This window comes from Impatiens glandulifera, chromosome 1, assembly GCF_907164915.1.
Source record: "Impatiens glandulifera chromosome 1, dImpGla2.1, whole genome shotgun sequence".
In the NCBI taxonomy this organism is placed as follows: Eukaryota; Viridiplantae; Streptophyta; class Magnoliopsida; order Ericales; family Balsaminaceae; genus Impatiens; species Impatiens glandulifera.
Window position 1 is genome coordinate 60,298,752 of NC_061862.1, and position 66,118 is coordinate 60,364,869.

The following is a 66,118-nucleotide window of genomic DNA, read 5'->3' on the forward strand; positions in this document are numbered from 1 at the left end:
TCCATTCACGTTCAAAACACATCCAAAGAAGGTACCATTGGATCCGTGAAGTGCTCGAGAAGAAGGAGTTATACTTGAAGAAAGTGCATACAGATGAGAACGGGTCAGATATGATGACAAAGGGCTTGCCAAGAGGAAAGCATGAGATATGTTGTGCCAAAGCCGGAATGGTTCTAGCAGAAGCGTCACGATGATGAATGTTTATAGCAACATTCTCCCATGGCTCAGAAGGGGGAGAATTGTTGGTGTTCCTTGCCATTGCGGGCGGGTTTTAAATTCCGGGTAAACGGGTCAGGGTTTTCTTTTATGAAAACGGGTTAGAGTATATAAATACTTTTTTTTTGGGTATTTTTCTCATAACAGAGCAAGGTTGAGAGAGAATGAATTACAGATCTAGGGTTTTCTTCTTCTTCTTGTTCTTTGGCTGATCTAGAGAGAGAGATTGGGGGAACTTTTAATTGTGGAGTAGTCCAATCATTCCTAGTGTAATCACTTCTTTCATTTGAGAGCAGGGCATGTAAGTTTCTACTATTGACATTTTTTTGTTTAGTGAAACTTATCCCTCTCGTGGACGTAGGTCGATTTTGACCGAACCACGTATATTGTGTTGTCGTTTATTGCTTTGTGCTATTTCAGTTCTTGGTAAATCTGTTGTTCGTCATAAACGATTTGGAAACTGATTTATTACAGGTTTGATTTCTAAGAAGATCCATAGTTTTGCTGTTGCAAAACCCCATCATGGGTAGCATGTGGTCGATAATATGACGAGTTTCATATGGAGCAAAATATTCAAAGTGAGGATATAAGATGATATATATGACTTAGTTGTGCCTGTCCAAAATAATAGTAGGTGATGATCAATAATATTCTCTTTTAAGTTAAGGTCGGTAATATCGAGTCACTTGAGGCAACATTTTTTTAAGTGTAGCCAAAAAGTAATACGAGATGTTACTGGTTAAAGATATGGAAGAATTTTAAAATAAGATAATTGTAATAATTTTTTTGTTAAATCATAATATTATAATTCTTAAAATATTTTAAATTAATTAATATGGAGTAATATTTGTAAAAATATTAATAGATGAAAATATTTATTATATTATTATATAAAAATAATAATTTAAATATATAAAATATAGATAATTAAATTTAAAATGTATTTCATAAAATTAATATATTTTTTATATGTTCTCAACATATCTATTATTAATATAATTAATTTTTGTATTCATTCTATATTTTGTTTCTTATTCATTAACCATGATTAAATATATTTACATACATAAAATTATAAATTAAAATCAACAATTACAAGGGATCAAATGTTTAACATTTTAAATTTGAAATGTTTGAGTATCATTTGGTGCGAATTTTAGAAAGTGTAGTATGTAAATTTAAATTAAAGGGATGAATGAATGATGGTTCGAATGCCGTTAATAATGATATATATATATATGAGAATTCGAATTTGAGGGATGAAGGAATGACATATTCCTAATGTTAATCTTGAAGGAATATATGTATTTGGTGTGAATTCGAATTAGAGGGACGAATGAACGACAGTTCAAATGTCGTTAATAATGGAATCAATGAAATATGTTGGTATATGTGAGAGTTCAAATTTGAGGGATGAAAAAATGATATTTCTAATGTTAATTTTGAAGGAATCTATTATTTTGTGTGAATTCGAATTAGAGGGACGAATTAATGGTGATTTGATTGTATAATGAAATCCTTAAGATATGATGGTGTATGTGACCGTTCAAATTTGAGGGATAAAGAATGATAATTCCTAATATCATTCTCGAAAGAATCTATGTATTTGACTGGACAAAGTTTTCATAAGTATAATTCTTCTTAAATTAAATAAAGTTATCATTTTTAATATACCATCTTATGTTTATTTTAGTGTTAGTTTGACAAATATGTTTTATAATTTGAAAAATGTCAATTAAAAGATTTGATTTGAAAAATGATAAACATATTTAAAATTAGGTAAAATACCATTTTATTTTTATTTTTATTTTATTATTATTTTTACATGTTAATTTTAAATGATCAATTAGAAGATTAGAGAATTAATATTATAAATGTTTTAAAATGAAATAAAATATTTATTTATGTATTATAAACTTTGACATATTTATATTTTTTAATAAAATAATATAGTTTTAATTTATTTGTATATTTTTTTTTATCTGTTTTACTATAATTATTCAATTATGTGATTTGTTTTTTTATTTTATTTATTTGACCGTATACTATTTAATAAATTAATTAAATATTTATTAAATAAATTTGTAAAGATATCATTAATTTTAAATTGAATATATTTTCAAACTATAATATAAAGCCATGTTCGCATCAAAATTAAAATTATTTTTTATTATAAACGTAACATATAAGTGGAGATAAAACATAGTTTGTTTATAATTATTATATGAAAATTTATTTATATATTTTCTCAAAATATTAGTGTTTTAAATATTTTTTTTTTTTTTACAAAAAGAAAATTAAGTATATGAGTTAGAGTCTGGAATTAGCAAAAACATATCTGGCAGCAGGCTAATCTCCTTCTCCATGGTTAATTGGTTATTCAGTCTAGCTTTTTTCTTTTGATTTCTCTCAGTTGTAATAAAACTTCTTCTAGCGTGGTGTGGTGAGAGAAAATTGGTTCTTGAATGAGAGGAGAAGTGAGAACTACCATTGTTTGAATAAGCACCGCATAGATGGACCGTATCAATACTGTTAAAGAGTTACCTTTCCGAGTAGGGTTTACCGGGCACAGTGGTCATCTTAGAATCGAGCCACTTCCGCCGGTTGAGGGCTCTAACCCTCTCAACTTCCTTCCTGACTTCATTCTGGTAAGTGATTATACTTTATACTTTAAAGCATGATATACTTCTGAACGTATAATCACTTGCATACCTAATGCTTTGGGATCAAATATATCATTTCCTGTTCACAAATGTTAAATAACTTTTAACTTTCTGTTCAACTGTTATGGGAGTTTGAAAATACCCATTCTATAATTGAAGGGATTTCAAACTGATGACTGTGTGGTATACTTTCTTGCCTCCTTAGAAATCAGCTCTAAAGAACACACCTCTACGGTGAAACTGTTTAGGTTTTTTTGGGATCAGCCTCATTTCATTGGAAATTACCTGTATCTCGTCATTTGTAATTGAAGAGTGCTCTGCAAATTGTTCTAATTGGATTGAACTTCTCTAGATTTTTGTTTGTTGCTCTAAACATGGCTTATGACTCATCTTTAAATTTGGATGAACCCTTTCCTATTTTATCCATTTGAATCCCCCATATTCAAAGTTGCACACATGATTGAGAACGTCTCCAAGTTGGATTCAAATTATCATGAGCAAAATGTATAGATGTACTCTAACTTTTGGAAAAAGATAAATACGTCAAGGACTTATACTAGGTTTCATCAAGAACTGTATTAGTCAATACCTGACTACCCTTATATATGTCTTGAATCACAAAAGCATACACTTGAGTTCTTTGAGCACTGTGTTTCATTGGCCTACTTTTCTTGGTTAACTTGCTGTAGTGAAATGACTTCATTTCCCTTCCACTACTTGCAATGACAAAAGGACAATGTAAGTTGGACAAACAAAACCTGCAGAGAATTTATGACATGCTGATTAGTTACATTATTGAGAATATAAAAAATTATGAAAATTCTGCCTTCAATTATTGTTGAATATTGCTTCATATGCGTGGTTTGCTCATTTAAGAATACATTCCACATGATGCTAGATGATGCCAACTTTACAAGGAATAGGAAAGAAGTTCCTTTTGTTTACCTGTAGTAATTTGGAGAAAACTTCTAATTAAGCTATGTCTGCAGATACAAATGGCTAAAAGCCCTAGACGAATATCCTCTCTTATGAGCCCATTCTATTCTTTCGGTTTTTCTTATTTTATTAATACGTAAATTAGGCTAATGCTATTCTTCTGTGTTTCAATTAGCTATCCAAAAAACGTTCTTTTTGATTTGTCATGCATAACTTCATTAGTGTTCTCAGTTAAGGATTTAAATTCCCGGAATCAAGGTCAATCCTTGGGGTAGTTAAAGTTGCTTGTTATTATCTTCAACAACAACTGAAAACATGTTTTTCCCATTCAAGACTAAGTCATTGCTTTGTTTGCATTAGGGAAATTATCATGTTATTTATGTTGGTCACTCTATCTCTCTGATACTGAATTTCCCCAGCCACCTGCTTTCCCAAGGGAAACGCCTGAATCCGTGAAAGAGCATATAGATGAAAAATATTTATTTCCAAGGTTGGATCCCGATGAGTTTTCTCCAGAAAAGGCTGGAAAACAATGGGATTTTGACTGGTTTAGCAGAGCAAAGGTTAACCCAGATCCTTCATTGCCTCGTACAGTTGTAGTACCCGTATGGGAATTACCCTTCAGACGAAAGAAACCAGAGGTCGGAATATGGGAGCCCAAGTCAGTGGAGGTATAGGATGTATTTACATATTCTACTTATTGAATATGCAGTCAGTTAGGAGTATTGTCAAATGTGCCTCTTTATGTGTCAGGTTGATGTATTATTGGAACTCAGAGTTGGAGCCGAGGATGCTGGTGCCTTGCCACGTATGACTAGACCTCCAAAAGATTTTGTGAAGGGTAGTCTGAATAACCGTCCTTTTCCTCCAGGAGGTCTGAATGACACTCAGTCTTTAGGAAGAACTCTCCCTACCGGTGCTTCCAATGGTGAATGGGTTTGGGAGTTAATTAATGGTGGTCCTGCACAGAAAGTTCCTCCAAGTTTTAAGAAAGGGTTGGATGTTGGTGACCTTCAGGTAATGATAATTAACTCATCTTGTGTTTTAATCTGGTATTGACATTTTATGCATAACTTGATTAACATATTCTGTTGAAGGCACATCCATATTCCTGGAATGTCTATAGCCATCAAAAGGTTGCCAAAATCTCATCAGATGACAAGCTGGTTAGTTATTTCCATGAAGTTTGGATTTGACACATTAATTGTATATATTCCTTGTTCTAATGTCAAATCTCCCTTTATGCTTTCTCAAGTTTGATATTGTGATGATGTAGTTGTTTTCCAAACCTAGCCTAAGAGCATGTGGTTTACCTTCAACTTTTGGTCTTCTGCAGACTCAGTTCTCTGTACAATTTGACGACCTATTCAGGAAAGCATGGGAAGAGGATTCTACAGATGTAGTGGAAGATGATGGTATGTGTGTTTTATAGTGTGGCATTATTATGTTTTCCTGCTTGCAGACCCTATCTTATGGCTAAATGCTATGTAGGAACTGATCTGAGCTTGTTCGTCACTATGTTCACTCAAATTAATTAGTACTCTATTTTCTAGTGCTCACATAATAGAGAACAAACATGATATAAATGTACGTATTAGAATTAGGTATAAATTTTAAATTACATGAATAAGAGAACTAGAATTTGAGAACGAAGAGAAGATAAGAGCTCTTAACAGAGTTAATTGAGGAAGATAGAACACCAACTGTTAGGAGAATATAATGAGGAGAACACAGTAAGAGAGAAAAAACTCTACAAAAGTTTTCAACTAATTAATTTCTTAACTAGCACATAATAACTAATATTCTATTTATATACTCTATTAATAAACTTATCCTAACCGGTAGGCTTACCACCTTATACTTCAACCATACAGTTAGGTTTCCCAATCGCCCACTTACACCATAGAGCATTAGCCAACCCTTTTCCCTTGTATCTCCCTCTCCTTCAATTCGTTCGTGAACGACGATAGAAGAAGGTTCAGCTGAAGCTCCAAAGCATCCAATGGCTCCTCGAATCATATAAATCACCGAGATCGCTTCCTTGGACTATCAGGTGGTTCCTCGAACCATAGGAAGTATTTGCAACTCATCAGCGACTTATACAAAACTTCTTCGAAAACAACTTTCATCATCTTGTGGTTCTTCAAATCATGAAAAGTACCACACTTCTGACCTTGAATCAAGATATGATTGAAACATAGGCCGTCGGTCAAGATTCAGTCTACGAGACTCTCAAATGTATCAATTGTCAAAGCGAAGTGAGCTGAAGTGAGCTATGCCTTGGTCAATTTGATCACAAGAGTATGTATCAATATATGTTGATTGCATTTCCTTTCATTTATTCACCGTTAATGGCATCTCACTTTCCCATATCAATTTTGGGATTTGTAAGGAAATAATCAACAGAGTTGCATTACCGCATATTTCTTCTTCGAACCTGAAATCGTTACACTTTGTCTCGTATTCTTGTTGAGCTTGTTTGTTTGGACACTTGACGAATCATACTTGAGTTCTTCAGTCTGTCAAATTAGTTCCGATGTTTTTATTTAAAACATCCAACGATTGTTTAAGAGCTCCGCCCTTAACATTTTACCTAATTGCATAATCACTTTCTGCATCGTGTTCATCATTTCTTCCATTCGATCAAGTCGTTTATGATCCAATTTTTTATCACTTTCCTGGAGCTTAAAACACATATCTTTTAGCTCGTTTTCGTTTTGAGTTCCATCATTTTTTACGAGTTCATCTCTTGGGCAGCTTGTACTTCAAACGAGACCTTCTATCAACAAGTGCATTCTATATATTTCTGTTTCAAAGGACTTCAGCTAAATAACCACGCAGTAAGTTGATTAAGAACTCAACTATGTTGTATGGATATGGTACGGGTATCATATCAAATACGATACAGATACGGCGATACGACAAATTTGAAAATATAAGACACGATACGTTTAAGATAAGCCAATTATTAAAAAGTATATAAATATTATATATATAATATTGATATAAGTTTAGTATTAATATAAAATAGAGATAGGAACTCATATTCATCATTCATAATATCCATTTCACGTTCATCAAGAGACAAATTTATAATTTCATAGAAGCACCCTCCATGTACATAGACATTTATGCTCTACATTCTGATAATTTACTGGCTTTGGGAATGTAAAGCAACTCAATGATTATATCTTATTTGGTTGTAGGGGGGCATACAGGTTTACTTTGGGAAACAAATGAAGGTAATATGCAGGAAAAAATGGCTGAGGACCATGAGGAATCTGTTAAGCAGGAGCAGGTTGAGCTGGAACCAGAAGCTGAAAAGATAAATGTGCTTGATGTTGGTATTGCACACAATGATTCGTCTGTCTTGGACAATATTTTGTCAATTGAGACTGAAGAATCACATGCTAGACTAAATAAAAATAAAGATGCTGATTCCCAGCGACATAAAGAGGTTAAACCAATTCCTTATTCCTTAAAGGTTTTATTTGTTCGAGTTCCTAATTATTTACTACTCTTATCATTAGGTCTGGGCTGTTCGTGGAAATAGTGAAAGTATTGCTGATCATTTTCAGGAACTTGTTCCTGACATGGCACTTGAGTTTCCTTTTGAACTGGATACATTTCAGAAAGAGGTAATGATCTAAAACTCTGTTGGCAAATGCTTTCCCCCCCTTTTAGTTCAGTGGAATAGATTGAGAAATTGCACAATTCTCCACATAATGGCATAAATCTTCGTTACAACGGTAAGCCAAGGGATTGAACTGCATTAAACTTGTTTCAGGTATCAGATTCTTAAGAATATTGAATAGGGGGCATGTCATAATCCTGCAGGTTTTATAAATTGTTCTCAAATAATTGAAAGATGCTCTATTGAGTTGAGCTGATGCAAATCTTCTTTTCATGGAGGAACTGAAGATGTTTTGTCAACAGATTAGTATCCATTGTAAATCTTGAATTTTCATCTTTTAGAAGTTGCTTTAATATAAGTATTTTATTTTTCTTCTCATGGGGTTAGTGGTTTTCTTTTTGACAAATAAATAATTGTTATTTGAAAAGGTAAACTTTTATTGAAAAAAAACGCAAGAAGTGTTTTGAACATTACATAGAAGAGGGGTGGAGGGAAGGAGTGGGAAAAATAAAAATAAGAGAACAAAAGGAAAGGTTAGATGCCAATAAGATCAAAGAATTCTCATCCTGTACAAAACCTTCTTTTCCAAATAGAAGCGAAAGAATGAATCCCTTGATTCTTTCAATGCCGTAGCTTTTCCCTTGGAAAGGTCTACGGTTCCTTCTTTCCAAATCGTCCACCACATGATAAGAGGGATAGGGTTCCAATCATCCCCGATACTATTATTCGCTCCCTAGATAATCCATTTGTCCCAAAACTCCGTCATTTTAAGTGGGATGTCTCACTGGAAATTAAGAATGTTCTGCGGAAGTCAATTCAATTTTTTGATTGCTCTATATGTGCTAATAAGTATTTCTGGTTATTGCAGGCAATTTATCATCTTGAAAAGGGGGAATCAGTTTTTGTTGCAGCGCACACATCAGCAGGGAAGACAGTTGTTGCCGAATATGCCTTTGCTTTGGCATCAAAGGTATTAGCATATTAGATATAGATATTTATCATCTTTATAAAATTGAACCAACCAGAACCATTTTATGTACCATATTCTACCGGGAAAAGAGAGGAAGCAATTGATTAATATTTTGATTGTGCAGCACTGCACGAGAGCTGTGTATACTGCTCCTATTAAAACCATTAGCAACCAAAAGTACAGAGACTTTTGTGGGAAGTTTGATGTTGGTCTTCTCACTGGAGATGTTAGCATAAGGCCCGAGGCTTCTTGTCTTATCATGACAACAGAGATACTAAGGTCAATGCTTTACAGAGGTGCTGATATCATACGTGATATTGAATGGGTAAGAAAAAAGGTTTTTCCCTATATGTTTTAGATATTGTGTTATTCATGCTTTTGTCATTTTTCTTCTTCTCATGGTCTTCTATGTTTTCATATCTTTATTTTCATGGTCTTTATAGTGATCAATTTGTGATTGTTTCTACTTATGGTTTACAGGTAATCTTTGATGAAGTGCACTATGTGAATGATGTTGAAAGAGGTGTGGTTTGGGAGGAAGTAATTATCATGCTTCCAAGACATATCAACATTATCCTCCTTTCAGCTACAGTAAGTTTTACTTCTGAAACATTGATAGTGAGCAAGTCAAAGAATGTTGTTAATGTGATTAGATAAATTTTCTATGTATTGTTAAGTGTTTTGTTTCAAGTTCGTTCAAACTTTTGTTTCAATCGTAGTTCAATTTTTCTTTAGTTTCTGTGTTGGAGGCAAAACCTGTTTTGTTCTTCATTTCAAGTTCAAGTTGTAAACTCTATTTTTGGATTATTAATAAAATGATTCGCCGTTTCCCAAAAAGAAAAAAAATAACTCCTGAAACTATACTATATAACTTGTACAATAGAAAGTGTTTTCTGGAAGTTTTTCATATACTATTCACTTATTTTTCTCTCTTAAAAATTCACAATTCATTGAGAAAGCCTATATAGAGAATCCACCTCTGTCCTCTAATGCAACCTTGACAAGTAAATCTTCTAGACAACCTAATTTCTCTTATAAACAAATAAGGCGTAGCTGCATGGCAAAGGGAAGCTTGTTGTTTGAATCTGTGATCTAACAACAGTAAACATAATTTGTGGACTAGAAGGAAGCAATAGTAGTTCAATACTTACTTTCTTCTCAGTCTACTGAAGCTCTACATACTTGGTTAAGTTTTTCTGAAAAAGAAAATTAGTTTCTAGTTCTAACATCCTACAGGCTACAAGCTTTAGTTTTTTTTTCCCTGCTGTGCATATTGCTGCTTGTAGATGATGATATCAGTAAAACAAGCCTAATAGGCTAACAAGTCTATTGGGCTTAGCTGAAATTAAAAATCTAAAAATTGAAAGCAGCCGTACACACTATGGGCTAACAAAGTCGTAAGGGTTGAACCTTTATTTTTCTTCCTTTAGTAAGATGTTATCACCTTGGCAGTGCTTCAGGCATGAAGCTACACGTGTCATATGTAAACAGTCGACAACTAATAGAACTGAAGTGCTTCATAACCTAATCATATAAACCTCCAGAAGTTTAAATCATGGTAAAATGATGTAAAATCCTACATTATGAGTCTTGAATAGGTTGTTCAACTGGGATTATCAGATGGTTGGTGGATGTTAGACTAAACTATGGTAAAGATAGATCAACAGAAAATTACAATGATAAATATAGTTGGACTCTTAAACAAAAATGATGGAAGATACCACTTTCTTTCCAACTCCTACCAGTGGGACTAATCCAACATGTGGATGTGATTCAATATTCTTTTGCAGGTCCCGAACACCATGGAATTTGCTGATTGGATTGGCCGTACCAAACAGAAAAAAATTAGTGTAACAGGGTCAGTAGTGTTTTAGATATTCTAATAGTCTGCCTCTTTATTTCCTAAGTCAATTGTTCTTTTAATATTATTTGTTTTCAGATGCTTCTTGTTTGTTGTGTTGTCAGGACAACCAAGAGACCTGTCCCATTAGAGCATTTGCTTTTTTATTCGGGGGAATTCTTCAAAGTTTGTGAAAATGAAAAGTTCATGCCTCAAGGCTGGAAAGATGCAAAAGATGCAGAAAAGAAAAAGAGTTCTAATTCTAGTGTCAGTAGTCCTGGCATGCATCCTGTATCTTCAGCCACTCATGACACAAAAAATCAAATGCATGATAAACATTCTGGTTCCAGAAATCATGGGAACCTTTCAGTATCAGGCAATGGCTTCCAAAATAATGCTAGTAATTGGGGTTTTAAGAGATCAGAAGCTTCTCCGTGGATGTTGCTTATTAATAAGCTTGCAAATAAATCTTTATTGCCGGTATGAAGAAATCTATACACCATCTGTAGTTCATGTCCACTTCCTATCTAAAATAAGAAGGAAATCATTAAATAGGCTACAGTCTACAATTAAGTTGACAGAAAGTTGTCCTTAGAAAGTTGCTCTTGAAAGCAGGCATTTAAAAGAAACATATTCGGCTTTCTTCTCACTTTTGTAGCTGCTTTACTTAAATTAAAGAAGCAGTTATGTTGTGTGCAGTTTAGTAACTTTCTTATCATCTCACTGTCTAGATAACATATGTTTAATGCCCCACTAGTTGTTTGATTGGTGGAGGATTTTACTTTTAACTATAATTGTAGGTGGTAATATTTTGCTTCTCAAAGAACCGTTGTGATAAGTCAGCTGATTATATTACTTCACTTGACCTCACAAGTAGATCTGAGAAAAGTGAAATTCGAACCTTTTGTGACAAGGCATTTTCACGGCTAAAGGGATCTGACAAGAATTTACCACAGGTTTCTTTTCAAATAATAGTTTTTCTTTACAGCTCCTTTCTTTTCATTCATTTGGTGTTTATTCACATGAATCAGATTAACAATAATGTTTCTGCAGGTTGTTAGAGTTCAACATCTTCTCCGTAGAGGCATTGGCATTCATCATGCAGGACTTCTTCCAATTGTTAAAGAAGTCGTTGAAATGCTTTTCTGTCGTGGCGTGATTAAGGTAAGGTCATTTGTTAATTTTTTTGGAATGGAGTGGCTGTAAATAGTCTAAATGGAACCTGTTTCTTCTGTTACTGCTAACAATTTTCTTTGAGGACTTTTTTTAGTTTTTTTGGGTTTCATGTTTGTACTACTTTTGTCCTAGAATGTATTCTGAAGAACTAATGTCCTCTCTATCCTCTCTTCGTGTCATTTTTTCTTCCTAGATGTCGTTTGGTAAAGCATCTTGGAACTTTTATTTACTTTATTCTTATGTTTATATGTAGCTCTCTTGTTCCAGATTTATTATAAGAAAGATAATTTACACAATAAATTGTATCTTTTCACTCTTCTATTGGCAAATCTACATATTCATATCTGGGAATTAGACTGATGATTCCCTTTTGTTCTGTAGGTTTTGTTTTCAACAGAGACATTTGCAATGGGTGTTAATGCTCCAGCTAGGACGGTTAGTATTCTTGGTGGCTTGTGTTTGCTAAGGTTGACCTAGCCAATAAAATTTGTGATATTTGTACATTATATATGGTATTGCTATAGTACAGATCTTTGGTTATGGTAGAGGTAGGAGAGAGATTGATACAACTCTGTATATGTAAGTCTTAATATCTATTTCTATATTTGCACAAGGATGGTACTGTTAAACCTAAATTTAACCATACCGTCAAACAAAACAGACTGTTGTTCTGTAATAATTGATCCCTTGGAACTCAAGTTGGGTATTAGTAATAGTATTGGGGTAGTATGATAATTAGTAGAGTATGTTATTAGGTTAGTGGGTTGGCAGTTTATAAAGAGCAGAATATGTAATATTTAGAATAATGAATGAAATAAGTTGCGGATATCCTCACTAAGACTCTTCTCGTATCTAATTTTGATGAATTGTAGTTATGCTTCTCACTCTTGTTCAATATGCAAAACTTACACCTGTTTATTGTAATAAATAAAGAAAATAGAATAAAAGTTAAAAGCATCTTATATAATATTCCATTGACACTTTGTGTTTTGATTGTTGACTTCAACTGTGCACATTATCATGCATAAGAGTTGATATATATTCATGTTTAAAATTCCCACTTGGCAGGTAGTTTTTGATACATTGAGGAAGTTTGATGGTAAGGAGTTCAGACAATTACTTGCTGGTGAGTATACTCAGATGGCAGGTCGTGCTGGAAGAAGAGGATTGGACAAAATCGGTACAGTGATTGTAATGTGCCGTGATGAGATTCCTGAAGAGAGTGATTTGAAACGTGTCATAGTTGGCAGTGCAACAAGACTTGAATCCCAATTCCGTCTTACCTATATCATGATCCTGCATCTCATTCGTGTTGAAGAATTGAAGGTTGGATAGGACTTCTTATCTGTTATAAGTGTTTCTTATAGGTGCAAGTCCAACATATTTTTTCTTTGTTTCACCATTCTAGGTGGAGGACATGTTGAAAAGAAGTTTTGCTGAATTTCATGCTCAGAAGAAACTTCCAGAACAGCAGCAACTTCTGATTAGGAAGCTTGCCCTGTCAGAGAAAGTCATTGAGTACGAATTCTGATTTAGTACCACAACTGCAAATTTGGTATCCATGGCTTTTGTTACCCATACATGAAACAATTGCACTTTCTCATGGCATCCATTTTCCCTTTTTTAGTTACCAAATAAGAACTTGTCAAGCTATAATTACTGCAAAAATATCTAGCTACTACCAATGATGAGTTCTCCCATGACATCATCATCTTTGGTTTGAGAAAAGTGTATAATTTACAATCATCCTCACCTCTACCTGATTCGAATAGAATTGCATATATCTGATGGGCTCTCTCATACTATTTTGATACTATTATTAATTATGATTATCATTATGCTTGCAGATGTATAAAAGGCGAACCATCAATTGAGGAATATTATGATATGTTCTTTGAAGCCGAAGGTTATAGTAGCCAGATATCTGAGGCACTCATGCAATCCCCACAAGCTATGCAGTTTCTTTCATCTGGAAGAGTTATAGTTGTGAGATCTCAATCAGTAAGTTCTTTTCTGAAATTTTGGTTAACTTATTCTGGTTGCTTCATTTATCTCACTTTTTTTTCCTTATGCTCTATTTTGTCCTTGGGTGTGTTGGACTGGACCCCTCTTATTTATGCTTTATGTATTTGTTGTGTGGATGGATGGGTGTGTGGCGAATGTAGATGTAGAAATTTTCTGCACTAATCAGAAGTTTCCATATCTTGCATCTCATTTAAAATGGAAAATACGCAGTTTTACGGTGTCTTTTTTTCTTTTAAGGCCTTGTTTCATGTCCAAATAACCCCTTATCCCATTGTCAATCAAATCATTAAAATCATCAACCAAATAACCCCTTATCCCATCGTCAATCAAATCATTAAAATCATCAACCAAATAACCCTTACTCTAATTTTTAAAATATTAAATACAAAGATATTTTAATTATTTAACACACAGTAGAATATTGAGTTTTTGAGAGTGATGATTGAATATGAAAGTGATAATATTATTCAAATATTGACTTGTGATTTATATAATAAATGTTTAATATATAAAGGATATTCAGTGCAATAAAAGTAAGTAAATGACAACAAGTATAGTATAAACGAAGTAACATATTGAGTGCAAATAAGTTGCACCACTACCAAGGATGAGAGAACGATAATTCTACACAAACAATTCCAATTAATCTACTTTTTTCATCAAACAATGTTTTTTCCAATTGGTTTATGTTCTTTTTATTATTATTATAAAACACTACATCAAACAAGCTTTTAATTTGTTTTCATTTAGGCGTCTGTCTCCCTTTTCCTATTTTATGGGAGGGATGAGAACGGCGATTTGTTTTTGTAAGTTCTGTGTTCCAAACATTTCTGAAAAGTAGAGAACTCAGACCATGTGCATAGTTTTACAAAGACTTTTGCTCTCTTCTTCTTTTGTGTGGTTTGGGGTGGTGAAGAAATAGTTTCTTTGTTAATGTTACTCTTTTCCCTTTGTTTTTATGCCTTAAACTCTATGCAGTTCTTAAGAGACCCTCTCAGTTATTCAATTGCGTATTTTAGTTTTATTACTATGTAATTGACAGGGCCAAGATCATTTGCTGGGAGTTGTTGTGAAAGCTTGTGGTGCTAATAGTAAACGATTCATTGTTCTTGTTCTAACACCTGAATCGCCTTCAATTCCAAGTTCTTCATCAATTGGTGGTGAATCCTCACTACAAAAGAAGGATCCTGATTTCCAGATATTGATGCCAAAGTCCAAACGTGGTTTGGATAATGATTATTGTTCTTCTTTCACATCCCGAAAGGGAACTGGTGTCATCAAGATAACACTTCCTCACCAAGGTAGTGCAGCTGGAGTGAATTATGAGGTGAAGGAAGTTGATGGTAAAGAAATTTTGTCAATTTGTAATAAAAAAATAAAGATAGAACAAGTTCGTCTTTTGGAAGACATTAGCGGTGCTGCTTACTCCAAGACCGTACAACAACTGCTGGATCTGAAAAGTGATGGAAATAAGTATCCTCCTCCTCTTGATCCAGTTACAGGTATGTCATTATCCCAAAGTATTTTGTCGTAACCAGCCTAGAGATCTAGGATTTGTAAAGAATTGATGATGGGACTAAGAATGGTAAACCTAAGAGATATAAGCCAGATTCAATAATTATTTCATTCATTATCCAAAAGAATAAACTATTACTATTTTTATAGCTACTAACCTACTACTACCATTAAATAATTCCAGACACAAAAGATGTTTGAAGATATGGTGAAAAGTTTAGTTTTGGAGCTGAGTTGTGAATGATATGAATGAATTTGTGACAGATCTGAAGTTGAAAGACTGGAATACGACAGATGCTTATGATAAACGGAAAGGTGTTCTGGAAGCTTATAACAAATGGAACAACCTGTTGCAAGGGATGGCAAGGAACAAGTGCCATGGTTGTGTTAAACTGGAGGAGCACATAAAGCTAGCTCAAGAGATAAAGAAGCACAAAGATGAAGTTAATGATCTGAAATTCCAGATGTCAGATGAAGCACTGAAGCAGATGCCCGATTTCCAGGGACGGGTAAGTAATTTATATATATATATATATACACACACAATTACGACATTTTATGGAATTATTTTATTTATTCTGCAGATAGATGTCCTGAAAGAAGTTGGGTGCATAGATGCTGATTTAGTTGTTCAAATAAAAGGACGTGTTGCTTGTGAAATGAATTCCGGGGAGGAGTTAATATGCACAGAGTTCTTGTTTGATAATCAGTTAGATGACCTGGAACCGGAAGAGGCGGTAGCAGTAATGTCTGCTTTTGTCTTTCAGCAGAAGAATACTTCTGAACCTTATCTTACTCCTAAGCTCTCTCGGGCCATAAAAAGGTGTTTTTTCTTTTCTCTACTTTTATGTTCCCTCTGAATACTTACCAAGGCCTTGTTTTAATTGGGGTTATTTGAATAACGAAGTGATTATTTTCAAATAACTTGTTTGATATAAATTATAGAAAATCAGCTTATTTATGTAAAAATACATTAGGGATATGAATATATGACGAATAAATAAATGTATATTTTTTATAAAAAGAAAATAGAGTGTTTTGATTGATGATTTGAATAATATGATTGATTAGTAAATTGTTGATTGGAAAGTAATTCCAAATAACCCACATCAGACAAGGCCCAAATCTGCTTGGTTTTGGGTTTTTAGATGTTGACTCTCATGTCTCAAATTATTATTCTCCAGATTGCATGATACTGCTATAAGTCTTGGAAAACTTCAGGCACAATGCAGAGTACAGATTAACCCAGAGGAGTATGTTATGGAGAATCTAAAGTTCGGTCTTGTTGAAGTGGTCTACGAGTGGGCAAAGGTTCCATTAATATAATTCTCTTCCTTCCCCTGCCAATAACTAGCACAGTTCAATTGCTATATAACAAAAATGATCCTTTGTTCCTGCAGGGTACACCATTTGCCGAAATTTGTGAGTTAACTGATGTCCCTGAAGGGTTGATAGTGAGGACTATTGTGAGACTGGATGAGACATGCCGTGAATTCAGGTCTGCTGCAGCTATCATGGGCAATTCTGCACTGTCCAAAAAGATGGAGGCCGCTTCAAATGCAATCAAGAGGGATATAGTTTTTGCAGCCAGCTTATACATCACTGGTGTCTAAATCTTGCCCACTAGAACAGCTCCCATGGTTTATGTTATACGAGAAATGGAAGTGGCTCTGCTGTGATTCTTGGTTGGAGCCCACACTAATTAGGATGAGTTAGTTCGATTCTCTGTTTCTCAGTCGTACATATACATTTGTATTCAAAATCATAAGAGTAGGTGTTCAGTGGAGGCCTAGCATTCTGTATTTTACTGTTTTTTTTTTTTTTTTGCTTTTGTGGTGAGAAAGAACGGTGGTTTTTTTTTTTTTTTTTATCCATGTGGGTGGTTTCTTCACATTGGACCATTTTGTCCCAATTTGTCCCTTTTACTATTGTCAAGACTTTTATTGTTCTTAATCTAACTCCTAACTAGTCTAGCCATATTAAAGGCATACAATAATACTATAAACCTTCAATTCCCTATGAACTTCGATTACACATTCAAAACAAACAAGAAAAGCAAATTAAGGAGATTAGTTTAGAAGATTTCAACTTTAAATTGAAGTTTTCAATTTTAGTTTTCATTATTAACATGTAACAAAGACTTGTTTTTTATCTAGAAAATAATATTCCCTCCCACAATCTGACTAGGATATTTTACTCTTAATTCTCTCTTTTTTATAATCTATAACTTGGTATTAGAGTGTTTTCTAGAATTACAATAGTAGTTAAATTAGATTAGAATAATTTCCATGTTTTATATGACAAACTCGAAAATTGTTGACACAAAACTCATGTCAACTCTAACACATTATCCTTAGGGCCGGTTCTAAAGTGAGGTGAGCTAGATAGTCTAGGATCACCCATCACCTGACTCTTAAAAAAGTGATTAATCAACTATCTTAAGAGCATCCCCATCCTTGTACCCATACATAGGTACAAATATGTGCCACATCAGCAGCCACATCACAAATAAATTATACCTCTCAATTTATACCTCTATTCCCCAACCATGTCAAGTACAATTGTGGTCCCACCATCCACATGATCTAATTCATACAATATTTTTTAATTCAATAATTCAAGTAATCTTGTTTTATTTTTTATTATACTAATTTGTTTAAATTAATAAAACTAATATTTATAAATTATATTAAAAAATTAAAAAATTAATAATTTTTAAAAATAATTTAGGAAATTATTATCACAATAATACTTGAAAAAAATAGACTACTAAATCATATTTTGTTAAATAAAAAATTAAATAAAACGGTTTATTTTTTAAAAATTTTAAATGTTTATTTTTTTTATAAAAAAGTGGGGGTGGGGACCACTTTTTTTGACTTTTTCTCATTTGTACCCAGTAGCAAAACTTTACTACTCAATTTTCTCTCTCCTAATTTCTACCCATCTCCCCATTAGTGTACCCAGGTACAAATTTTGTCCACATCAGATTTGTACCTACCGATGGGGATGCTCTAATAATGAACATCATACAACTCCAAATTGTCCAGAATTGGCCGCATAAATGTTAATCAAATTACTATGAATAACATCATCAATTAATTCATCATCTATATCTATTGATCCAACATGATAGGTTCACTCATGTGATATAGACTCTCTAATAAGCCACTCAAAATATTATTTGGAATGGTACTTCTTCACTACTTTTAATATTAGTCACTTCTTCCAAGTAGGGCCGGAGGGATAAGCAGCCTAATGGGTCCATTTTTTTTTTTTTTTTTATATGTTAGGTATTAGTAAGGATTTTTAGTTTCTTATTCTTTAATTTTTTTTTATTATGTTAGATTTTTTGGCCCATGACTCTATAGCCCAAATAGAGAAACAAACTAACACTATCAGAACAAAAAATTGAAAACCCTATTGTCTGTCTCACTGTCTGTCTTTCTCAGTCTCTGTATCCTACATCGACAACGAAACTCACAACGAAACCGACAACAAAATAATTTCGATGGTGGCTCTGTTTCGCTGGGTTGAGCCTTGAGGTAAGGTTTAACCATTAAAAGTGAAAATTCAACATCAGAGTTTGATTGTTATTTATTTTTATGCTTTGTTTTGAGATTGTGTATTTGTGTGGTTAAGCCGTAAAGATCTTTGAAAATAGTTTACTTGTTTGATGGCGCCGAAAAAATATTTATCTGGATATGAAAAACGAAAAAGGAAAGAATTAGAAGAACAATTTGTTAAATCTCAAAGTAGTGCGCTTGACAAATTTGTTAAAAGAACAAAAACTTCTGAAAATTTAGACTCCACTGAAGCGATAAATGATGAAGAAATTAATATAGTTAATGTAGATGAGAATGTGGAGGAAATAAATATCATTCCCAAAAACGATAGTCAAACGAACAGTCATTCTATCTCTTGTGGATAAACCCCTAGTAGATATATATGATCCTATAAATTGGGATAATCTTGATAATAAAACAAGAGATTTATTGGTTGAAAAGGGTCCTAGACGAGAATTAAATTTTGAGTTTCCTTATGATTATATTTCTAGGTGCTTTTCTTATTTTCACTATTCTCAAAAGTTAAGTAATGGAGAAGAAAAGGATAGGAAATGGTTGGTTTATTCAAAATCAGTATTGGTATGTCTCTTGCTAAAAGAATCTTTTAGGATCAACTATTTTTTAGTATTGGTTGATATGGCCTTTGCATCCCTAAAACATAGGTTTGAACAATTGAATGAGTTTAATGACTTATTTGGATTTCTTATGAATTCTGAAAAGTTGAAGTCATTGAATGAAAGCAAATTGAAAGAAAAGTGTAGCACATTTTGTAATGTATTTTCTCATGAAGGTACGTGTGATGTTAATTTGAGTGATTTGTTTTCTGAACTAAAAATACTACAAGTTGTTTTACTTAGTTTGGATATGCCCGCTGCTGAAATTCTTGATTTTGTAATGTCAATAGATTTCTATCATAATGTCTCTATTGTATATCGAATTTTACTAACATTGTCTGTTACGGTAGCTTCTATTGAAAGAAGTTTTTCTAAGTTAAAATTATTGAAAAATTATCTAAGATCTTCGATGTCTCAAGATAGATTGAATGGACTTGCTATTTTATGTATTGAAAAATATTTTTTGAAATATATTGATTACGATACAATTATCAATGATTTTGCATCTAAAAATGCAAGAAGAAGTCACTTTCGTTGACAATTTATGTTGCATCTTTGTAGATATTGGAAGGTTATTGAAGATCAACGGTGAAACACAAGTGAAATTTATGCGTAGGGCCCCAATTTCGTGCTTTCGCCTAAGGCCTAAAAAATCTCAGGAACAACACTGCTTCCAAATATGAAGATGGTCATTTTCTTTAAAAATTATTTTACATGTGACTGAAATTAATAAGAATTTGATGAGTTTGGTTGATATAGTAATTGCAAGGGGGTGGTTTTCCATAAATGACCATGTTACTAACTTGTGAGTAGCTGAAATGATAAGATTAGTGTCTAAGAAACTAAATATTGCGATTTAAATTATCACTAAAAATATCTTAAACTGAAGTGAGAATCAATATTGTAAAAATTCGTCTAAAAAATAAAAAATAAAAAATTAAAGAAATGTTAATATTATTAAGGAATGAACCTTAAAAATGGATTTTATAGTTTTTAAAAGAGCACAAAATGATCGAAGATAAACTTTTACAATTTAAACTACTTTAGTATATTATTTTTTTCGACTTTATATTTAAACTAAATTGCAAAACACATTACTTTGTATTTCGCAATTTAGTTTAAATATTAAATCTCATTTAGGTTAATCTCTTCATTATTTTGAGTAATTTGTATATTCTTTATTATTTTTTCTATTTTTTTTTCTTTATTTTCTTGGAAATAACCTTATAATAAATAAGATGACTACACAAAATTAATACAAAGTTATAAAATAGCTTATGAAAATTGAAAAAAATAGCAATATTATAATTTGTTTAACAACTTTGTAATAATTCACTTCTGCAAAACTTTGCATATTCAATTCTAAATACTCATTTTTTAGGTGACATTTAATTAATTAATTGTCTAATAGAGGTGATTCTATCTAAACTAGCATGAATCCCGTGCATTTGCACGGATAAGAATATATATAAAATATTATTTATTTATAAATAGTTTAGATAAAATTAAGTTTAATCTTAAACTTAAACTTAATATTAATATATATATTATCCCTTCGCCATCCACTTAACCCCTCAATTGACCCTCATCTTGTGACTCACATTTTTTCATATGCATTTTTTTATCCCTTCAGTAACCACCACCAATCTTAGTCGACCTCAATTGATAACACACCTCAAACTCAACCACTATCCTTCTAATTAACCATCATCTTGTGACTCACACTTTTTCATATGTCTCTTTATCCCATCGGCAAACAACCCACCAACCCTAATCTTGTGACTCACTTTTTCATGTCTATATCCCTCGATACTCCACTCACCAATCTTAGTCAACATCTCTTTTACTCTCACTTCAACAAATCAACAACCAATCCCAATTGATCACAAACTTCTTATCCAACGTCAAACGAAACACTAACCACTTACAAATGCTCGTCAAACCAACCATTAATTCCAACTTCACACTCGACAAACCACCCAACACCCAACTTCCATCTCGTGACCTCACACTTTCAAATGCTCGTCAAACCAACCACTAATTCCAACCTCACACTTGACAAACCACCCACCACCCGACCTCCATCTCGTGATCTCACATATTTTCAAATGCTTGTCATACTAACCACTAATTCCGATCCCACACTCGACAAACCACCCACCACCCGACCTCCATCTTGTGACCTCAAACTTTTAAATGCTCGTCAAACCAACCATTAATTCTAACTTCACACTCGACAAACCACCCACCACCCGACCTCCATCTCGTGACCTCACACTTTTAAATGCTCGTCAAACCAACTAATAATTCTGACCTCACACTCGACAAACCACCCACCAACCGACCTCTATCTCGTGACTTCACATATTTTCAAATGCTCGTCATACAAACCACTAATTCCGATCTCACACTCGACAAACTACCCACCACCCGACCTCCATCTCCTGACCTCACACTTTTAAATGCTCGTCAAACCAACCATTAATTCTAACCTCACACTCGACAAACCAACCACCACCCGACCTCCATCTCGTGACCTTACACTTTCAAATGCTCGTCAAACTAACCACTAATTCCGACCTTACACTCGACAAACCACCCCCAACTGACCTCCATCTCGTGACCTCACATTTTCAAATGCTCGTCATACTAACCACTAATTCCGAACTTATACTCGATAAACCACCCATCACCCGACCTCCATCTCATGACCTCAAACTTTCAAATGTTCACCTAACCAACCACTAATTCCAACCTTACACTCTACAAACCACCCACCACCTGACCTCCATCTCGTGACCTCACACTTTCAAATATTCGTCAAATCAATCATTAATTCTAATCTCACACTCGACAAACCACCCACCACCGACCTCCATCTTGTGACCTCAAATTTTTAAATGCTCATCAAAGCAACCACAAATTCCAACCTCACACTCGATAAACCACCCACCACCCGACCTTCATCTCCGTACCTCACATTTTCAAATACTTGTCAAACCAACCACTAATTCCGACCTCACACTCGATAAACCACACACCACCCGACCTCCATCTCCTAACCTCACATTTTCAAATACTTGTCAAACCAACCACTAATTTCGACCTCACACTCGACACACCACCCGACGTTCATCTCCTGATCTCACATTTTCAAATGCTCGTCAAACCAACCACTAATTCCAACCTCACACTCGACAAACTACCCACCACCCAACCTCCATCTCAAGACCTCAGACTTTCAAATGCTCGTCAAACCAACCACTAATTCCGACCTCACACTTGACAAACCACACACCACCCGACCTCCATCTCCTGACCACTAATTTTGATCTCACACTCGACAAACTACCCACCACCCGACCTCCATCTCGAGACCTTAGACTTTCAAATGTTCGCCAAACCAACCACTAATTCCGCCCTCACATTTTCAGATGTCTATCATTTGTTTAAAAGTTGCGCCACCTTAAAAATATAAATTTGCATGTGTTGGGATTTGAACTTTAGTCTTCAGCATGAAATGTAAACATACCAACTATGACTGTTGAAATAATTTTATTATTTTATGTATGTATATATATTTTGTATTTAATATTTATTCGCAATTAGTTAATTTTTATATAAATATAAAAGTTATTTATATATATATATATATATATATATATATATATGAGAATGTAAGTAAATACATAAAATTATTGATGAAAAATAATATAATATATATAAGGTAACAAATAAATATAAAATTATGAATGTAAGTGCATTTATAAAAAAATTGTTTATATATATATATAGGTTATATATGTATATATAAAAATATAAAATTTATGAAGGTAGGTGTGTTTATAACAAAATTGTTTATATCTTGAATTAATATTAATATAGATATTTTTTAGATAATATATGGTAATTAAATATCATATATATATATATATATATATATAAAATAGAAAACAAAATTTAATTAAAAAAAGAGAGAGTAGGAGTTAAATTAGGAAATGAAAAATAATTAAGATAATTAAATTAGGAGAGAGAAATTACCTTAATTAAATTGGGAGAGAGAAATTACCTTTCTTTGTGGATGATTATGGAGAGAGAGCGTGTTGTGCACCTCCAACATTTTAAATTAAGTGTCATTAGATATACTATCATGAATCCCGTGCGTTTGCACGGATGAGAATATATATAAAATATTATTTATTTATAAATATTTTAGATAAAATTAAGTTTCAGATTAACTTATATTTTATCCGTTCGACACTCACTTAACCCCTCAATTGACCATCATCTTGTGTCCTCACACTTTCAAATGCTCGTCAAACCAACTATTAATTCCAACCTCACACTCGACTAACTACCCACCACCCGACCTCCATCTCGTGACCTCACACATTCAAATGCTCACCACACCAACCTTTAATTCCGACCTCACATTCGACAAACAACCCACCACCCGACCTCCATCTCGTGACCTCAAACTTTCAAATGCTCACCAAACCAACCATGGATTCCGACCTCACACTTTTAGATGCCCAAACCAACCACTAATTCCGACCTCACACTTTCAGATGCTTATCATTTGTTTAAAAGTTGTGCCACCATATATTATAGTCAAGAATACATCGTTGAAAATATAAATTTGCATGTTTTGGGATTCGAAAGTTGGTATTCCACATGAAATGTGAATACTTAAACCGCTAGATTACTTTGTTGAAATAATTTTTATTATTTTGTGTATGCATATATATTTTGTATTTAATATTTATTAACAATTAGTTAACCACCACCCGACCTCCATCTCGTGATCTCACACTTTTAAATGCTCGTCAAACTAACCAATAATTCCGAATTCACACTCGACAAACCACCCACCACCCGACCTTCATCTTGTGACCTCACACTTTCAAATACTCGTCAACCCAACCACTAATTCCGACATCATACTCGACAAACCACCCACCACCCAATAATTCCGACTTCACACTCGACAAACCACCCACCACCCAATAATTCCGACTTCACACTCGACAAACCATCCACCACCCGACCTTCATCTTGTGACCTCACACTTTCAAATATTCGCCAACCCAACCACTAATTCCGACATCACACTTGACAAACCACCCACCACAAATAATTCCGACTTCACACTCGACAAACCACCCACCACCCGACCTTCATCTTGTGACCTCACACTTTCAAATGCTCGTCAACCCAACCACTAATTCCGACATCACACTCGACAAACCATCCACCACCCGACCTTCATCTTGTGACCTCACACTTTCAAATGCTCGCCAACCCAACCACTAATTTCGACATCACACTCGACAAACCACCCACCACCAAATAATTCCGACTTCACACTCGACAAACCACCCACCACCCGACCTTCATCTTGTGACCTCACACTTTCAAATGCTCGCCAACCCAACCACTAATTCCGACATCACACTCGACAAACCACCCACCACCTGACTTCTATCTCGTGACCTCACACTTTCAAATTCTCTACAAACCAACCATTAATTCCAACCTCACACTCGACAAACCAATCACCACCCGACCTCCATCTTGTGACCTTGCACTTTCAAATGCTTGTCAAACCATCCACTAATTCCGACCTCACACTCGACAAACCACCCACCCACCCGACCTCCATTTCGTGACCTCACAATTTCAAATGCTCGTCATACCAACCACTAATTCTGATATCATACTCGACAAATCACTAACCACCCAACCTCCATCTCGTGACCTCAAACATTTAAATGCTCGTCAAACCAACCACTAATTCCAACATCACACTTTCATATGCCTATGATTTGTTTAAAATTTTGCATGTTCTGGGATTCGAACCCTGATCTTTCGCATGAAATATGAACACTTAAACCGCTAGACCACTTATGATTGTTGAAATAATTTTATTATTTTGTGTATGCATATATATTTTGTATTTAATATTTATTGCCAATTAGTTAATTTTTATATTAACATAAACATTATTTATATTATTATATATATGATGAGTGAAAAAATGTATAATAAAAGATAAAATGTATTTATATAAAATTAATGATGAAAACTAATATAATATATATATATAAGGTAACCAATAAATATAAAATTATGAAGGTATGTGCATTTATAAAAATATAAAAAAAGTTGTTTATATTTATATATAAATAAAATAAATATAAAAATTATGAAGTTAGATTCATTTATAATCAATTTTTTTTTATATCTTGAATTAATATTAATATAGATAATGTTTTAGATAATATCTGATAATAAAATATATATTATATATAATATATATATAATAATAGAAAAACAAAATTTAATTACGAAATGAAGAGGAGGAGAGGGGAGAGAGAAAATATTTAATGATATAGATTATATATGGATTAATGTGGTGTTTTTGACTTTATAGATTATTATATATATATATATATATATATATATATATATATTTTGTTATTATTAAATATAAAAATAAATATGTTATATAATATTATATTTAACATTATTGATAAAAAAAATATTTTATATTATTAGTGAAAAAAATATAAATATTTATATAATAAGAGAGAGTAAAAAATATTTAATAATTAAATTAAGGGAGAAATATATATATATATTGAAAAGAAACTTTTATATATATATATATATATATATATATATATATATATATATATATATATTAGGAGAGAGAAAATAATTAAGATAAATAATTATTAGCAAAGAGAAATTATGAAATAAAGAGAAGGAGAAAGGAGAGATAAAATATTTGATAACGTGGATTATATATCTAATGACGATGGATTAATGTGGTGCATATTGACTTTAAACATTATTATATATATATATTGTTATTATTAAATATAAAAATAAATATGTTATGTAATATTATATATTTTAATATAAAATTATTGATAAAAACATATTTTATATTATTAATGCGAAAAAAATATAAATATTTATATGGTAAGAGAGAGTAAAAAATACTCAATAATTAAATTAAGGGAGAGAAATATATATATATTAGGAAAGAAATTTATATATATATAATTATTTGGAGAGAGAAAATAATTAAGATAAATAATTATTAGGAAAGAGAAATTACTTTATTTGTTAATGATGGTGAAGAGAGCGTGTGTTACACCTCCAACATTTTAAATTAAGCGTTATTAGATATATATATAGATATAGATATAGATATAGATTAAATCAAAATTCAAACCATCCGATTATAAGTATTTGAATTACATACGAAAACAATCAGCTCAGTCAGAGTTTTGAACAGCTTATAATCATAAGAAAATCCATTGCACAGATATGTAGTGTGTGGTTAGTGATATAATATTATTTATATAATATAAATTATACTAATTGTTTTTAACAAGTATTTGTTACATTTTATTATTGATATAAATTTATATAAAATAATAATTAATCCTTTAGTACAATATTATTTTTGTATCATTTAATTTTATAATTTTTCATTATACATTTTATTAATATTATATATAACTTATTATTATATAATATATTTAATATATTTTATTTTATTTTAATATTATTATTATTATTATATATAATCATTTTTAAAATATATTTTTTAAATAGTTTAATACTTTAATTAAAAAATATTTATTTATTTTTATAACGATAATTTTATTATTTTTTTTATTTACTTATATTATAAATAATATTTTTTATTTATATATTATTTTTATTTTATTATAATTATTAATAATATTTAAATTAAATAAATATAATTTACCGTTTATATTATAATTAATATTTTATATTTTAATTAAAATTAAATTCATTAATAAATAATAACAGCAAAATAATTTATAATAATAAATAATATTATTTATAAAATAAGTAAATATAAATAATAATTTTAAATTCATATTTATAATCTTTTCCTCTTCCTACAAAATTATAAATCATATATATCTTATTCAATTTTTTATAATTCATACTAAACATTAATAACTTATACAAATTATAGATCTTTAAAATTCATCTTTATATACAACTTATACCCAAAAATAATTTGTACAACTTAATGAACACTCTCCATATATATAATATACCACCGTCGACAATGAATTGGTTTCATTCAAGCTTTAACTCAACCGAAATCAAAAGATCCAATTTCTGAAATTCATTATTTCAAATAATTTGTCAAGAACGCAACTTTGACCAGAGGGTGATTCATCCAAAACTGATCGGTGAAGTTGTAGATCTCGAGACGATGAGGAGAAGTTTCGTTCAGTGGTTGATCAAGGTAACTTAATTTGTCTTCTTCCTTTTTTATGTTTACCCAACTTTTTTAAATAAATAAATAAATAATTAAACATGGAGTAGCATTTTCTGCTGCGTTTAAATTTGTCCTAAACCTTTAAAATCGGAAAATCAACTATCTCCAGTTGAATTTCTCATTTTAAACTTTCTTTTTCCATTTCGAATTGACCCAATTTTGTACATAATGGTTGATTGATTGAGATCGATTTAAGATTGGTTGAAAGTATAGTGCCCGTCTTGTTGCCATAGCTAATGTTTGTCGATCGGCTCACAATTATTGTAATCGAAGCTGATTTTGGATATTACGTTTGAGGTGTCTTTTAGTTTAAGGTTAGTGAGTATGAGAATATGTTTACGACATATGGAAGACTTTTAAGAATATTTGTGACTGTTTTTATTCAAAGTAATAGAAAAACAGAGAGAAATTAGTAAACATAAATGGTATTTCTTCATCTGGAAAAAAAAAAAAAAAAAGCAAACATCTATCTTCTTGATGTTCTTCTCTTCATAAGGAAGTAAAATAGGAAAGGAAATAACACAAGTATCAAAAAAGACCTCTAATAGTCCATCAAAGTCAATAGCTAAGAAATTGAGGTGGAAAACAAGCACTAGCCAGAAGAACAGCAAGATAAGGCACCTTTTTTCCTATCTGTGTCCGACCCATTGACAAGGGTGACTCGGTTCATCGATAACTCAGCCTTGTATGAATCCGAGTTAAGGACTTTCCTACTGACGTTATTGTAGATTTCTCTAATGACAATCTCAAAAGCTTTCATGACATTAGTGGAATCCAAAGCTGATGTTTCTATGAAGAACAAACCTTCCTCTTCAGCAAGACTTTTCCCCTCTTCAACACTGACTGCCCTGATATTATCCAGATCAGACTTGTTCCCTACCAGCATTTTTGCCACTGCAGTGTCGCAATGGGCTGCATCAACAACCAAATCACATTCATTCATTCATTCATGGGTTTAAATTTTTCATAAAATAGAATATGATATGAACACAACCCAGAAGCAATACAATCAAATGAACAACAACAACCCTAAATTCATAAACTATTGTATACCCAACAACATCTACAACAGAATTCGTAACTAAGATCTACAATGTACTGTTACAAATTAATCACTTACTATTGAGTTCATCTAGCCAGCGTTTGATGCTGTCGAACGTTGTTCGCCGGGAAATGTCGTAGACAATGAGGGTACCAACGGCGCCGCGGTAGTATGCCGATGTGACGGCACGGAATCTTTCTTGACCTGCTGTATCCCAAACCTGGGCTTTGACTTCCTTACCTTCGATTTCAACAACCTGTGTCTGAAACTCAACTCCGACCGTAGCTTTGGAGTGAAGATCGAACTCGTCTCTTGCGAATCGGGAGAGCAAATTAGACTTCCCCACAGCCGAATCTCCAATCACAACTATCTTGAAAAGGTACTCCTCCCCGGCGTCGTCTACCACTTCCTTACCCATTTTTTCTTCTTCGAGTTTAATTGCTCAATCGCTTGCAGCAATGGAGGATTGGAGATTATGGAAGATGGAAAGATATGGAGATATATATATTATTATTATATACAAAGAGAAAGAGAGAAGAGTAGGCGTATAATATAATTATTATTAGCTTTCTAGAAGAGTCAAGTTAGCAGAGACTGACTGCGCAATTAACGCCACCACTCTCTTCATTAGCATTAGTGTATTGTATTTCAGTTTTTATTTTCTTTTGTTTTTATTTGAAGTGGATGGGATTCTCTGTATCAACCAAATTTATCTAGTCCTCCTTTTAATATAAAAACAAATATATATTTAATTAAAAACTTAAATCAACAGTTAATAAAATTAATTTTCTCACAAAACATAGACCTTATACCTACCTTAATTGAATCTAACTCTAAACAAGATTTATGAAATCAATATAACAATCTTATAAATTAATAAGTATTTGAATCTTCATGTTAATTAAGAAACTGACTTAGGGGTGTAAACGAGTCGAATTCGAACTAATATTGGCTCGAATTCAAACTCGATCGAGCTTTCTGTATTAAACTCGAACTCGGCTCGATCATATAACTATAGGCTCGAGTTTGGTTCGAAAGACTAGAATTTAAATATATTTATATATTAATTTCTTATATTAAAAAATATATAATAAAGTCGAGAGTCCATTCGTCGGACCGTACATCCCTCTGCGTATTTTTTTGTTTTACTCCCCATAATTCATCCATAGCGAGGACTTGGTTCACGTAAGAATATTTGAGAAGAATATTTTCAAGTAATGTATTGTATTTGAGATTAACTTGAAAATATATTTGACTCTATTATGTTTATTTTAAAAAATAAAACACCTTATAGTGAAATAAAAATAATTTTATATCTTATAAAATATAATATATTGAGATTGCATATATTAAATAATATTATATTATAATTATATTTTGATTTAATTTAAAAAAAAAATATATATTTTTTTAATTAAATTAATATTAAATCTATTTATTTATTTATAAATATTATATAATATATATATTTTTAATTTATAAATATTATTTTGATATATCTTGATAAATACTTATAGTAATATAAAAATAATTTTATATCTTATAAAATATATTGAAATGGTATATATTAAATAATATTACATTAAAATTATATTTTAATTTAATTTTCAAAAAATTATGTTTATGTAATTAAATTAATATCAAAAATAAATTTATTTCGTATAATATAACATATATTTTTTAATTTATAAGTATATTTTGGGAGGCCCATAAACAATAAGCTCATATATATCCCATATATAGTCTTATGATATGTTTTAAATTTTGATTAAAATATAAAATATAATAAAAGAAATTATATGATTAGGTTCGAAAAATCTTAACGAGCCATCAAACGAGTCTTACCTAAACTCGAATTCGACTCGAGCTCGGCTCGAATTCGATTTAGACCGAACCTCTCATGAGCAGCTCGGCTTATTTACGCTCCTAATACTGACAACACAATTAGCGCCACTCTCTTCATTACATTACCGTATTTCCGTTTTTATTTTCTTTCAATGTTTTATTTTGTTTTTATTTAAAAGGGTGGATCCTACATCAACAAAAACTTATCTAGTCCCTCTCTTTAATATAAAACCAAATATAATATTTAATTAAAAACTTAAATCTACCATTAATAAAGTTAATTTTCTCACAAGATAGACCTTATATTTCCGATAATTGAATGTTATATTAGTATTTTGTTATACATTCTAACTCTAAACAATATTAATGAAATCAATACAACAATCTTACAAATTAATAAATATTTGAATCTTAACAGACTGGCAATTAGCGTCACTCTCTTCATTACCGTATCGTATTTTCGTTTTTATTTTCTTTCGATGTTTTATATCAATTAGTCCATATTTTTAATATAAAAAATATATATATTTAATTAAAAACTTAAATCCACCAATAATAAAGTTAATTTTCTTACCCCATATAACTTATACCTCCGATAATTGAATGTTATATTAGTATTTTGCTATACATTCTAACTCTAAACAAAATTTATGAAATCAATACAATCTTACGAATTAATAAATATTGTAAGAAATATTTGAATCTTCATGAAGAGTCTGACTGCTGCACTATGCGGAATTAACGCCACTCTCTTAATTACCCTATCGTATTTCGGTTTTTATTTTCTTTGGATATTTTATTTTGTTTTTATTTGAAGGGGTGGGATCTCTATATCAGCAAAACTTATCTAGTCCACTTATTAATATAAAAAAATATATATATTTAATTAAAAACTTAAATTCATCCTTAATAAAGTTAATTTTCTCACAACATAAACCTTATAGCTCCGATAATTGAATGTTATAGTAGTATTTTGTTATACATTTTAACTCTAAACAAGATTTATGAAATCAATATAACAAGTCTTACAAATTAATAAATATTTGAATCTTCATGTTAATGAAGAGAACTGCGCAATTATCGCCACTCTATTCACTACCGTATCGAATTTCCGTTTTTATTCTCTTTCGATTTTTTATTTTGTTTTTATTTGAAGGGGTGAGATCCTCTATATCAACAAAATTTATCTAGTCCCTCTTTTTAATATAAAAACAAATATATATTTAATTAAAAACTTAAATCCATTATTAATAAAGTTAATTTTCTCACGAAAATAGAATTTATACCTCCGATAATTGAAGGTTATATTAGTATTTTGTTTTATATTCTAACTTTAAACAAGATTTATGAAATCAATACAACAATCTTACACATTAATAAATATTTGAATCTTCATGTTAATGGAGATACTGACTCTCTGTAATTAGCGCCAATCTTTTCGTTATTGTATCTCCGTTTCTATTTTTTACCGTATCGTATTTCCGTTTTTATTTTTTACCGTACCGTTTTTATTTTCTTTCTATGTTTTATTTTGTTTTTATTTGAAGGGAATGGGATTTTCTATATAACCAAATTTATCTAGTTCTCTTTTTTTATATAAAAATAAATATATATTTAATTAAAAACTTAATTCCACCATTAATAAAGTTAATTTTTTCATTACATAGAATTTATACCTCCAATAATTGAATGCTATATTAGTATTTTGTTACATTCTAACTCTAAACAAGATTTATGAAATCAATACAACAATTTTACAAATTAATAAATATTAATAAATATTTGAATCTTCATGTTAATGAAGAGACTGATTGCGCAATTAGCGACACTCTCTTATTACTGTATCGTAATTCCGTTTTTTTGGATGTTTTATTTTGTTTTTATTTGGAGATGGGATCCTCTAATATCAACAAAATTTATCTAGTCCCTCTTTTTAATATAAAAACAAATATATATTTAATTAAAAATTTAAAATTCACCATTAATAAAGTTAATTTTCTCACAACATACAACTTATACCTCATAATTGAATGTTATATTAGTATTTTATTATACATCTAACTCTAAACAAGATTTATGAAATCAATACAACAAGTCTTACAAATTAATAAATATTTGAATCCTCATGTTAATGAAGAGAACTGCGCAATTAGCGCCACTCTATTCACTACTGCATCGAATTTCCGTTTTTATTCTCTTTCGGTTTTTTATTTTGTTTTTATTTGAAGGGGGTGGGATCCTCTATATCAACAAAATTTATTTAGTCCCTCTTTTTAATATAAAAACAAATATATATTAAATTAAAAACTTAAATCCATCATTAATAAAGTTAATTTTCTCACGAAATATAATTTATACCTCCTATAATTGAAGGTTATATTAGTATTTTGTTTTACATTGTAACTTTAAACAAGATTTATAAAATCAATACAACAATCTTACACATTAATAAATATTTGAATCTTCATGTTAATGGAGATACGGATTCCATAATTAGCGCCAATATTTTCGTTACCGTATCGTATTTCCGTTTCTATTTTTAGAAAACGTATTGTATTTCCGTTTTTATTTTTTACCGTACCATTTTATTTTCTTTCTATGTTTTATTTTGTTTTTATTTGAAGGGAGTGGGATTTTCTATATCAACCAAATTTATCTAGTTCTCTTTTTTTATATAAAAATAAATATATATTTAATTAAAAACTTAATTCCACCATTAATAAAGTTAATTTTCTCACAACATAGAATTTATACCTCCAATAATTGAATGTTATATTAGTATTTTGTTACATTCTAACTCTAAACAAGATTTATGAAATCAATACAACAATTTTACAAATTAATAAATATTTGAATCTTCATGTTAAAGAAACTGATTGCGCAATTAGCGACACTCTCTTATTACTGTATTGTAATTCTGTTTTTATTTTTTTTCGATGTTTTATTTTGTATTTATTTGAAAGGGATGGGAACCTCTATATCAATTAAATTTATCTAGTCCCTCTTTTTAATATAAAAACAAATATATATTTAATTAAAAACTTAAAATTCACCATTAATAAAGTTAATTTTCTCACAACATACAACTTATACATAAGATAATTGAATGTTATATTAGTATTTTATTATACATCTAACTCTAAACAAGATTTATGAAATCAATACATCAAGTCTTACAAATTAATAAATATTTTAATCTTCATGTTACATTTCTGTATATGAATTAGAATTTGTGGAAACATTCCTACTTATAAGTTATAAAGCTCAAACTATGTCTGAAAATTTGAAAAAATGTTTACAACATGTTCTTGCAAAATTCTCAACAAATTGATTATGGCTCAAAATGACTCATTCTTTAACAATAATTTCGTTAACATTTTGATATATGTTGTTATATCTTTAAATTTTGCAGGTATTTTGGGATATTGTATTCATTCGCATGATGATAATTAGAAACATAGTTAAGAATAGAAAGTGTAAAACTATATGAAATTTTTTGAACTTTAGATGGAGGCTAAATTAGAATGAAAATAAAATTTAAGCATTGTCCTTTTATACCATGACCAAAAGTTAGATGGGCAAGAAGGACACAGAGTAAATTGCATTTTTTTTAGTATCACTAAATGTCGCAAAAAAAAATCTCTTTTATTTGTGTTTTTAAAATTATATATTTTATTTCTTAGAGCAACTTCAATGGAGTTGCAAAATGATATCCAAAATGGGATTAACAACTCTAATTGTACGCCAAACCCAAACCCAAACCCATTTGGGATATTGCAAATACTCTCTCCAAAGCACCCATATTTGGGTTGCTATTGTAGCAAACACATAGTTTTTTTTTTTTACATTTTAATCCTTCAATTTTTATTTTATCAATTTTATATATTAAACTTATTTATATAATTAATTTATATAAGTTATTTATATTTTAATTTATTTATATGTTTTATTTGTTTATATTTTTATTTTTATTCTATATTTTATATTAAAATTATTTATATAATTATTAATTTAATTAATTTATATAATATTTTTTATATAACATAAATTTATAATAATATTTAAAAAACAATTATAATAATATTAAAAAATAAAATTACTTTAATATATATATATATAATATTTTTAATAAATTTTTATAATTAATATATATTTAAGTTTAAAATATTTAGATAATATTATAATATTGTGGTGTAATTTATAAGTTTGTAAAATATATGGGTAATATTAAAAAGGTATAAAAGTTGATGTAAGAAAAAATATTATAAGAATATTCTTTTGGGTTTTGAGAATGAGTTTTTTCGGTTGGATAAAAATTATTGTTTGATGTGACATTTACATCAAAATGAGTTTAAAAATGGGTTTTCGATTGGAGATGGTCTTAGTTTCTAGTGGAAAAATCGAATGACGACTCTTATTAGCACGATAAACAAGTTTTTCGATTTTTGATTGCATGTTCGAGTTTAGGCATTGCAATATCAAACATGAATTATTGAATATATAAGATCAGTGTCTCAAAATTATCAAACATATTCAATATCTTATAGAAAAAAAAGCTCATTTAAACGTATGTATTTGTACAACCGTCTCACTTAGACTTATATACTTGTAAAAGATCATTTAAACATACTTATTATAGTTACTTTTTATTTTTAAAATTTTTAAATTTATTAATTAAATATTAATATATTTTCTCTCTCTTTCTTTTACATTAATTAAACCAATTAATTTATTTTATTTTTAAATTTTTTATTATTTTTATATTTCTCTTTTTTATTTCATCTCCCAATTTTTATTTCTCATAATTCATAAATTTAATTTTTTTTTTAAAAATTTAACAACTTATTTATAAATTTTATGTTTTATTGTAATAATTTTTTGTGAAGAATTTCTTTCTTATTTAATTTAATATGAATAAAAATAAAATTAATATTTTTTTATTTAATTTTTATTCATGAGTTATAATTAATAGTAGAGTGCATTGTTTTGTCTTAGACAGTCTAATATTTGATTATTACTCTTTTGGTGTTTGATGAATAAATTGTTATTATTATTTAAATATGAATTTATTTATTTTTGTGTTGAAAATTTTTTATTATTGAAAGTTTAAACCATTGTTATATTTGGGACCAAACAATTTTAAAATAATTAATAATTAATGTTAATATAAAAAAAATATATAAAATATAAAAATATAAAATTAAAATAATTAATAATGAATGCTTTTATATATATATATATATATATATATATATATATATATATATATATATATATATATATATATATATATATATATATATATATATATAATAAAATTAAAATAATCAATAATAAATATTCTTATAAAAATAATAAAAGATTTATAAAAAAAATAATAATAGAGGGTTCATTTACTAATAAAAAAGAATGAGAGAAAAAATATATTAATTTTTAATTAATAAATATATAAATTAAAAATAAAAATTAACTATGATTTATTAAAGGAGGTTAAATAAGTTAATTTTTAATAGTACTCACGTTTAAATAAACTTTTATTAGTATAAAAGTCTAAATAATATAATTTTTTAAGTACATACGTGTAAATAATTTTTTTTTCCTGTTTAATCAAATATAAGATTTTGATACAGCATATAAACAATCGTGTTGAATCAAATATTTATAAGATTTCTAATTTAATTTGATCACCATGAAAACTATTCTAGTTTATTTATTTTAAAATGATTTTATTTTTGAATTTTTAATGTCAAGTATTTGTTATAGTTTTTCCCTTCTTAATTTAATTTTGTGATTTTTTAATATGTATAAATGTTATTTTCCTTAATAGTTTTATATTAACTAGCATGTAGTCCGAGTAAGGATATAAAATCGAAAATATTTAACTCTTTATATATATATTAGTTAGTTAAAAAGTTGAACTTATATTGTTAAAATATTCATCGTTCATCAAATTTGGTGTTGAATTTAAAATATAAAATCTTATTAGTCTAGTTGGTTAAAAAATCATACTTGTTTTTGTTAGTTTGAAAGTTCGAAACATACATTTAATATTTTTTATTTTATTTTTAATCGTTTTAAATTTATCGAACCCGGAAATCTATTTACTCTCACATATATATTCAAATTAACCACAATTATCGAACCCGGAAATCCGAAAACTTTAAAAATTAAGTATATATATATATATATTATAACTTTTACTATATTATTTTTATCTCAAATATAATACTTAGTTTTTAAATTTTGTTTTTATAATAATTTTATAAAATAAGTATACAAATATAATAACCCAATTAATCTAATCTAATTTTGAAATAAAGTTAAATATAATAACTAATTTTAAATTTTTGTTTCTTATATTTTATAAAAAAAAGTATATGAATATTTGATAAATAAATTAGCAATCTAACAAAATTTAAATTCTTACCAACTAACAAGTTCTAATACAAGATCAATTATCAATATTAGTATTATTACATTCAAATTATATTTGTAATACAAATTTAATTGAATAATCAATACAACCTACAATAACATATTTACATTAGGATTAGGGCTCTTATGTGGTCTCAGACTCATCCAGTAAAATAAAAAATTATTATAAGAAGATGACCTGACCTTAATTTTTTTTTTTTCAATTTAATTAATTATTTCCTTCTTTTATCAATAATAAAAAAAAGAGTAAAACTCACCTTCATTTGATGTTTTATTTATATTTTTTTTTGTGTTTTCTTCAAACTCACTGCAACTCCAATTCATGGATTATATGAAATTATGAATTTAAAAAAATTAAATTACATCTAAAACTTTGATAAGAAGTTAGTTAAATTGAATCTTAATTAAATCCTAAAATGCGATATTACTTAAAAAAAATAAAATTCCCATTAAATGAATAATTGAAAAGTTGGACTGAAATAAGGTAAGTGGTCCTAAGTTGAAGCCCAATATCGCTGCTATTCCGGCCCAATATCCTACCGAAGAACACATAGCTTCCATCAGCCGCCCTCATTTCCTGCTCCATTTCTCTCCCTCTACTTTCCGGCAGCAAACTCGCGACAATCTAATCTGGAACACATAAAAACATAATCTTTAAACGGTAATGGATCATGGGCATAAATCTTTATCCTTTCTTCTTCTTCTTCTTCTTCTTCCTTATTTCTCCCTAATACAAACAACTGTTTATTCTTTTTGAACAGATGTCTCTGAGAGGTGTTTGGCAACTTCAGAAGCTTATTGTCAGTTATTCCGATTGGGGAGGCAGCAGCAGAGGCATCATGTTTGCTTTCTTATTCCTTAACTTCAGAAGCTTATTGTCTAGTTTGTTTGATGTTGATTTACTGTCTTAACTTAAAGTTAACACATTCTGCATTCATTTGAAAGGGGGTTCATGGAATCTCAACTTCCCAAATTTAAAGAGAACAACCCTCAGCTGGAAGTGGTAACAGAACTCATTCGCGGCCAACATCCACATTTGAAAGGCTTCTTTAGTAAGAAAAATCCCTCCTTCCTCCTCCTCTCTATAAAAAAATCACTTGTATAGATTACATGATGAATATGTTGTCTTGTTTTAAATTTATCTTGATTATGTGATGATAGTATATATTGAACTTATCTGGGTTTCTTCTGAAAATGATAATTGAATGGCAAACTGATTAATATACATTACCCTTGAAACAAAAAAGAAGAAGAAGCTAATCTTCCCAATTCTATTTGAAATCTAACCTTGTGATGGAACATTCAATCTATTCACTGGGATTCTCCATTGTTCATGGTTAAATTAGTTAAATTGGAGATGATGAAATATTGAGTGACTCTAGATTTCCATAGCAGATGCTGAAATATGTATGACTGGGGACTTTTTTTAGTTATGAAATGTTATTTGTTATGTTAGTAAGAGACACTTTTTCTTAAGGGTTTTCCTGGATTCTTACTTTCTCTGTGTACACTGTGCAGGGAACAATATCCAAAAAACTGTTTGTGTGAAGAACATGACACCAGAAGAAGTACTTGATTATGCAACAAGGCTACGTAATGGATTAGGAAGAAAAGTGTTGAAGCTGAAGACCCGACATGTCACAAAACACCCCAGTGTTCAAGGTACATGGACGACTGCTACAAGATTTTGAGGACCAACCCTTCATAAGTTGAGTGAAAACTTGTACTAGATAATATGGAGCGAATCATCATGCCTTTATCTGCAATGTTAATCCTGCTGGTCATTTATATGCTTCTTTTTAGATTTTAATTTGATTGTCAGCTGATCTGCCTCTTGGCTTATGTTCAAACTGTTGGCTGAATACAAAAAAGGCTATGTAGTACAAAACTACTAATAATTGTTGTCATTTCTCCATGAAGAGAGACATACCAATTACTAATCTCCTGACTTCGAAATATCCTAAACCACAATTGACATTACAAGTTCCAAATCTTGTATCATAATATTAGGTTCTTTCTTCATCACTCAAGGATCAGTTAAGATTGTCAATACAATCTTCATACAAACAATGGTCATTCCACACAAGGAAACAACAAGTGACGTTTCTCTTTCGAGATGAGAGCTATTGACTCTTGTCACTTGGTGTAAATGCAATTTTTTATGTCCAGAAGAAAGAAGCTAGAAGATAATTCAATCATCTTTGGAAACATCTTGGTTTTTAAAGTTGGCATCTAGTTTTAAGATGTAAAGAAATAAAATGTTTAAAATTGACTTCTCATTTTTTAAAAAGAGTAATGACACTGGCTGCGAATGGGGGCGTCGACGATACAACCAAGCGTTCAAAAGATTGTACATTTCTTTAATTTGAGCCTTCTATGTTTCTTCTCACTTTTTTTTTTCTTTCATTCTCTGCTATCCGCCCTATCCTACTACCACTTTTCTTCTTTGTCTTTCTTCTCTGTTCAATCTTTCATTCTCTACTTGCACTGCCTTCTGTCGATCCAGCAGACAGAGGTTTGGACCTTCTACATGGAGATACATTTTTTGGAATCATTTTGCAGATCCTGTTTCATTTTGATCGCATTTTTCAGGTTCTATAATTTCAGCGTCCATAATTTTTTGAAGGAAGAATACACATGAAGTGATGATGATGAACATCGATACATATCAAGACCCATCTCAAGTTTAAATGAGATCAATTCTCTTGAAATTGGAATGACAATTTTATTAGAAGATGAAATATGTGATTTTTATAAATCCTATACCTAGAAGGTTGGTTTTGATATTTTCAAATTATGTGATAAAAATGGAGATGAAAACAAAAATATTTCCATCACCTCATATGTATCATTTCTTCCTTCTTCCATTGTATTTTATTCACCTACATTTATTAAAAACTGCAAATACAGATAAATATTGTTAAAAAATTTGTAAATATTTCTTATGTAATTCAACACTGGGTTAAAAGAAATCAATTATTTTTCCCAAATGCTTAACCCAATCAAGAAAGGAAAACAGATATAACTATTAATGTAGTTATAGTGAAGGTTGAAAGATCAATCAACAATCTAATGAACTACAAACATAATTGTATAACATGTAATAATAGAGATTTCACCAAACATGTACCCTTTACCTAAAACCCTTGAAGTCTTTTAAGCTTCATAAAGATTTTACGTGGACTATCAAGAATTCTCGGTTCACAAACTACATAAACATTGTCCCCAAAACTTTTGCCCGATTGATGTCTACAACAATAAACGTACAATAGTGATCGCGTGACACCGTTTTCTTTTTAGGAACGACGAGAAGTCAATTTTGATGAATATCAACTCCTTCAATCTCAAATTTTTGACATGAATAACTTACTTTATTGCTATCTCTATTTTAATTATTTTACAATGCAAGAAGGGTGCACTCTTTAATGAGAAAATAAAATGGCCAAAATACATTAAGGATTATGAAATACACTACAAGGACAAGAAATAAAAAATGAGAAACCAAAAATCTGTCACTTGATATGGATTCAATTTTTCTCATTGTTGATGGAGCATTCAAGGATTATGACTTTGTGCCAGCACTTATTATCTACCATTACCATGGAGATATCTTAACAACAATCTCAACTTCTTCACAGAATGCAATGTTATTCGTTGTAAGGAGGGCTTCTTATTTCTGTATTTCCGACATTTGAAAAATACCAATTAAATTACATATAAAATATAAAATATCCAAACATACCATTTTTCTAACTAAGTAATATAGGACATAAAATGTGTTTTTGTCAAAGACATTGAAAAAACTTATGATCATGTCAGATGAGAGTTTTTATTTGAATTTAATGGACCAAATGAGAATGTGTGCGAAATGGATTGGTTGGATTAGATTTTGTCTCTCGACGGTTAAGTTTTATGTCATTGTTAATGAGAGTTTAAAAAAGATTTTTCGAGAGCTCTAGAGGGATCAGACAAGGTGATCCACCCTCTCCTTTTTTCTCCGTCATTATTATGGAATCTTTCTAAAAAATGTTGGTTTTCGTAGAAAACTCGGGATTCATCAGTGGAGTGAGTTGTGAGTCAATAATATATCTTTTTGTCATATCACATTTGTTTTTTGCTGATGACACGCTCCGCATGGTTTAGACTACCTATAGAAATTTTAAAACACTTTCGAGACATTTTATGGTTATTCGGTGCATGCTTCGGTCTTCAAGTTAATCTTAATAAGTCATACATCTTTTTTTTTAAAATTATGTTTCGAATTGAAGAAGGATGAGGTTGACAAATGTGTTAGGGTTCAGAATTGGTGGTCTTCCGTCAATATATCTTGGTATGACATTAGATGTTAGATTACGATCCAAAATCTCTTGTGATCCAATTATCACTAAAATAAAATGTAAACTGTCTAGATAGAAAAGTAAAATAATCTCGAAAGAAGGTCGGCTATCCTTATTAAAAGTGTGTTGTCTTCTATGCCCACATTATGATGTCGTTATTCATTCTCCCCAAGGGTGTGGCAGTGAAAATGGTGAGAATAATGTGTAAATTTCTATGGAGATCTTCTAACTCATCATTTTATCATTTAATTAGTTGGGATAATGTAAATGTTTTAAAGATCAATGAGATTTAAATATTCGAGATCTTATTTTTTTTAATATGGCTCTTCTATCAAAATGGTGTAATAGATTTGCAATGGAGTTGAATAGTCTTTGGGTATCGATAATCAAATGTAAGTATGATAATGATTGGTCTGATTGATTTATCAAAATGTCTAATTATTTAGCGAGGTGTAACATTGGTAAGACAATTTATTTTATGTAGAAAAGTTTTCGTGAGAAGTCTAGATTCATTGTGGGAGATGGTTCTTCGATTAGATTTTCAGACGACATTTAGTGTAGTGTCAAAAGTCTAACTACAACGTATCCTGAGTTTGCTTCCATTACTGTATGTAGAAATGTCATAGTTAAAGACATGTTTGATCCTCGGTCTAGTGGGTTCGTTAGCCAATTTAAATATAGAAGAAGATTAAACATTATGGAGACTTCGTCCATAATAGAGTTTTACTTTTGGTGTTGTTAGGATTTGTATATCCCAAATCCGACCTGCTGGAAACAATCTATAAAAAACGCAAGAAAGAAGAACACAAGAAGACACATATTTATAATGGTTCATTTAAATTGAGCTACGTTCACTTCAGCCACCACCATATTTCACTATGAAGAAGAAGGAATACATAGTTTTTGTCTCACCCTTTATCTCTCTAGAATTCTGTCTTCACCATGTAACTCTTAATAATCACATATTTATAGGGTAAACATTTAGGTAATAAACCTAAATAACTTTGGTCAGGCCCAAACCCAAAACCAAATAGAAAACCCAATAAACTCTAATTAACAATGTAGAGTTTATTATAAGTGTAAGCTCCATAACTCAACAATCTCCCACTTGGAGACTAACTTCATCATCTCTCGATCGGTAGTGGCTTTCTATCCGGTGTCTTAACGAAGAAGACCAACTGAAGTTGCACACAACTTCAGTTTCTCATTTGTCACAGCTTTCGTCAACATATCAGTTGGATTCTCACTCTCGGGAATCTTCTCAAGAGCTAATACTTCATCTTCTAAAGCTAACTGGATGAAATGATAACGAACCTATATATGCTTCGTCCGGCCATGATAAACAAGATTCTTTGCCAAATGAATGACACTCTGACTGTCGTATCGCAACACACTTCCCTCGTAGTGTTGACCCAATTCTCGCAAAAAGGTTTGTAACCACATCATCTCCTTAACAGTCTCTGTCACAACAACATACTCTACCTCACAACTAGAAAGAGCAACAATCTTCTGCAATTTTGAAACCCAACTGATTGCAATACCTCCCAGAGTATAAATGTACTCTTTTGTGCTCTTCCTACTATCAACATCACCACAATTGTCAGCATCAACATATCCTTCCAAACCCATATTAGACTTTCGAAAACACAAAGAGAGACCCGTACTTCCTCTTAAGTAACGTAGTATTCACTTTACTGCTTCCCAATATTGTTTACCCGGGTTGCTCATGAATCTGCTAACAACTCCCACTGTAATGTCTAGTCTTGTACAAACCATCGCATACATAATACAACCAATGATAGATTCATACGGAACAGTGACCATGTAATTTTTCTCCTCCTCTGTTGAAGGCGACTGATCTTTAGATAGTCTGAAGTGACTAGCTAAGGGAGTCTGGTTTTGCATCATACAAGTTGAACCTACTAAGAACTTTCTGCACATATTCTTCTTGTGAAAGCTTGAGAACTTCTTCATCCCTGAAAATTCTCATCCCAATGATTTGTTTAGCAACACCCAAATCCTTCATTGTAAAATTTTCAGACAACTCTTTCTTTAGCTTGTTAATCTCATACAAGCTTGCTCCAGCAATCAACATGTCATCAACGTAGAGAAGAAGAATAATGTACGATTTATCAAACCTCTTGATATAGTAGTAATGATCAGCTTCACACCTCAAAAAATTGTTACTTTTCATGAAGCTATCGAACTTCTTGTACCATTGACTTGAAGCCTGTTTCAATCCATACAGACTTTTCTGAAGCTTATACACAAGCTCATCTTTTCCTTTGATTTCAAATCCTTTTAGTTGTCACATATAAATCTCTTCATCTAAATCACCATGAAGAAAAGCAATTTTGACATCCATTTGCTGAAGATGAAAGTCTTCTTTCACAATCAAACTCAAAATAGTTATGATTGTCATCAATTTAACTACTGGAGAGAAGATCTTATTGTAGTCAATACCTTCTTTCTGTTGAAATCCTTTCACAACCAATCTTGCCTTGTACCTCATGGTTTTATCATATTCTTCTTTAATCCTGAAGATCCATTTGTTGTGAAATGCTTTCTTTTCCTTTGGTAGCTTAGTGAACTCCCAAGTCTGATTCAACATCAAAGAGTTCATCTCATCTTTTATAGTAGACTCCCATTTAATCGATTCATCAAATTGTATTGCATCCTCATAATATTCAGGTTCACCTCTATCTGTCAACAAGATATAGTTTAGAGATGGAGACCACCTCTCAACTGGTCTTCGATTCCTTGACGATCTTCTCAACTGTATAACCGGTGTTTGCTGATTTACCTCTAGGGCCACGTTCTTAACAATTTCATCTTCAACAACACATTTTTCTTCTATGACAGTCGGTATATATTCAACTAAAAATTCTCTCAAATCGACTATACCAATCTCTTCCAACTTGGAATCACCATCTGATGTCTTCCCAACACAATCTTTGTAGAGAACCTGTTCATTAAAGATAACATTTCTGCTACGAATGATCTTCCGATTTTGATTATCCCAGAAACGATAACCAAACTCGATATCACCATAACCAATGAATTTTTTTTATTAGACTTTGGATCAAGCTTGCTCCTATCACATTCATTAATATGAACATATGATAAACAACCAAACACTTTCAAATAAGAAAGGTTTACCTTTTTATTGCTCCAGGCTTCTTCAGGATTCTAAATTCAAGAGGAACAGAGGGTCCCCTGTTTATCAAGTAGGCATCAATATTTATAGCTTCTGCCCAAAAGGTTTTAGGCAGCCCTGCATGCAATCTCATGTTTCTAGCACGTTCGTTCAATGTTCGATTCATTCGTTCAACTACTCCATTCTCTTGAGGCATTCGGGGAGCATTCTTCACCATACTGATCCTATTCACAACATAATACTCTTTGAAATCTAAATTGATATATTCACCTCCGTTGTCGGATCTCAAGCACTTAACTTTCTGATTTGTTTCATTTTCAACCAAAGCCTTTCATTTCTTGAAAATAGCAAATACTTCAGACTTGTGCTTCATAAAATATACCCATACCTTTCTTGTCGAATCATCTATAAACGTCACATAGTATTGTGATCCGCCAATAGAAGAAACATGTGCAGGTCTCCACACATTAGTGTGTACCAACTCTAGTCTTTCTTTCTTGAGCTCCTTCCCAATCTTTAAGAAACTCACCCGTTTCTATTTTCTAAGAATGCCGTTTTCACATAACTGATGTTCAACAGACTTCAGTTCTGAAATCTGTTTATTCTTCAAAAGATTTTCATCCTTTTTTCACTCATATGGCCCAACCTGCAATGCCACAACTCACTGTTCTTCGAGTCATCAACTACAGCAACAACTGTTTCTCTACAAGTTGAAGTCGTGTATAACGTTCCAGTTTTGTGACCTCGAGCACAACTATTGCTCCTTTAGTCACCTTCCATGCACCATTTCCACAACTGAAATTGTGACATTCTTCATCAAGATGTGTAACATAAATCAGATTGCACATTAAACCTAGAATGTGTCTCACCTTATTAATCTTCCAAACAGAACCATTTTCCATCTTCAATTTGATGTCCCCCATGCCAACAATATCCAGTAGCTCACCATCGGCAAGATATACTTTCCCACAGTTTCCAGCCACATAATTCTCCATTAATTCTTTGTGAGCAGTGGTGTAGAAAGACGCTTCTGAGTCCAAAACCCATTAATCTATCGGGTTATCAACAGACAGAAGTAACGCATCAATGACAGATTTTGTAACAACGTTGGCTGCATCATTTTTATCATCACCGTTTTTCTTCAGTGCTTTGTAGTTCCTCTTTAAATGACCCTGTTTACCACAATTCCAACACTCAAATGTCCGCCCAAACTTGGACTGACTTCTCTTGCTCCTTGACATAGATCTGCTCTTACCTCGGTTGAAATTTCTATTATTACCTCTACCCATGTTTTCCACATTCAGAGCAGAACCTTTGAATGTTTCACCAGAATCAATTTTACGAACCTCTTCAGCATGAATACGATCTCTAACTTCAACAAATTTCAGTTTAGCATTTTTAACTGAATTACTAATTGCTGCCCTCATAGGTTCCCAACTATTTGGTAGAGATGCTAACAAAATCAGGGCACTAACTTCATCCCCAAAATCAATCTCAACAGATAGCAATTGATTCACAATTGTATTGAATTCATTCAAATGAGTATTGACAGAAGTACCATCATTCTAAAGTAAAAAAGTCTTTTCATTAAGTGTACATTGTTGTTAGCAAATGGTTTCTCATACATATCAGAAAGAGCTTTCATCAGACCCATGGTGGTCTTATCCTTTGCTATATTGTGAGCAACCGTCTTGGCTAGCGTGAATCGGACAACTCCCAAAACTTGTCTATCAAGGAGTTTCCATTCATCTTCATCCATCTTCTCTGGTTTCTCACTCAAAGGAACATGAAGTTTCTTTCCATAGAGATAATCTTCAATCTGCATTCTCTAGAAGGCATAATCTGTCCCATCGAATCTTCCAATACCATGGCCTAAACTGTTCTCGATTGCCATCATTTTCAATGCTCAGATGTAGCCTAGCTGCTCTGATATCAGTTGTTAGGATTTGTATCTCCCAAATCCGACCTGCTGGAAACAATTTATAAAAAAATGCAATAAAGAAGAACACAAGAAGACACAGGGTTATAGTGGTTCACTCAAATTGAGCTACGTTCACTTCAGCCACCACCAGATTTCACTATGAAGAAGAAGAAGAAATACAGAGTTTTTGCCTCACCCTTTATCTTTAAGATTTCTGTCTTCACCATGTAAACCCTTAGGATAAACATTCAGGTAATAAACCTAAATAACTTTGGTCAGACCCAAACCCAAAACCAAAAAAAACCCAATAAACTCTAATTAACAATGTAGAGTTTATTATAAGTGTAGGTTCCATAACTCAACAGGTATGACGCAAGAAAGTGTCACCGTCTGAACAAGACGTTATAAGTTGGCAATATATGGATAGTTTCCATGTGGGGCATTGCTACAGTTGTTCGCTAAGATGATTCCAAATAATTTTTGTTGGATAAAACTTTGGAAGTCAAAGATTTCATCTAAGATATCGTTCTTTAGATGAAGCGTTATTCATAGTAAAATTCTAACAAATGATATGTGAATGAAAAAAAATTGTATTATGACTAATCGTTGTCTTATGTGTCACAAATATGTTGAATTGACAACTCACTTATTTTTGCATTGTCGAAGGGTGACTAGTATTTGAAGTCTTTTGTAAAGTAGTACTGAAATTCATTGAGTGATGCCCGAGTCTTTGGGTTGTTGTTGAGAAGTTTGGATTGATGCGGCTGGTATGATAGACCTACATATTTTTTAGTAATATCTGTTTGGAGAGAAATCGTAAATCGTCGATCTCTCAATTATCGTAATCGTCGAAGAGTTAATCGTTCTTTTAAGAATTTACGAGCTTGATAATTTATTAATTACTATTTTTTTTAGTTATGCTTTGTTGTTTTAATTAAATGAATTTTTTTAATATACATAATTTTTTTAGAAAAACATATATATTATGTTTGTTATATATATATATATATATATATATATATATATATATATATAAATTTTTTTATAATTTTAAAAGATAATATTCATTAATTAGTAAGATAATTCAACTCAAATCGCTACTAATATTCAAAACAAATATATTATAAATTATAAATTATTATTATTCAACTTAAATAAAAGGAAAATACTAATGGATAAAAGTATAAGAACAAAAATATAGTATTATGGGTTAGTTGATTAAACATAAGAAAATGAGATACTAAAAAAGATGAAGTGTTTAAAGAGGGAAACGTAGAGAGTTTGAGTTAAAAAATATATATATTTAATTTTTATTTTATATATATTTATAATTTAATATATATATATTTATTAAATATAATATATATTTTAAAAATATATATTTATATATTTATTTATTTATTTTTTCTATTATTATTCATTTTAAAAATACATAAATTAATTAATTATTAACCGTAATATATATATATATATATATAAATTAATATTTAAGAGAAATAAAAAATTGGATTAAAAAAATAATTAAAAAATTATATTTAACTTATATTTGATTTATTCTTCTCTTTTTGCCTTAGTCAATCTTAATAAATACTCCACGTCAGTATTGGCTACAAAAAGTGAAGAGTATACAAAATTCCATGTGACTATGTCATTTTCCCTCCATCTGAAGCCGAATGAGCTCGTTACCGTTGCGTCTTTCATGGGACGGTATGATATTGATTCTCTCTTTCTCTTTCCCCCTTTTCACCATCCATGGTTCCCTGAATTCTTAACCCCCAGCCCAAAATAGCTATCCTCTCTTCTGAGTCCACCACCAACGTCTCTTTCTTCCTTCCTTCGTCCTAACAGTGGACCGGTTTCCGCCGCACAAGGAAAGGAAACCGCAAGGATATTCATTATTCTCCAACCAAAAAGGAATTCGATCCATTATCAGCTGCTTCAAATATGTACGAGCCCTACAAGAAACACTTCCCATGGTTGATCCCTACCTTCGTCCTGGTCAACATTGGCCTCTTCGTCCTCGTTATGTACAGAAATGACTGTCCAAGTCGTTCCGATGATTGCATCGCCGGCGATATCCTTGGCCGCTATGCCTTCCAGAGCCTCAAAGTTAATCCCCTCCTCGGACCCACAGGTGAAACGTAAGTTTTTGCCAACCAAATTAATTAACATGCAGATCGATAAGATGTGTCCTCATTAAGAAACATTTCATGAATGTTTGTTTGTTTGTTTTCAAGTTTTTCAACCAATGGGTTTTAAATTATTAGAAAACATATTATAATATTAAGCTTAGAAAAGTTAGAACACAATCATTTTCATTTTAAAATTTTAATTTTGAATGCATCCTTTGTGCAGGCTAACGGCTATGGGGGCTCTCGATGTGCACCGAGTGGTCCAAAAACATGAAGTATGGCGCCTTTTGACTTGTATGTGGTTACATGCTGGGGTGTTCCATGTTTTGGCCAATATGTTTAGTTTAATTTTTGTTGGCATTCGCCTTGAGCAAGAGTTTGGCTGGTGTAAGTACAATCGTTTCTCTCTTTCACCATTGTTATTTTTCTTGTTTACTTACAACACTATTTCCGTGTTTTTATAGTAAAGATTGGGGTACTGTACATTATAGCTGGAATTGGTGGGAGCTTGTTGTCATCTTTGTTTGTCCATGATACTATCTCCGTTGGTGCCTCCGGTGCATTGTTTGGTTTACTTGGGGGAATGTTATCTGAACTCATTACAAATTGGACAATATATGCTAACAAGGTACTCTAATGTTATTTACATTTAGTTCAAGCTAACTATGTATGATTTAAGTAGGCAATCTAGTTCAAATGTTGATGTTGCTTTCCTTTATGTTACTTCCAAAGTAGCTTTTTCAGCTTCATCCATTCGAATTTTCATTCTATTTATCATCAAATGAATGGCATCTTAAGAGTCTAACTATGATGGCTCTTGTTCACAGACCATGAGTGATTTGACTCTTCCTAGCCCCCACCAATAACTTAAAACATAAAACATAGATATCTTCATTTGATTTATTTTTTCAAGACACTTGCTCCTTCCGCACTTAAAATTCAAAATTCAGTATTCAGCACTTTATTTTTCATATAATCAAACACAACCATATATAGACCATTGTAAAATCTGTTTTTCAATTTCTCCTCAGTGTGCAGCATTGATGACTCTACTTACCATCATCATAATTAATCTAGCCGTTGGAATCTTGCCTCATGTGGACAACTTTGCACATCTCGGAGGATTCTTCTCAGGTTTTCTCGTCGGATTCATTTTCTTGATCCGCCCACAATACGCGTATGTCAAGCAACGTCATGCAGGCTACCTTGGAGAGACATCCAAGCCCAAATACAAAGCATACCAATTTGTACTGCTAGTGATCTCTCTGTTGCTTCTGATTGCATGGTAATTGTCACCTTCCTAATTTAATTATCTTTCAATCTATTCAATTAAAACGATATATGACGATTCAATTGAAAACTAAACAACAGTTTTGCAATTGGCTTTCACTTGCTCCTCCGAGGGGTTGATGGAAATGACCATTGTTCTTGGTGCCACTACTTGAGCTGCGTCCCCTCCCCTCTATGGAGTTGCAAACGACAACAGTACTCTTGCGAGGTAACTTATACTGGAACTGTGACCCCTATATGTGTTTGTGTTTTATATGTTTTCTTGGCTAAGTTTTGTTTTTTTATGTGCAGTCCACAACTATGGGAACAGAAATTACCCTCAAATGCACTAGCAATGGAAGGTCTAAGGTATACCCCTGGCCCTTAATAGATACCACTTCTGATTTGGGGCAGCTGTGCTCTGTACTTTGCACTTGAAATCCATATATGCGCGAGGCAAAATGAAAGAAAATGCAGCACGGTCTGTCCTGTTCCGACTTAACTGTATTAACGTCGACACGTGTTTGCCGAGCGAGAAAGGTCACAATGTATAAATCAAAGTTTTCATAATCCATACATGTAGTATATATATCTCGCTTCTTAGTGTTACCTATCCCATTAAACATTAAATTTTAGCCATTTATTTATTAAACTATTGGCCCAATTGCGATTTGAGGTTCGAAATTATGTCGTTTTTACCAGGGTGATGTCTTACACTGCACCACGTAGGTGTCTTATATTGTATCGAATTTTTGGGTAGTTTGTATCTAGAAGATAATCACTCTTTTTCGTCGTATTTTTCTCTCTTAAATTGGGAGAGTGAGTTATATCTAAGATTATGCACGCAGTCAGTCGTGTAAACTAAGTTATTTTCTAGGGCAATATTTAGACACATAGTCTAACTCAATTGATTTGAAATTGTCGTGCCTTTTCGTCAAACAGATTGCATTTGAACGTATCTGAAATTTATTATGTCTTTCTCTTAGAAGTATCTTAGGTTTGGATGGTGGTGAAGGATGAATATCTTGTAATCATAGAACTCTTGGAGTTGGACATAAAAGAATGTGGTGTACAAAAATTCTAGGGTCTTTATCCAAATAAAAACTCTTGGGATTTTTCAAACGAAACGCAAATAATTATTTATTTTATGTTGATTCTTTTAATCGCATTTTAAAAAATGTCTCTCAAGAGTTTTATTTTAATGGCAATAAATGTCTTATTATAAACATTTTAACACAATAGGTCATAAGAATGTAATATTAATTTATGGAATTAATTTTTACATGTTTAGGAATGGTCTGGTGAGTTTTCAATAGAAGGAATTCAAATTGGATAGGTGGTGGATAATATTTGGAGTTTTTCAAATATTCTCTCCAAATTCTTACTAGCAGCAAAATGGTCAAAATGGTCGGTCTTTTCTTTTAGGTAGTAGACAATTGGGTAGTTAGATTTAGCTGAATTTTGGTGATATTGTAGCAAGATGAGTTTATAGTATTATGGAGAAATAAAGGAGAGTTATCACTATGTTTTGTTGGAGAAAATAGTTTCTATAGTAACATAGATTGAGAGATCCAAGAGAGTTGTTGTTGAGTGTTCTTCATTCCTTTTCTTCTTTTACATTCTTGCTTGTAACATCTAGTAATATATCTAGTAAGAACATTTTCTCTATCTCTATGAGTTTGGACTGAACTATTATAAAATTTTGGGTACTTTACATTTCGTTTGATTACTTCTTTTCTACATACTTTCAGATGAATTCAATCAATAGATTATTGTTGATGGTTGTTTATTTACTTGATTGAGTATTCTGTATTTGTGAACTTTATGCTCCATACTTTAGTAAATCGTCAAAAAAGACATTGTTTGTTCCCGTTCTATTTGTCTTTCTTGTCATCTTGGTCATAGAAAATGTGTATTTTTCGTCCGACTTGCAACTCAGTCATTCTCATCGCTTTCAAAAGAGAAGTTGGTTTCTCGGGAGTCGATGACTGTTCATAGCTATTACCTTGACACCAAAGAAGAGTTCAACCCAATGCTTTATTTCTGTCCTAATTGATCCTGATTCGACATTAGAAGTATATTGATTTTTACCCAATAACCGAATACTTTTGTCTGTAAGTACTGCAGATTTTATTTCATCCATAAATCTATTTTCTTCCCTATGAGTTCGAATCGAATTATCTGTGACCAAATTCTTTCGGGTTAGTTTGTTTCAAATCCTTTCCATTCATGTAATGGATCGTCAAATTTTCTTGATCCAAATTCTTTTAACACCAATTCTTTCAACTCGCTCCAAGTCATCACTCGATTAAGATGCCTACTCTGTGAGTATGAACAAAACCATCAGCGAACTTGGTCGTACAAGTATGACAATTCCCGTAAATACAATCATTATCTGTTCACCGTTTTTGTTAACCTTGTTTACTGCTGATAATTTTGTTTCCTCTGCACATGATCATCCTCACTTTGTCGACGATAAAGAATATATTCCTACCGTGTTGAGTAAAGATTTCCAGTATTGAAATTCTGGAGTCGTTGAGAGAGAAAGAAAGAAAAGAGAGTACACCTAGAGATTTTAGTAAAGGAGATGCACTTGAAATGGCCACAACAAACTCCCAATCAATTTAGTCATTGTATGGAATTTTAAGACTTATTTTCAGACCCACACAAGAGGATCTGGAACATGAATGTCTAAAAATGACAAAGTTCCCAACTGAATCTATTATATGCTACAATCCAATTATTCTTTCCAATAAAAGAAAATAAATAAATAAAATCCCACACACTGAACCAAGAATTTAGTTTGAAACCAACTCATGCCAATCCTCCCATCTGCAATTTCTACTGTTGCTTCACTTCTGCTTCAAATTCATTGTTCTTTAGTGCCTTCAATTTTCTGTAGCCTTTGTCGGTCCCAAAAATCCTGATAAAAAGTCAAACAAATGTATATCCAAATAAACATTTCAACTTCAAGCATATGCATGAGATTAGGCATGATGTTTAGACAATGAGGAAAAAGGACCCCGAGGAACAGTGCCAAAATTTATGTTTTTATCATGCATTGATTCCCTCAATCCCATCATTGTGGCAAAGTTGTTATATTCTCCAATACCATTAGGTTAACATGGCTACCATTAATATAATCTTCTACAATCTCAAAATTAATAAATTTTATAATAGAAACGGAAGGAAAACAGTAAATATCCAATGGCTTGATTTTAAAGAAAATTCAGTTATTCTCATAGTTGAAAACTAGACTAGAATAACCAAACCATGCATATGAAAGAACATACCAGTCCATGTAAACAAAAGTTGAAGAATAGTTTCCAGACTTTGTGTAGAGTAGCCTATGATGATAGTCATGAAAATCAGAACTGCGCAATTAACAAAACAAAATTGTTAGAAGCAGCAGAGACACACAGAAAAAAAGGCAAAAACAAAATAGTTTTTATGCTTACCCTCCATACAAAGGTAAGAAGTTGGAGGGGCTCCATGGGAAATGGTAACCGCAATGTGCCTCCACCGTCTCAAGTACTCGTACTACCATCCACAGCCAGAGAGTGAAGAGATGCGGCCCTGTCATAGCTGGGCCCACAATTGTAGCAAATCCCAGGAATAGGATTTCAGCAGGGTGAGCATATTCAGATGTTAGTCCGAATGGTGTTGCAAACCTGTAATTTTGAGATCAGTAGGATAAGAATCCCGTGATTAAGAGAATCTGATGCATGTCAATTGGGGTTCTTTATCTAAAGCAGTGCTGCAGTGAATATTTTTTCCCGAGAGTTTGTAATGCCTGCCTTAACTCTGTACACTTGTAAGGCATTCTATGTGTTTGAGGGACATTGATGTTTGTAATATCATTCTATTCTTGGTTTTCTTCTTGTAACAGTTTACTTCAGCCTGCCTAATACATATTTGGTTGTAATAAAAAGATTTTTTGGGGATTCTTCACTTACTCATGATGAATGCTATGGACATGCTTGTACAGCCATTTACTGTGTAGGATCCTGTGCCCCCAATAGAATACAAAATCCTCCAAGATAAAATAGAACAGAATCTGTGTTGAGACTACTCTCCTGCCCATACAAAGAAGAATCAGAAATCATTTCCAAATCTTTTATTTCAGAACCAATGCTACTTTTACTTGATTATTAATTTTTTTGTTTGTTTTTTGGAAATTACCAGGATGGTAGAGGAAGACTACTTCGCATACCCATGAATTGAAATACAGGGTAAGATAGAAGCATAAGAGGCAGGTTGACACTAAAATGATACATGAGTAACTTGGCAATACACCGTCCCTGAGATCCTGCGGTATTTGTCTTTGCCTGCATTAGAGAGAATGAACGAAAACCTATTATGCGAACACATCAAACACAAGGCAATGCCAAATGACCACAGTTGATATTTAAATGACGGATTGAAAATTTTAAACTAAGCTAGATTTTGACCTGAAACGTTGATAAGTGATAAAACTAGAACTTGTAGCACACAGATCGTTTAAAATGATTCCAAACTCCAATATATTTTCAGAAGCCATTCAATTAAAAAAGGAAATACAATAATTATATTAACAACACACTTCTCTCTGCAGTTCCTTCAACTATAAAAAAAACTACATTTATAATCAGAATGCACGTGTCAGTAGTTTGATATGGCAAAGGGCAGTAAGATAGAGAAATATCATCAAGAGGCTCCAATGATATAAACAGGTTGCAGTTCAAAGACAAAAAGAAAATCAACAGTCCTTCATATTTATTATTGTAAAAATTGCTCAACTTGAAAGCGTGAATTATGAAAAAACGCACTGCTGCCATTACGAGGCCATGCTAAAGATATGTAAATCATAGAATCAGATGTGAAAAAAAAATGAACAAAGAAATGATCAGATCAATTGATTCTGAACAAGAAATATATGTAATTAAGGAAATAGATTGCAATAGCATAACCAAATGATTTAAGGAAAACGACAAATTTCAATTGGAAAAAGATACCCATGTACTAATAAAGGAACAAGATTACACATAACTTTATTAATAAGGGGCAAAATTAACCACCTGTATTAATGTAGATGAGGGAAGAGTCACAGGAACATGAGTAAACAAAACTGTTATCTATGTTAATATATCTCATTTAATCTAGGAGACAATTGATTTTCCACCATATGAACAAAACTCGAGTAATTTTATTCTTTTCAAGTTTCTTAAAACTCATGTATCATGATAGTTTTGCCCCGATTGAAAAATTTTATGCATAAATTTGTCTCGTTTCATTTCTTAATTGATTTTGAGTATTCAAACCTTGATTAAAGATAAGTTAATGATGCACATAAAAGGGAAGCAATCATCCTTTGTGATTTAATTAAAAGACGCACTTAGAGTCATGTAAAATATTAGTACATTCATGGATATACAGAAACTTGTCCAAAATATAAACATAGCAATTTCTCAAAATGTCCGTTACAAACATGTCAATTTATACACCTCTAGTTTGGCTCTGAATATATAGATATCAAGATTTAGTAATTCTGCAGTTAAAAGAACTAAAAATTTATGATACAGATTTTCTTGATTTTGGCTTTCTTTATTTAGGGTTAGCCTATGTCTGAGAAGGCAAAGGGAGTAGATGAAAACAAGAAGTAAGTTCCCCTAAAGCAACAATTGATACTCGAGTATTTTGAGTTCAATTCATTGTGTTTTATTGGGAACATTTAATGCCGCACCATTTTATCGTTCAATTCACTAGCTTTTATTGAGCACGCTTATGCAAGACCTGTTGCTGACGATGTGATTAAATGAAGGCCATTTAGGAAAGAAATGTAATGCATGTATGAAATGCAACACAGTTTTACAGAAGAAAATAAAATTCTTAGTATGTGAAGTCAATTTAGGTAGTAGAAAGCAAAATTCATTGTTAATCAATACAAAAGAAAAACAAGCAATGAAGCAACATTTGCATGATCAGATACGAATTACATATGTGATCTAAATAGGATTGATGACAGTTGCATATTACATGGAAATCAAGTGTGAGTTTCTTGCAATAAGTCTTTTGACATAGTGTTTTGAAAATAAAATAAGCAAACTAGTTCATGTGTATGCATGGAGACAAAAGCAAGAACAAACACAGAAATATTGAAATTATTACACGTCGTGGACCCAATTCTAGCAAAAAATGGAGAATGCCAACAAATGATTTAATGAATATTCTTGTCCATGATACTTCACATCAAGATCACAAGGGTGTAAAGAGTGTAACACTAAATAGTACATATTCCTTTTCATAGCTTCAAGTTCAGATGACCTAGAATCACTGAACCAAACAGCAGGAAATTGAATTGAAACCTGAATTTTGTATTTACTCAGCCATCCAGCTCGTTCAAGAAATACGAAAGGTAGTCCAGATAAGAAAAAGACACTCTCATGTAGGATGAAACTTCCAATACAGGCAAGTTGAAAGTCGCTAAAATGAGTGATCAGATACTGCAAAACAAAAACAAAAGACTTTCAGACACGGTAATGCAGGAAATGCATGCCACAATCAAATAAACCACTTCAAAACAGAATTAAATGAATTTGGAAGATCTTCTAAGGAAGTCAAAGTTGGGATTTTTATTTATACAATGAAAGGGGTTTTCCCCTAAAATCCAGAGGGTACATGGATCTGTCAGTTAAATCGACTAGATAGACAGCAAAATAAGTAGGATCCAGTCATTTTCGGAGTTGAATTCATATCCAAAATCCAGAAACATTGAACTACGCTGGCACTATATAAAAGGAGCCTCTCTCTACCAGATTCAGAACTTCACCACCAATTACATGGCTAGCCAAAAAGAGAAGAACATTGTTCAAAAATTCTGAACTATCTTCCGAATCATAACAGCTTAACAATGAACAAGGTAATCAAGGGAACCTATGACATGCATTGATGAATCAACAACGAAATGTGCTTATGCAGATACAGGACAAGCTCGGATTTGATAAAAAAAAAAAAGATTAAAACTCAAAAAGGGTATAAGCAATTGAACACAAAAACCCCCCAAGAAGTAAGTGTACCTTCCAACCAGATTCAAGAAGAGCGGCCATAGTCACTGGCCAACGAGCTTGATCCAGAGAAATGTGTGTAAGAGAGAGAGAGAGAGAGAGAGAGAGAGGAGAGATTTTCAGAGGAGAAATGAATTAGAGGGAGAGAGAGGAAAACAAGGCCATGAGGTGAGACAGACTGTCAGGGCCTTTCTTATAGTAGGGAATCTGCGGTCGTGGGATATTAGATTATTCAAGAATTATGTTCTTCACAAATTACATACATATGCCCTTAACTTATTTTCACATTTTCAAATAACTTCTTAAATGATTAATTGATTCTTACATTCAATTTTAATCATAATTATTTTTATTTTTAAAATAAAAAATAAAAAATTCTAACATGATTAGATAGTCCATTTCTTCCCTTTCATTTAAAACAAAATTAAATTACAATCTCATTTTGTTGTCTACATGAATGGGTTATTGTCAAATTCAACAATCAAATTATCGATCTAATAATCTATTTATCTTTTAAAATATTAAAATTATCTTTACTTTTTTTAATTTAAATAAAAAGTTAAAGATAAAGAATAATTTGATTAAAAATAAATAAAATCCAATTTTTTTTTTTTACTTTTTATCAAATAAGAATTTTTTTTTAAAAAAAAAACTAAACAAAACTTAAAAAAACCACCTCTTCAAACAAGCTCCAACTTTTAACTTACAAATTATTCATATTAAATTGTTTCATTTCTTAATTCAAATTAACACCAATTAGATAGAATAGAATTGGAAATAGTTTGGATAATTGATATTTTTTTTAAATTTTATCATTTTTAGAATTGTGTTGACTTAATATGAAAAGACTTGAATTTAGATCGTTTTTATTTAATAAGGTTTAATTTTGAATTTTATTATATAGGGTTTAAATTATTAAAATTTTAGTAATTTAAAAATTTATCTCAAATTGACAAAATATTTGTCTTTCTTATTTTGATGTATATATTTTTTTTAATTAATTTGATATGTTTGTAAATGAAAATAATATTATGCAAACGTTTTGGATTTTTTTTAAAAAAATTAGTTTATTTTTTTAACATCTACCCATTTTAAAATACTCAAGAGCTAGTTTGGGTGGTTAAAAAAAATGTAATGTGAAGAAAATTTTGAAAAATGGGAAAATAGAAGTGAATTATTTTTCACATAAATTTCAAATTATATCTTTATTTACATATTATATTTTGAACGTATATATATTTTTAATTAAATATTTTTTTAAGACTTTTATATTTTAATTTGTTGTTTGGATGCTTTAAATATCAATTAATTAGAGAAAGGGAAAGAAAACAACCCAAATTAAGAAGACTTGAGGTTCGTCCAAAAAAAATATTTAAACTTCATGCGACACAATTTCAAATTCGATTATCATTTAATCAACCAGTTCAAATTTAAGCCTAAAATAACCCTTGAATTATAATTTTACATTATTATTAATTTGTTTGTTTTATTTTAAATTAGTTAAAAGATAAGAAAGTGAATTAATTAATATATTATTTTATATAAGTATATATAATTTGCTAATTCAATTAAAAAAGGTTAAATTTAGATGGGATTTGATTAGATGAGAAAATTCCTAATATTTTCATTCAGTATAAAAAAAATACACAGTATCACAAAAATATGTAAAAAGGGTGATATGTGGGAGAATTTGGACGGAAGAATAGAGAGAATGTGTTTAGTTAAAAAATTAAAAAAAAATGTAAAAATAAAATAAAATAAAATAAATAAATAAAGAGAGAAAGAAAAATATTATTTTATTTTTAAAATATTAATTTATCTTATTCAATATAATACATTTATCAAAAACTAGCTAAGATATTAGACAGTTATAATCATAAAATAAAGATAAAAAGAACATAAATAAAAATAAATTTTATAAAATTATTTAATTATAAATAGTTATAAAAATGAAACAATTAAAAACATTCTACATCCCTTAAAATTTATCTTTTACATTTTTTTTAATTTAAAATATTAACACAATTTTCATAATCATAATGTACTTCAATTTAGAATTTTTTTTTAATAAAAATCAATAATTAATGTCTTAACCCACCCTTAACATTTGAGCTATCATAATTAATTTAGTTAAATATTTTTTGGTAAGAATAAAATAACACATTTTTAAATATAAAAGTAATTCTTATTCTTAACATAACACACGACTTTGTACGACCATTCTTTTTTAAATTTCAAAATGGAAAGTTTCAGTTGGTATATCATAACGATATTGCTACAAATTCAAGAAAATTACAAAGAGATGCAATCAATATTAAAGAGTTAAACAATTAGAAGACTTTAGTGTATAAAATTAAATCTAAATTTTATAAAACTGAATAAAGAAATGATCAAAATGACTTGAATCTCATTTTGGTCTAAAAAAAGAAATGCTTACATGAGAAGGAGATCCAACCATAAACCAAACAATATCAAGTTAATTATACTCTTTCTTGATATAAACAATAAAGTTAGAGATTGATAACATAGTAAACATAAATGAATCTACATCAATAACAACAACGAAAGATCTAATCTATAATGTAAAAAAGTATTTAAGATAATTACCGTCGTTGCGGCGCTGAAACGTATCGCTCCATCTGAGAATTTCCCCAATCAACCTTGATTGAATATGTTTACTCTTTTTTTTAATTGACTAACGGGACTTCTGAGGTTCGGAGTTTACTAGTGGAAGACCATAACTCGTTTAGTCGTAATCGTAAATCGTAGTTTTTCGTTCTAAAATGAACTTCAAGTGGATGTCGGCTTATTTGGCAGCATGGTTCCTTCTCTCTCCCAGCTCGGATAATAGTGAACACCTAATCAAATTATAATCTTCATCTAAAAAGAAACTAATCACTTGAACATGTACAGCTCCATCTAGACCAAATCACACTTTTTTGTTTCGAGGACTTCAACTGCCAACATCACCTACATGTTGGCTTGTTTGATTGTCAATGTTTTGGTACTGTTAACTTTCATGGTTGTTTCTCATGAAACCACTAATAGATCTATCCTACCCAGATCACTATGGACAACGCAATGTCGTGATGGCCACCTCCAAATAATTAGATTTTATTTAAGTGAACTGAGAATAATTAGAATTCAACAACAAATTAAACAAAACTACTTTATAAACAAACTGAAGAGGAAGACCAAATAAAGATAATTTGATCAAAATTCTTTTTTGTTTAATAATTTTTCTAAACAACAACACATTTTATCAAATTCTCATATACAACCACTATTATCATTTTAGTTTAAGTTAGAAGATAAAATAAAAAATGATACTTTTTTATTTTGCTATCATGTTTGTTATCTCTCCTTATGCAAATAGGGGTTGCGTGTGAGAGAGAATTTAACTTGATATTATTATTGACATGTAACCTAATAACAACATTTATTAGATGAGTTGTTAACAACTTAACTTAATCTCTTTTGAATATGATATATTTCCTAGTAGTGAATAATGATTACTTTCCACACCACGTACAAATCACCATTGTCATTTTAGTCTTATACCAACATGTCTTTAATTTCATACATATCACCACTATTATCATACTCATTTTAGTCTTATATTACCATATACTCTCCTTCAATTTCTTCCTCCCACATATTAGAATTTATATAATAGAGATTCGAACTCATAGTCTACTATAATACTTATAATGGTTGATCTCAACTTAAAATTTTACATATATATATATATATATTAGGTAAGTTTTTTGACCATTTATTTTAAATAGGTGGTTATATATATAAATTATAGAGTAATTAATATAAATATAAATATAATAATTATTATTTGTTGTATATATATAATTATTTATTAATATATAAATTTTAAAATAATTAATATAAATATAATCAATATGTATATATTTAATTATTTATTAATATATAATTATATATATTATAAAATAATTAATAAAAATATAAAATTAAATAATATTAATAATAATAAACAATTTAATAAATATGAAAAGAATTTAAAAAATATATATTAATAAAAATAAAAATATAGAAGTTAATATATAAAAGATATATATATATATATATATATATATATATATATATATATATATATATATATATATATATATATATATATATATATAAATAAATAAATAAGATGAGAAAAAATAAAATAAAATATTAATTAAGAAAAAAAACTAATATATATTAAAAGGACATATAAATTAATAGTTATTATAAAGAGAGAATTTGAGAATTATTATTATTATTTATAAAATAGAAAGTAAAAAAGAGAAATTAATTAAGATAGATTAGAAAAGAGAAATTACCTTATGAAGTGGATGATTATGGAGAAATTATATTTCAAGTGTTGTGTTATATTGTGTATATATATATTGAAATAACTTATTAGGATAACTCGATAGAAAGAGACATCTTAAGAAACAGTTTAATTCTCACTCTAAGCACTTTGAATAGAGAACTAATTTTCAAAATAACATAGTTTATCTGGTAAAACTTCTTAAACTAACTTATTTTATTCATTTATTCTCAAACTAATTTATTTTATTATACAAATTCAATTTTTTTAATTAATTAATTAATATATTTACATTTAAACTCTTTATTATATAATTTTTTTTTTATAAATTTGATATATATATATATATTTAAATTATTTTTTTTATAAGTTTGATATATATATATATATTTAAATTATTATCTTATAAATTAGATTATTTATATTATATTTTAAATTAATATTTTCATAAATTTGATTATTTATATTTTAATATATATACATATATTTATATTTTAATTATTAATTTATATAACTTTTTTTAAGTTTCCTCCAATATTATATAAATAAAAATCGTTTAAACATAATAATAACAAACATTACAAAAATATATTCGTTCAAAGTGTCATCCAATGAAGTCAAAACATAATGAAAAATATAATTCAAAAGTGTTTATTAACGAAACAAGTCTAATATAAAATCTAGCATTAACAATTTGAGATATAAAATCACTTTATCTGATTTTCCAGAAAAGACCAGAAAAGACATTCTCCGTTGTTATAACAATATATTTAAATTATAATTTTTCATAAATATTTACAAAATACAATTTTTTATTATGAATAGTCTAACTTTTATTTTATTTTATTATGAGTATTTTGGTTATTTTTTTTTTCATTGTATTGCCTCTTTACAACCAATCCAAAAGAATCAAATTATTAAACTAATTTACTTTATTATTTAAATTATTTAAAAAAAAACAATTAATTAATATATTTACATTTAAACTCATTATTATATATATATATATATATTTAAATTATTATTTTTTTTATAAATTTGATATATATATATTTAAATTATTATTTTTTATAAATTAGATTATTTATATTGTGATATATATTTTAAATTAATATTTTTATAAATTTAATTATTTATATTTTAATATATATATATATATATTTACATTTCAATTATTAATATATATAACATATTTTAAAAATTTCATCCAATATTATATAAATAAAAATCGTTTAAATATAATGATAACAAACATTATATAAATATAATCTTTTAAAGTGTCATCAAACAAAGTCAAAATATAACGAGAGTAACCATTTGAGAAACAATATTAAAAATATAAGTCAAAAGTATTTATCAACGAACAAGTCTAACATAAAATCTAGCATTAACAATTTCAGACAGATATGCTCAAAAAAAAATTAATAAGTTCACTGATCACTTCCTCCAATTTTTCAGAAAAGACATTCTTTGTCGCCATAACAATATATTTAAATTATATTTTTTCATAAATATTACTAAATACAATTTTTATTATGAATAATCTAGTCTAATTTTTTTTATTGTGTTGTCTATTTTTAATAAATTTATTATGAGTATTATAGTTAATATATATATATATATATATATATATATATATTTCAATTATTAATTTATATAATATTTTTAAATTTCATTCAATATTATATAAATAAAAATCGTTTAAACATAATGATAACAATCATTACAAAAACATAATCGTGCTCATAGTGTTATTAAATAAAGTTAAAATATAACGAGATTAATCATTTGAGAAACAATAATAAAAATATAATTCAAAAATGTTCATCATCGACCAAGTCTAACATAAAATATGGCATTAACAATTTTAAGATATGCTCAAAAAAAAATTAATAAGTTCACCGATCAATTCCTCCGATTTTTCACAAAAACACATTCTCCGTTGCTATACCAATATATTTAAATTATATATATATTTTTTTTATAAATATTTATTAAATATAATTTTTATTTGAATAGTCTAACTTTTTTTTTTATTGTGTTGTCTATTATTAATACATTTATTATGAGTATTCTAGTTAACTTTTTATTTTTATTGTATTGTCTCTTCACAACCAATCGAACCAAATTCTCAAACTAACATACTTTATTATTTAAACTCAATTTTTTAAAATTAATTAATTAATATATTTACATTTAAATCATTATTATATATATATATTTAATTTTTTTTTTTATAGATTTGATATATATATATATTTAAATTATTATTTTTATAAATTAGATTATTTATATTGTGATATATATTTTAAATTAATATTTTTATAAATTTAATTATTTATATTTTAATATATATATTTACATTTCAATTATTAATATATATAACTTTTTTTTAAACATCCAATATTAAATAAATATAATTGTTCAGAGTGTTATCAAATCAAAACATAACGAGATTAACCATTTAAGAAAAAATAATAAAAATATAAGTTAAAAGTGTTTATCAACGAACAAGTTTAACATAAAATTTAGCATTAACAATTTCAGATATGCTCAAGAAAATTAATAAGTTTACAGATCACTTCCTTCGATTTTTCAGAAAAGACATTCTTTGTCGCCATAACAATATATTTAAATTATATTTTTTCATAAATATTTACTAAATATAATTTTTACTATGAATAATTTAGTCTAACTTTCTTTATTGTGTTGTCTATTCTTAATAAATTTATTATGAGTATTCTAGTTAACTTTTTTTATTGGATTGTATCTTCCCAACTAAACTAATCAAATTCTCAAACTAATATACTTTATTATTCAAACTCTGTTTTTTTTAATTAATTAACTAATATATTTACATTTAAACTCATTATTATATATATAAATATTAATTTCTTTTTTATAAATTTGATATATATATTAATTTTTTTTTATAAATTAGATTATTTATATTGTGATATATATATATATGAGGAGTGATAGAGAGAGGGAATTTGGTGAGGGAATTTGGTAAGGGAATGACTTGACATCACCTTCATTGGTTTTTGAAAATGTAAAAGTGGGAGGAAAGAGAGAAAAAAGAGAAATTATTTAATTTTTTCAGCGAATAAGATTATGCCATATCATTCCCTCACCAAATTCCCTCACCTAATCATTTCTCATATATATATATATATATATTAAATTAATATTTTCATAAATTTGATTATTTATATTTTAATATATATATATATATTTACATTTCAGTTATTAATTTATATAATTTTTTTAAGTTTCATGTAATATTATGTAAATGAAAATCATTTAAACATAATATAACAAACATTACATAAACATAATCGTTCAAATATCATAAAATAAAGTCAAAACATAACGAGATTAACTATTTAAGAAACAATAATAAAATATAAGCAAAAAATGTTCATCAACGAATAAGTGTAGCATAAAATCTAGAATTAACAGTTTCAGAGATGTTTAAGAAAATTAATAAGTTCATTTATCATTTCCACCGATTTTCCAGAAAAGACATTCTTTGTCGCCATACAATATATTTAAATTATAATTTTTAAAAAATATTTACTAAATACAATTTTTATTATGAATAGTCTAGTATATTTTTTTATTGTGTTGTCTATTTTTAATAAATTTATTATGAGTATTCTAGTTAACTTTTTTATTGTATTGATGTCTCTTCACAACTAAACGAATCAAATTTGACGTTAAAGCCAACATATTTGAACTGAGATGAATAAACAAAATATAAATAATAAAATTTATAAAAATAATAATTTAAAATATATATCAAAATATAAATAATCTAATTTATAAAAATAGTAATTTTTATATATATATATATATATATATATATATTAATGAGTTTAAATGTAAACAAATAAATTACTCAGTCATATGTAAACGAGTACTTGTAAAAGTAAAGAAGGGTGGAACCCTAATCTTTTCAGTCTAGTTACAGTCTATTCTTCAACCGTCCTACATAGTTCACTTCAAGCCTATTGGTGTTCCAAAAGTGTCATTTCTGTTCGTGTAAGAGCCAACTACTTCTATTACAAACTATTACACTTGGACTTGTAAGTCGAGCTCAATTGCATCGATCCTCAATTTGGACTCTGTCTACTTCCCGAACGTGTCATTGTAGAATATCTTTCCTATAATCACTTAGATCTCACCTTCTAGTGATCAGGAAAGAAAAAAAAATTAATTTGAATAATAAAGTAGGCTAATTTGAGAATGAATGAACAAAATAACGGGAAACTATGTCATTTTGATAATTAATTCTTGAATAGAAGTATATAGTCATGGTTATGGTTGTTGAATGTCATGCTAATTCTTCATAATTAAACAAAAATACAAAATAATATTTACACGATAAATACCGCTCAGTTTTTTTAGATTGCGTCATTATGAATAATTTTTTAAATAATAAAAAATCTTGTAAAATAAATTAGATATTTTAAAATCAAATCTCATAACTAATTTTCTCGTTGAATCTTAACCTTGATTGATAATAATATGCTAGATTTAATTTAAGTCTCATTTTAATTTTTCCGATTAAAATCATCTTTCCAAAGAGAATCCGTCACTTAATTTCTCTCACAAAATTCAGAAAATATAAAATTGGTGTAAGAAAATTAAGAAATAGAGATGTCTCAAACGCATGTCTAGTTAGACTGAGCTTCTAAGAAAACATTCTCACACTTTATTAATTAGTATTAAAGGTGGATTCCACTTAAAATGGTTGGCCATTTATCATGGTCACGGACTAGCTAGTACATAGATAAAAAGATTCTATATTTATATGACACTTGTGATGTGATAGACAATAAATATATTTAAACTATACAAAATTACACAAAAGCATACATGTTACGGCATGGATATAAAATAAAATGAAAATGCAATCATGAATATAGCAATATGTAAGGTGGGTCAGCATTTGCATATGAAAATGTCATTTTTAGGCAATTCAAACAAGGCATATGAACCTGCCAAAAATGGTGAAGATGTCAAAATGGTGGAAAAAATATATAAAATCGATTTTATATTTAAAAAGAATTCAATTAACATAAAGAATTCGATTTTACAATTTTTAG

The 66,118-nt window shown here is 29.9% G+C and overlaps 4 protein-coding genes across 4 annotated transcripts; 2 read left to right on the forward strand and 2 right to left on the reverse strand.

Annotated features, from left to right (window-relative positions):
- The first annotated feature begins 2,639 nt into the window (after window positions 1–2,639).
- On the forward strand, window positions 2,640–16,951 carry LOC124915673 (DExH-box ATP-dependent RNA helicase DExH11). The gene is made up of 23 exons (XM_047456438.1): window positions 2,640–2,864; window positions 4,235–4,486; window positions 4,569–4,832; window positions 4,913–4,981; window positions 5,152–5,230; window positions 7,022–7,272; window positions 7,346–7,453; window positions 8,318–8,419; window positions 8,544–8,744; window positions 8,900–9,010; window positions 10,210–10,277; window positions 10,385–10,739; window positions 11,060–11,215; window positions 11,313–11,423; window positions 11,817–11,870; window positions 12,504–12,761; window positions 12,844–12,953; window positions 13,283–13,436; window positions 14,503–14,962; window positions 15,240–15,484; window positions 15,560–15,798; window positions 16,160–16,286; window positions 16,376–16,951. The coding sequence occupies exons 1-23, from the start codon at window positions 2,730–2,732 to the stop codon at window positions 16,586–16,588; spliced, it is 4,122 nt and encodes a 1,373-aa protein (XP_047312394.1). The 5' UTR covers window positions 2,640–2,729; the 3' UTR covers window positions 16,589–16,951.
- Window positions 16,952–27,939: 10,988 nt separating this feature from the next.
- Window positions 27,940–29,043, reverse strand: LOC124921066 (ras-related protein RABA5b). The gene is made up of 2 exons (XM_047461671.1): window positions 28,611–29,043; window positions 27,940–28,402 (listed from the first exon to the last, which is right to left on the reverse strand). The coding sequence occupies exons 1-2, from the start codon at window positions 28,948–28,950 to the stop codon at window positions 28,083–28,085; spliced, it is 660 nt and encodes a 219-aa protein (XP_047317627.1). The 5' UTR covers window positions 28,951–29,043; the 3' UTR covers window positions 27,940–28,082.
- An 8,298-nt stretch (window positions 29,044–37,341) lies between these two features.
- On the forward strand, window positions 37,342–38,842 carry LOC124921398 (54S ribosomal protein L51, mitochondrial). Its single transcript, XM_047462060.1, has 4 exons — window positions 37,342–37,473; window positions 37,574–37,653; window positions 37,758–37,864; window positions 38,331–38,842. Exons 2-4 carry the CDS (start codon window positions 37,574–37,576, stop codon window positions 38,501–38,503), a joined length of 360 nt encoding a protein of 119 aa, XP_047318016.1. The 5' UTR covers window positions 37,342–37,473; the 3' UTR covers window positions 38,504–38,842.
- Window positions 38,843–52,227: 13,385 nt separating this feature from the next.
- Window positions 52,228–56,851, reverse strand: LOC124915712 (methylsterol monooxygenase 2-2). The gene is made up of 7 exons (XM_047456480.1): window positions 56,684–56,851; window positions 55,973–56,110; window positions 53,811–53,956; window positions 53,585–53,704; window positions 53,087–53,299; window positions 52,922–53,002; window positions 52,228–52,551 (listed from the first exon to the last, which is right to left on the reverse strand). Exons 1-7 carry the CDS (start codon window positions 56,711–56,713, stop codon window positions 52,470–52,472), a joined length of 810 nt encoding a protein of 269 aa, XP_047312436.1. The 5' UTR covers window positions 56,714–56,851; the 3' UTR covers window positions 52,228–52,469.
- Between the last annotated feature and the right edge of the window lie 9,267 nt (window positions 56,852–66,118).

What these genes read in the sequence shown, in the direction of transcription:
- LOC124921066 (XM_047461671.1), bottom strand. Translation starts at nt 28,950, where the DNA reads ATGGGTAAGGAAGTGGTAGACGACGCCGGGGAGGAGTACCTTTTCAAG. An exon ending in CTGGCTAGATGAACTCAATA is followed by an intron (nt 28,403 to 28,610) that starts GTAAGTGATTAA and finishes TTGTTGATGCAG; the next exon opens with CCCATTGCGACACTGCAGTG.
- LOC124915673 (XM_047456438.1), top strand. Translation starts at nt 2,730, where the DNA reads ATGGACCGTATCAATACTGTTAAAGAGTTACCTTTCCGAGTAGGGTTT. An exon ending in TTAATGCTCCAGCTAGGACG is followed by an intron (nt 11,871 to 12,503) that starts GTTAGTATTCTT and finishes CCCACTTGGCAG; the next exon opens with GTAGTTTTTGATACATTGAG. An exon ending in TGCCCGATTTCCAGGGACGG is followed by an intron (nt 15,485 to 15,559) that starts GTAAGTAATTTA and finishes TTTATTCTGCAG; the next exon opens with ATAGATGTCCTGAAAGAAGT.
- LOC124915712 (XM_047456480.1), bottom strand. Translation starts at nt 56,713, where the DNA reads ATGGCCGCTCTTCTTGAATCTGGTTGGAAG. An exon ending in TTCTTGAATCTGGTTGGAAG is followed by an intron (nt 56,111 to 56,683) that starts GTACACTTACTT and finishes TTTGTTTTGCAG; the next exon opens with TATCTGATCACTCATTTTAG. An exon ending in ACTTTTGTTTACATGGACTG is followed by an intron (nt 52,552 to 52,921) that starts GTATGTTCTTTC and finishes ACTTTTTATCAG; the next exon opens with GATTTTTGGGACCGACAAAG.
- LOC124921398 (XM_047462060.1), top strand. Translation starts at nt 37,574, where the DNA reads ATGTCTCTGAGAGGTGTTTGGCAACTTCAGAAGCTTATTGTCAGTTAT. An exon ending in GGCAGCAGCAGAGGCATCAT is followed by an intron (nt 37,654 to 37,757) that starts GTTTGCTTTCTT and finishes TTCATTTGAAAG; the next exon opens with GGGGTTCATGGAATCTCAAC. An exon ending in ACATTTGAAAGGCTTCTTTA is followed by an intron (nt 37,865 to 38,330) that starts GTAAGAAAAATC and finishes TACACTGTGCAG; the next exon opens with GGAACAATATCCAAAAAACT.